The 72,089-nt window shown below is 37.1% G+C and overlaps 1 protein-coding gene across 3 annotated transcripts; it reads right to left on the reverse strand.

Annotated features, from left to right (window-relative positions):
- Nucleotides 1-9,575: 9,575 nt before the first annotated feature.
- On the reverse strand, nucleotides 9,576-51,948 carry LNPK (lunapark, ER junction formation factor). Of its 3 annotated transcripts, none has more exons than XM_068195938.1 (13): nucleotides 51,803-51,946; nucleotides 47,986-48,067; nucleotides 46,700-46,741; nucleotides 45,346-45,533; nucleotides 42,167-42,225; nucleotides 38,900-38,940; nucleotides 32,770-32,850; nucleotides 32,632-32,683; nucleotides 25,400-25,618; nucleotides 19,790-19,895; nucleotides 19,022-19,092; nucleotides 17,555-17,725; nucleotides 9,576-10,530 (listed from the first exon to the last, which is right to left on the reverse strand). In XM_068195938.1, exons 2-13 carry the CDS (start codon nucleotides 48,010-48,012, stop codon nucleotides 10,337-10,339), a joined length of 1,251 nt encoding a protein of 416 aa, XP_068052039.1. In that variant the 5' UTR covers nucleotides 48,013-48,067; nucleotides 51,803-51,946; the 3' UTR covers nucleotides 9,576-10,336. The 3 variants fall into 3 exon arrangements, with proteins under 3 accessions (XP_068052039.1, XP_068052038.1, XP_068052040.1); XM_068195937.1 differs by having other exon boundaries at nucleotides 46,700-46,744; XM_068195939.1 differs by lacking the exon at nucleotides 25,400-25,618 and having other exon boundaries at nucleotides 46,700-46,744; nucleotides 51,803-51,948.
- Nucleotides 51,949-72,089: the final 20,141 nt, after the last annotated feature.

The following is a 72,089-nucleotide window of genomic DNA, read 5'->3' on the forward strand; positions in this document are numbered from 1 at the left end:
ACTTTCCATTAAGTGTCCATAATTTCAGCTGCCTACCATTTCTTCAATAATTCAACCAATTCCTTCCAGGAGGATTTTACCATTGCAACCTGCTAGGTCTTTTCTTTTAAGATAAGCCTTAAAAAGAAAATACATTGTGCAACCAGGCTATCATTCACCATTTTTTTAAAAAGCCCCAAAATCACATAGATCTAGGCAAATAGCTGAAACAAACAAAAATCCTAGCATTTCTGAAAAATAAATACTTCTAGTCATACTGCTATAGAATGAATCATGGAAAAAATATTACCTTCACCTCTTTCCCTAAAATATAAGAGAAAGGAAATATTTTATAGAGACTATAAAAAGGATCCTACTGCTGGGGAATACCAGTGTTGTCAGCTCTTTTAAAAAAGTGGTTTATAATATACAATACAGAAAACTAAAGAGGCTGAAGTTGTTACCAGAAGTAATAAATTCAGCATGAGCAAATAACAATCAACAAATAATGACACACAATGAGCAGTTGCCATTGTTATCCCCTCATTACTTGCAGTGAAGTAACAAATGCACTTCTCTACCCAGAGTCACCCACCTGCACCAGGGCAGCTTTGCAGCCTAAGGAACTTACTATGAACATGGAGCCCCAGCTGAAAAACAAACTTCCCTACTGAGCTGTCATCACCTGCTAAGTCAGCAGCACAGACCCAAGACTTCCATATATACAGTATTTGCATTTTTTTTATCGAAAACACTGCAGAAAAGTAGGTTGGGTGGTTTTTTTCCAAAGTAAGTTACAACTGGCTACTAACATTTAAAATTTAATGACAGCAAAAAAACCCAACAACTCTACTTTTTTGCATATTTTAAAGGAATTAAGGGTCCAAGTGCCCTTAAGTGGCGCAGGCCAAAAGCAACAAGAAACAAAACAAAAACACATTTGCATGTTGTCCCCAGGTAGCACCTTCCTCATGGCTTTGCAAAACAATTCGTATGGTCAAAAGCTTGCTTAGGAGTAAGTGATATGGTGATCTAATAAATTTGTTTTGATTTTACTCCCTGGGGACAAACAACACCACAATTACTTGCTAGAAAATAGTAAGCAAAAAAGAGACACCTTTGCATTGCATTAGAAAAGCTTTTAGTTTTATGAATTCACACTTGCTGCACACGTACAGCAAGTGAGCAACCTCCACAGGCAGGAACTAAAAGACAAAGCCAGCCTAGCAGAAGCACCCCTCTGCTCATGGTAGGTTTGGAAGGGAGTGGCTCCTTTCAGTCCCTATTCCACAGCAGCCACTGGGGACAGTTGCCTCCTGTGACCCAGAATGGCTAAATGGTTTTGGGGACTAGGGGTTTACATTTTTGACAGCTTAAAGAAAGCCTTTCCAAAAGGTGTTGCTTTCACCTCAATATAGAACAAAATAAGCACTTTCCCAGCTCCTGAATTAAAGTTCAGTGCCTAACTCTGGCACACCAACACCACTCAGTGCTTGGCTGCCGATGAGGCAGGTATTTTACAAGAACATGAAGTTCTACTTCAAATTATCCCTTCGAGTTTAGGTTGTGACAGACAACACTGACAGAGTCACCATTCAATAGTCACTCAATTGCTTGCTCAGAATGACACAATCATTTTATTCTGATTCTTAGTTCACAGAACAGAAACCACAACTGCTATCAGTCCTCACAAGGCCTTATGCTCTTTGGCAAGGAGTTCTGATTTGTGTCTTTATAGCACTACCAGGTAGTGGTTGTGCACTATCATTATCCAAATAATTTATAACAACAAGTGAGAAAGAACATCTGGAAATAAACCAAATGCATCTTGATCTGCTCAGGAAAAAGATGAAACATTGCTGGGGCACCTAAAAACAGCCTCTTACATCAGTATGTGATGCACATCTGAGATGCTCTGATGTTCTGAAAGGCACTTAAAAGCATGTAAACTTGCATTATTACCATGCACATAACCAACTCATGAGTATTGCCATGGGAGCAACATGAATACAGTGACATGTCAACTGCCTGCAGGATCAGGCTTTGGCCATAAATTAGAATATGAAATTTAGATTACACTAAAACACAACAAAAATGTTTAAAGAAACTCTTTCAGAAAAAAAAAAAGTATTATAAAAGTCAATGGCATCAGATTCCGTTCTACCACTAAAACAATGTTAATTTAAAAGCCAAGATTCATTTGAAAACATTTACCTGTAAATCAGAAAGTCCCCAGAGACTAATTTCTGCACTTATGCTATTTGCAAAAAATATTTAACTTAAAGGCATTCCTTTTTTCCTGAAATAATTGCATACAAGATGAGAACTAAAACACAATCTGAAGTGTAGTAAAGGTAATTGCTGCACTTACTGCTCGTGTCATGTTGATGTATTACTACGCATCAAAGGTCACAGTTCTGTACTCATACATTATCAAATTTGAAAGAGCAATATTCGAATCCGACCAACCTTTAAACTACCCGGAATCTGTGTGAAAATGGATGCAGGCAAACTTGGATTAAAAAAAAAAAAAAAAAAATGAACCCATGTTTCGGAAGCTGAGGGGTCAATCAAGCCAGGCTGACAGGGTTACGTGTCACTTCTGTGCATCTAATACCCTCTCAGATTATCAATGAGGTGCAGTACACTGATCACAAGCTAAAGCAGCTGTGCTAATGAAAATGAAACAGTCTGAAAAAATTAGGTAATACAGGCCTGTGACACAGGGCAGTACCTTGTGGACAATAATGGAGGAATAAGGACATAAATCACCATTTAGATACAATAAAACCTGCAATACCCACCCTGAAATGTCTATGGAATCGTGGGCCAAAGTCAGCACCTTCACAACTCCACAATTCTCTCTGAAGCTGCCACATATTTTCAATCCTGAGTCAAGGCAGGTTTTCCCTGCCTCTGCTTCAGCACACACAAAATTTTGCAGTCCTGTGCCAGGCTGACCTTTGAGGGTGGAGAGCTGGCTGCTCATGCCATGAGCCAGGAGTTCTCACAATTGGCTGTAGCACAGACAAATGGGTCTTATCAGAAACTACTCAACCTTGAACAACTTTCTTCTCCTACATATGCCAGTCTAACTGGGGGGCAGGGACTGCACTAAAGAGGCAGGGGCCCCCTCATCCTTGTTTGGTAACTTATGAGGTCCTCATATGTCCTCTGTTACAAAACTCGAGTTGATTAAGTACAGCCAGCACAGAAGGAACTATTAAACAGAATTATCACCTCAAATCATCAATTAAGCTCAGGTAAATAAATAGCTTTTTCATGATTCCTTGTTTTCTCAAGAAGTTACATACACAACAAAACCAGCATATATTCAACTAACAAGTTATGCAATTTAATTTCATATGCTTTAAAATTTGGTAAAATAGTAAATATCAAAAGGGGAGCACAAGTTCAAATATTTTCTCAATTACAAGCAAAAAAGCTAAGACAGACACTTCAGGAAGTCTATTACAGCCTAAGAATTCACACTAATTAAAGTTTTTGCCATTGATTTTAATAGAATTTCAAGTGCAGGTGATGTATAGTCAAGGCTACATCTAGGATTAGAATTATTAAATATTATATTTCTGATTAAAGATAATATTTGTAGTACATAAACACACATACCCTTTACTAATGCAACAAGGCTGTTACAACAATAGCATCTACAAATATAGAGGAACTCCTGTTTAAATAAAAGCTTAATATACAAAAAATGCAAGTACAAACATTCTTAAAGAAATAACAACTTTCACATTTCCTTTAAAACATCATTCAAAACAGTTTTCTTAAAATTAATTTTCTTGGTGGTTTTGTAAATTGTTTTTGAGTGCTGAACAAGTCAAAATTAAGTTTTGTCAACTGAGAAGAACTCCTTGAAGTGATGCAAGGAATTAGAGGGCAGACCACTTGAGAAGAGCTGGAAGGTCTTTGTTGCTTGAGTTTTCTACAAATCCAGCTTCTTTATTTTCATTGCGGCAGCAAAATGGAGAGAGAAAGAGAGAAAGAATGATTATTTCAATATAAATTTGCAAATTTAGAGATGACTTTGAATTTTTAAATTGAACACCCAAAATTGTCAGCTCTCCAGTATCTGCACCCCTTGTTTTCTCCTATATCTGATTATCTCGGGATTTTGCTGCATGTATTCCTGTCTAGCAGCTGCAATCTCCCTTGTGCAAATTATTTTTGTCACACAACAAAAGGAGAATACATGATTTCACAGTTGCAAAGGTTTATGAAGCCCTCCTGAAAAACATTAGTAATTGTTCACTGAAAAACCTAGCAGTACAATGCTAGGTATTTACAGTGGCAGTTCTGAAATAGGTTTATTCTCACAGTGACTACTGTGAGAAATAACCAGTATTACAAGACTTAGTCAGGACATCCCGTTCTACCCAAAAATTTAAGTCATGATCAAATTGATTTTATGCAATCTTGAAAGTTATATTATGATACAGTGCTTTAGATTTTTCAGTGTTGCAAAGTTAAATAATCTATTGAGAATCTTTCAAGTGTTTGCTTTAATCTCAAAACCCCATGGTTTGGGAACAAATTATTGTATAATCAATACATTTCATTTTAAAGCCCTTCTCACTATCCTGCCTATCATATACCTCTCTAGGTCTTATTCTTCATAGAATCACAGAATCGTTATTCTTTCAGAGAACAGATTGAATGTGACCTGACAAGACCCCAGAGAAGCCCCACAAATCAAAAGCAACGGTGAAGTCAAATTCCTTGAGACTCGTGATCTTAAGGGACAACTCAATTTCTTATTTTTTTTAAATACTGAGGGGTAGCAGTTCCCGTTGTTAAAACACCATTGGAACTTACTCTATTTGTAGTGTAAACAAACCTCTAGTAAAAACCCAAAGCTAAGAAATTCCCATCTACTCAGGGATGCCATTCTTTTCCTACAAACACCAAGAATCCAAAGCAGGAAGTACACTGAATTTCAGACTAACAGACAATCTCAACTAGGACATATTTCTGATGGAAGTTTACTGTTTGTCCTCTGACAGAAACATTGGTGCATGACTACAGACCAGGATCTGGAGCCAACAACCCTGTGCCAGTCAACCCCATCAAGTGTAATTCCTCGCTTTCATCACGTTCCACAAACCTGAGACATATGAACTCCACCTAAAGACCACACCATGGAAGAGAGGAGCACTGCCAAAGACCAGTAATCATTTCACATACATTTTCCTGTCAGTGAATCAACTTCCTGACAACCATCAAAAATCTCTGTCAGCCATATACTGCCATTAAATACATACTTAAGCAATTATCAGAAATCACATGCCATCAACCAAACACAATCCACTGGTCATGGAGCAATCTTTTATTGCCCTCTCATTTTAAATCTAATCCCTCCTGTAAGGCAATTTGCCCAAATTATTAGGAACTTTCTTTAATCTAGTCTTTATTCCTGGAAAACTTAACTCTCCTCCTAATGTCTCGATGTATCTGCAGCCTTTTCTTAAATTAGCCTGTATTACAGATATGTTTTCTGTACTGGTGTAGTCCAGAAATCTGGACAGGGTTGCATTTTACTAGTTCTAGAAGGGAAATGAAACATGACATGCTGACATCTGAGGCATTAACTTTGAACCATGTGACTGGACAGGAAAGAACCTCTTAAGAGAGATTAGGAGAAAAAAAAAACCAACAAACTAAACCAAAACCAGTCTGTAAGACATGGAAGGAAATGAAGGCCTACAGATTTTGCTTGAGAACACTCAGGGAACTGGTCATATGATTATTTGCCAAAGACACGAAATGAACCTTCAAGGTTATTGTTCTATTGCAACATTCACAGAGAGGACATCCCTTACCCCACAAACAGTTTTCCTCATTGTAGAATACCTAACAAAATCTCACTCCAGAAGCAGAATAAATAAGGAGAAGCAGCTTATTTAAATTTTTCTTTACATCCAGTACTCTTGTACTGATTGTGTTTAGACTTTACAAAAATTAAAGACTTTTTAAGTTTTTAATAGCAGACTTAGCTACTGAATAATAAGTTTCCTCTAGCCTACTCACTCCTTCAGCACCACAAAATAACAAGTGCACAAACGTTGCTAAGTTCAGAACCATGTACCAACAAAGAAGTGTTTCTCCTAGTCTTTGAAGGTTAAAAAACTTTTTAAGTCTCTCATAATAGCTAGACAGCTTTTTTTCTACCAAGTTATTGTCATATGCTTATTCTGGAACTAACTCTAAAAAGCAAACAAAATTCTCCAGTAAGTTTCCCTGTCAACTCCTTCCTTATTATTTCTGACATAGGAATGTGATAATAACCTGAGTTATGTACTGCCACGTGGTAACAGCCAAATCCTACTACAGTTACTGAAAACATCTCTTCAAGCTCATCTTTTTTATCTCTTGATTAAGACTTGGTTCTAAAAGAAAAAAAAACATTATCCCTTCTCTCCCCCAACTGTTTCACTCCATCATTAAATCCTTCCATTGGCTTCTAATCATGCAACACATGGGGTTCAATCTTCTTAGCTTCAAGGCAACCATAACCACCCTTAGTTACTTGCTTTTGATAATCTCTAAACCATTCCTAAACCATCAGCTTTTGCATTACCTTCATTTTCCTTCCTTGGGAGCTTCTCTTTCCTGCATGAAGGCTAAACAGATTTCTTGAGAAATTGCCATACCAAGATTCCACTTAATGTTTTAAGTCAAAATATCCAAGGGCAATCAACTGTGTTCTCCTTTAGAAGACGTATTAGAATTTTAAATACTATTGCCTTTTTTAACTCACTTCTAAAGTAAAATGTAAATTTGACCACCCCATTTCAATTTATTTTGAACTAGAACACTCATGTGTCTTTTGTGGCAGTTTTTACACAGCCAAGATAACTCCTCCCCAGTTTATAAACTCTAAGTGAATAAAGGACATTTCTACAGTTATTCAAAATATTCCAGAGTCAATAAAAACACTACATCAACAAGCTTGCTAAGTATTACTTCACTACCCCACTTAATTTTGCTTTTCATACTGGCTGAAGAAAGAAAGGGGGCTCCTATGACATCACAGAAGTCTAGTCCTGTGAGAAATCTCAGTACTTCTGAAAAAATTGAGGTTTGAGTACATGACAAGTCAGAAGAAAACAAAATGTGGAACCACAGTATTTCTCTAATTTTTTTCCCTCTACTTTCTTCCATTTCCTCATTCTTAAGAGTCAAACTGCAACTGGATTAAATATGACAATTGTTTTTTGTCTACATACTCCTACTTCCAAGTTTTTTTTGGTGTTACAAAGACCTAAGTGTGGTTACTGCTGTTCATTTACAGGTATTTTTGGATTCAATTCCTGTTGGACAGGTGCCTTTTAATATTGCCACAGTTACAGTATACAGAAGCCAAGAAGCAACTGCTGCTGCAGAAACAGAATCCTCTTCCCATATTTGTATCAGGACTGGGGCACCCACACTTGGCAGGAGTAACATGTGAATGCTTACTGTAAAATGAGAAAAGCTCAGTCCATAACGGCCATATGTATCATCATGAACCTAAATTCACCCACAGATTAACCCTATGCCCTCATTTACTAGAGCTGCTTTAAAACCCTGAAAAATTAGAAAGTTAAAAATAGGTTTTTCTCTACCAAAATTCTAGGACATCCTTAACATAACCTTCAAGCCTTCTGAAGCAATTAATGGAAATGACTGCTCATCCACTTTCTTTAAGTTTGAAAGTCTTTCAAGACAATTCTATCACGCACTTAAAACAGACCTAAATCTTCCTGTGCTTAAAAGCTGTAGGTATTTTTAGGTCACAAAGCAGGTTTTCACATCTCTACTTGATAAATTTGATATATTCAGTGATATATTAAACAAAAAAGTACCAATCACTTCTGTGGAAAGTTGCTCATGTCACATTTAAGAATCTTGGGAGAAACAATTCCGCACCCCCCCTTCAAATACTAAGTCTCCTTTTTCAAAAAAAGGTTCATATTCCTAAAATCCTAAGAAATATCAGTTTCTTTGGCAAAAGCAGGACATGTGAAAATATACATGTCCCAGGGTAATGAAAACATTTTTAATACGTAGGTCCAATATCAACAGTTTTCTCAGTCAATTCTATAGATATTATATGCATCACAGCTCAGCCACTGCTTGTCATGGAAAGGACATGAAATTACTCTACAAAAGACCAGACACTTCAGATGCAGATTTTTAAAAGGAAGTCATATCTGTGCCTAGAGTAACCCTCAGTTCTGAACTGACAGTAATTCATGCCTTCATCTCCCATATGATGTATCAGGATATAAAATTTTACTTATTTTTAGCACTTATAATGTAAGTACATTAAACAATTTACTGTGCTGAATTACTCACATGGTCTGTGACTTTTTTTCTCTCCAAAGAAATAAGCCTTTAAGCAGATAAATCAGTGAGGCACAAAACGCAGTGTAAAGATTAGCAACGTAAAAAAAAATAAGTAAGCTTTGCCATCTTTCAGGCAAATTTGTTTTCATTTTAAATAAATTCTGTAATCTAAAATATATTTTCTAAAAATATTAAAAAATTAATTCCCCCATCACTTTGTACCCTGTACTTTTCTCATACTGTAAGACATGTCCTGAAAAGGGACTGTGTTCTTTGTATTCCCAGCTAAGACAGTCACACATAAAATGCTTATTTGCTTATCCATGTAAGTATAGGCAAACACCTATGAGTACTCCTTTAATCACATGCCTACATTCTGTCTATTAAGACTACTAATTAAAATATTAGTTGCAATTAACATAGTGAAGCAGTAAAGAAATTCCTCCTTAATCTAAACACAGACCACACTTGTTTCTGACTGAAGCTGAGCTTCTAAACTATCCCCAAAGAATTAGAAAATAAAGTATGTAGTTGAGAAAGAAAATTAATTGTTGTTGTTCATGTAATAATTATGTCTTGTATAAAGACATGGATACTAAGATCACATTGAGAAACATGCTTTTCTTGTAGAGGACTTTCAAACTACTAAGATTGAGGGGTTGTATTGTCTTTACAGTGTAAAAACAATTTCCCTTTGGAACTAAGACATTAGATTTAAAATGGTTTTGAAATTTGCCTCTCCCTGCAGTGAGCTACACAACACTGCACAAAATAAAACTGTTACCGTAAATATTACTAAATCAACCAAGTCACATATGTTCACCATTTATTTCTTTAAAAAATCTGATTCATTTAGGTACCTCACAGACACCAGAAAACCTCTAATCCAGGATCCCAGCTGTTACATTTAACAGGAAATGTGTAACAAGTGTCCTTAGCTTAAAAAGAAATGCAATAAAAAAAATTACATTTCCAGTAATCCAGCAGCAAACATTCATTGCAATTGTAACATTAAATAGTATCAACAAGCTTTAGGGACAGTTAGAAAAGCCTTTTGGCAAATGCACGTGCGCTTCCCCTTTTCATCAGGAAACTATTTCTACTCTATCAAAGCCACCTTAGCTACAAACAGACATGCTCCTTTTAAGGTGGCACATTCTTTCTGAACTTGAACAATGTAAATGTAGAATAGCTGCATACAGCAGAACATGAATTCTCTTCAGTTTTAGGAATCACAAAGCAAGTATTGCTGCTAGATGTCTTTATTTTCCTTTAACAAAATACACAAAGGCACAAAATTCACTTATATCTTGTCATTATAGTACAGGTATAAATAGTGCTTCGTATTCAAGTACAATCAAGTGCAGAGACTTCTTATATTTTATGTAAACACAAAACAGTTTTGCAAGTAGGTGCCTCTGGTTCATCTGCAACGCAAACACCAAAGGAGATGCCATTTATCCAAGTGCCATTTAACTGAATTCTGTCAAGAAGTTAGACAATGAATATTAACACCACTGCATTGACACTTCCATATGCTTAAGTCAAATGTCAGATGACACTTTAGCTTGTAAACATCTGTGTATTAAACGCGTACTCAATCCATTTTAACAGGGCAGCATTAAAAAGCATTTTAAGTTCACTAGACCAAACTTACTAGGTCAGTTGCAATCAGTAATTGCTCTTAATGTGTGACAGCTAAAGAGATGTCAAATTGTAAGTCACCCTTAGCAAAGCTTGTACTTTGAAGGTTTTATCTATGCAAACTGAACAAGGGCTACAACTGTTAGAGTTCAACCAACTACACATTCTATGTGTTAACTTAAAGAGACATGCCTAATTTACAATACCCATTTCTACACATAGCTTTGACACACTGTGGCAGTTGAGGCAGTTTAAGCCCAAGCAAGACTTTCAAGTTGTACCATTAAAAAAAGCTCACCTGAATAGTAACAACAGGCATGAACAAAGCTAAAAACTAGCTACAGAAGGCACTTGAAGTATTTTATTCTGCTTTTATTAAAGATTCTTCACTTTGTTCTGCTGAAGCAGACTCTGAAATAGCCTCTTCAGTTGTTGAAATGTTTTCTGCTTCTTTTTCAACTTCTTCAGCTAGCTTATCATTTAGATGCTCAGAACTTGGCGCTTTATCATCTGTGTCATTTGCCTCAACGAGCTGGGCCACATCATCTTCAGATTCTGCGAAAAGAAAGATGGTCACAGGTAACACAATTAAAATTTAAGGGAAAAATACTATGGAAAAGAGCTTAGCTCCCACTAAGAAAATACTATGTATTACTTGCATATGTTCATCCTCAACAGAAGCTTCCTAAGCTTGTTTACTAAAGTGAGATGTTAAAAACATATTATGGCAATTCAGTTTCTTTGTCTTTGGTAATGTCAGTTTCACCAACTGTTTACTTTTTTTTTATAAGGGTTCAACCTGTACACAAACTAGAACATTCTCCTTGATGGAAACTACTTTAAACATAAGGAGCCTGATAATCAGGGAAAAAAAACCCAAACAAATATATCAAATCAGCCAATGAAAATTATTACATATTCTGTCTTGCCAGGGGTAGTATAGGAAGGTTGCACAGGAGTGAGTATACTTACTCTTTATCCAGGGTGGGAGTATCTTTGATAATAAGCATATTTTTAAGATCAAAAACATTCCTTTTAAGTACTGCCTCTAAAGAAGTAAATTCTAGCTTCACAACAGGACTTCATTAGCATATGAGAAGTCATATTTTGAAGTAAGCATAAGCACTGAAAAACTGAAAGTAGAGTTGCATTAAATGATACTAAGGTACTGTAGAATGGTATTGCTGATGGCAGTTGATTTATTGACTAGAATTACTCAATACTATACAGTACTAATGCATACTGTGAAGGGGAACAGTGTGCAAAATTGATGCAAAGTTACAGCTCAAAAATGTTAGCCTTATCAAATGTTTCTAACTTCATAGAGTGGTTTGCATTAGAAGCGACCTTGACGATTAATCTAATTCCAGCCTTCCCCTAGACCAAGTTTCTCAAAGCCCCATCCAACTGGGCCTTTACAACTTCCAGGGATGGGACAGCCACAGCTTCTCTGGGTAGCCTGTTATAGTGTCTCATCCCTATTCACAGGGGAAAATTTCTTCCCAATACCTAATCTAAACCTACTCTTTCAGTTCCTATCCATTCCGCCTTGCCCTGACACTATAGGCCCTTGGATAATGTCCCCCTCCAGCTTTATTGAGGCCCCTCTGGATCCTGGAAGGCGCTCTATGGTCTCCCCAAAGCCTTCTTTTCTCCAGGCTGTGCAGCTCCAACCCTCTCAGCCTGTCATCACAGAACAGGTGCTCCAGCCCTCTGACCCTGTTTGTGGCCCTCCTCCAGACTTGCTCCAAAAGGAGAATAGTGTGTCCTTCTTATGCCAGAGCCTGTTGTGGTTTAACCCAGCCTGCAACTGGGTTGCAGACCAGACACTTGCTTACTCCTCACTCTCCCTCCTGCCATCCTGGTAGGATGGGGAGGAGAATCACAATAAAAATTAAATCCCTAGGTTAAAATTAGAACAGCCTAATAATTCAACATATTAAGATAGCAATGACTACAACAAAATTGTACCTAAGCATCTAAGCTGGAGGGGTGGAGGGGCAGAAATCCTTCTCCTCAGGGCTGCTCTCAATTCATTCTCTGCTCAGCCTGTACTTGGGATTGCCTTGATCCAGATGCAGGACCTTAGACATGGCCCTGCTGAACTTCATCAAGTTCACAGCCCCACCTCTCAAGGTCCTTTTGGATGGAATCCCTGCCCTGCACCACACAGCTCAGTATCATCGGCAAACCTGAAGGTGTGCTCAAGCCCACTGTCCATGCTCCTTACAAAGATATCAAGCAGCGCTGGTCCCAATACCAACCTCTCAGGAAAACAGTGTCAGTCAAATGCCACATGTTCATGTTGATCAAAACATGTTGGGTAAAAGTCTGAAAGTAATCAGACTGCTTCAGGATGATACAGAATTCAAGCAGAGCTGGAAGTTTTAGAACCATTGCTCTGGATTCTTGGGCCCATGACTGAGTAGAAGAGCTGTCGCACATCCCTGTCCAGCAGAACTTGTACAAATGCCATCTGTCTTCAAGAACTTGAGACCCCTCTTTACACACAAACCTCTACCTGGCTAGTTCCAGGCTTCATTTCAGACTGCTCAGAGAAGCCCAGCTTCCCCATCTTTTTCTCAGACTTGATCTTTCATTTTAGCAAGTCTGTAGCTCACTCACCTCCTGATTCTTTCCCTGACTCTCTCAACCACAGGCTGCTCAACACCTGCCCTGGCTTCTTGTTACAAAATTTTTCAACCCTCCTATTTCTGCCCAAGCAAATTAATGCTCCCAGTTACTTTCCAGGCCATCCCATTCTCTCCTCCTGCTCCTTAATTTCCATCTTGATCCCATCTCTCTCTGTGCTCAATCTTTATCTCCCAACTGTCAGTTTTCTTTCTGTCTCATCTCTGCATTTTTTCTTCAGCCTCAAATTCTATGAATAAGTTTGTGCATTTTCCTGCTCCAATCTCTCCACACTTGAGTTACACTCCTTTATTGCTGGTCTTCAGGCTAGAGTCAAAGAAAGTAAAGAGACTATTTGTTCAGTCTGATCAGAAAGATGCCAAGCATTTATAACATCTTTGATGAAAACCCAGGGACAATCACAACCATCAGCAAAAGCTTCTAATAGAAAGGACAAAACCTGAAGAAATGCATATTCTAACTATACTGAAAGGAACACAATAGTGCTTTCACTTTTGTATTCTACTAAAAGGTATGGAGACACTGCTTATTTAAAAAAAAATTGTCAGGTATTTTATAACTTCTCCCTTCACTATGTTCTTGGGTAAACGAATTCAAACTCTTGAAACTCTTCAGAATATATACTAGTACAAATTTACATGGAAAATTTTGGTCTTGTAATTCAGTCTGAAAAAGTTACAAGAAACTAAAGAGTAGGTCCCTTGAATGAGTAGCCAGGGCATTCAGAGTAAGTGATGCTACCTCCAACCACAAACATGAGCAGTCTTCATTAAAAATATATAGTGATTCCATTTTAAGCACAGCAATTAATGGAAAGCTTGCCTAACGTCAACCTGATTTAAATAGTGCATGAATAAAGTCTTTGTAAGAGCAGAAGCCAACAAGTGGAAGTTCTGACTGTAAACTTAAAAAGATGACAAAAGAAAATGTAAGTGTCCTTGATGAGGAATACTTAATCCATCATTTAACCAAAGAATGTAGCTTCACCCACATGATCTTAAAAGTAAACATAGCCCTATGCTTGCTGCATGTTTAAGAGCTACAACAATGCAACCTTAAAAAACCTGCTCCTGGCTACAGCAGCTTTTTCCCCCCCAACACTCCTGCTTAATGCTTAGTACTTAGAAAGCATATGCACTTCACATTGTAAGAAGTCAGCCAGCCAACCTTCCTCTTGTAGCAGAGAGTATTTCACTGAGTAACCAGTGAAATCATAATACTGCATCACTATTAAATTAAGTAGAAAATGTCTATTAAGTGGAAATTCATAAAAACAGTGTAATTGCTCTAAAATAAAGCTGCTTGTGCTTTCAAGCAGCTTTGGGACAAGTTTTCTTCACTACTACAGCCCCCCTTTAAGACAGATTTTTACATAGTGCCACATGCCTGAAGTGTCTTTAAAGAGCATGTGTCTCACAGTAACCTGTTAATTGCTTTGGTGTCAGAGAGAGCCATTGTGAAGCCTTTGAAATAAGTCAGGTAATAGCACATCATTCTCTCTACCCTTTATGTCCTACCAAAAAGGCAACTTACAGTATTCAGCAAAACTGAACTGTGGTTGACTGGAAACATAATGTATTTTTAAATCAAAAGAATTTGCTTACAAGTTATTAGAGTCAAGGTGAGCTGATCTATGTCTGCTTGAGAAATCGAGTTCTAGATATATTAGTCCTTTGTCTTCCATCAGTTTTTTTCCTAGAAAAGGTTTCTGCAACACTTGCCCAAAGCTAAGCTCCATTTGTGGTAGAACTCATGATGAGCACACAACTGAAATGCCATTATTTCTGTCAGAGATCATTACTGTGACCCCTTCAGTTGAACAAGCCACGTTTCTGCACCTGCCTTTATAATGGAAACCCTTTCAAATGTACTAGCAAGTTGCTGTATTCCAAGAATCTTTACAAGTGACAGTATTAACTAATCATAAAAATACTTGAGCAAAATGGTCAAGGAATTCCATACAAATCTAGAGACATCACACAAAGTAGTCCATGAAGTGCTGACCACTGTGGTGAAGTTTGAAGTTCAAATCAGATGAAGTTCAAATCTTCATCTAATGAAGACCCCTAAATATCAGCACCAGACATTCAACACAAAAGATTTTTTTTCAATTTTGTTTCAAAATACTGTGAAATGCTAAACCTGAATCAAGAATACAGCATAACAGTACTAAATAAAGGCAATTTAGTACGTAACAGTACTAAATAAAGGCAAGGCAAAATTAATCAAAGCTAAAAGTGTTTCCTGTTGGCTCTTTCAATATGATCCAAACAGATATTTAAGATAAGTACATAAGAGAACCAACTAGCCTTTGATGGGAGCAGGAGAGGATCAAAATCAAGCCATTTATGGGATAGGTAAGAAAAAAAGCTAAAGTTTAGTGCTTCGCTCTGGTACTAAAATTTCCTAAATTAATCTGCTGAATAAGGAAGCATGATGTTTGTGCCAGTAATCTGCACCAGATTGACAGCTGACGACTCCATTTTCCAGAGGTTTAAAACAAAATTCTGAAGTTCAGTCCCAATGGCACTCCCCATAAGCATTCTTCAAATCTCTTATCCGCAGGAGTTGCACGTAACATGCTTGTTACTACATGAGCACACAACTGAAAAAAATATTCAGCTTCATGCTCCACCCATTAGCTAAAGCAGCTGACTGGTAAAAAATATTTATAGCATTTCTTTATCACATTATTTTGCCGTTTCCTTGAGCTATACAGCTATGGTATAAATGAATTACAGATAAGAGTTGTACTCCCCTGTGTTGCCAGCATTGTGGTGAAGTTGGTTTCCTGATGTTAATGTTTGTCTACATCTGTAAGTGAAGATATATTCTGTATTCTTGCTATGACAGCAGCTATTTTACTGTGGTGAACAAAAGCCTTCCCCAGAGTTCTACCTTAATGACAGCTTCATACCTTAAAACTTACAATCAAGGAATGTGTTCATTTATTAATAAAACCCAACTGCACGTTAGCTGTAATGTTTCATATTACAGTTCCAGTGGAAGAAGTGATTTAGTGAAAATATTTTCTCATTCAGAAGAGATTCCTTTGTGGCAAATCACAGGCAGGCACTGGCCTCCTCTAAATCAACAAGACACTTCTCACAGCTATGTAAAATACTAAGATATTCTTTATTTCTGGCTGCTTAGTAATTATCAAAACAGAATGGTTTGTATCATCTTTGAGAATATATATTCAGAAAAGATCTGCTATTTAACATTAAAAACCAAAAGTCTGTACAGAACTTACTTATTTCTTATGCTTCTTGTGCAAAATCTTACCATATACTTCCTATCAGGAAAAGACAACTGGACAATGAAGCCCACAGTTGTTTCTTTTCCTGATGTTTTTAAGTAAAGCAGCACGTTAATACAAGACCACATAAGAAAAAAACAAGTAATATTTGTTCTTAAAGGTAAATTGATAAAATCATATTTTCTGCAATAAATCCATCCTATTTTTCTGCTGAAATGTTTGATAAAATTCCACTTCCACAAAAAGCAACTTATCTCACAGTTTTCATTCCTACATCTGAAATGCTTAATGGCAATCCCACAATAATTCTTCAGATTTTACATTTTTTACAACATCTGTAGACTGACTCAGCAGCTCAGACCCATTATAGGCATAGTTTCATAATAATTTCTTTCAATGATAATACCAGATTAATTAGCAAGCACATCTCCTTACTTCTCTCTAAAATAACAACACTGTGATTTGAGGGCAAATGAGATATTTTCATTCTCTCCATTTGATTTCAGTCTTACTTTCATGCCAATAACAGCACTGTTACTAAGGTACGAGTGCACTATGGTACAGGAAAAAAACCAAGTTTTCACTACAATGCACTCTCATGAGACCATGTCCAGAGACTGCCACCATTAATTATGACTTCCTGACTGGTTTTGTGCAGCTTTCTCATGCCAGAAAGTAACACCCAATGTTATTTTGTATTCTCTGTTAAAAAATAACCAAGCAGAAGCACTCTATTACACTCTGACAGCTTCCCACAGTTGGTGTGTTTCTAGACTGAACCTCAGGGTTGCACACTATCTGATAGTTTTCTTCCCGGATCCCTACTTAAACCAACATAAAGTCCCATCAAGCACTTAACAGCACATCTAACTGGAGATCCTCTGGTCTGAAATTATGATTTCTGGAGTATTTTAAAACACTGCATCTTCCTGTTGGCTGTATACCACATGCCTACTGTATCTGTAGACTATAAAATGTCTCAAAAGGAACTATGTTAAATTAAAATTGACAATTTGTCTTTGAACTACCTGAAATTAAACAAGGCAGTTTTACTAGATTTTCCTGCCCTGAGGAAAAGAGCAAAAGGAACAAAGGCAGAAATTCCAACACACCTCAGTCAAATGACCTACCAAACACAGTGAAAGTTAACTGCTTTGGGACATACTCCCTTCTTAACTATTTCTGTAATCTACAGTGCTTTTTTCTATCCCTTTCTCAGTAACATCACAGTGAAAAAAATTGTTATGCCATCATTTGCACAAGATAATGACAAATATGAAGAAATATTAGGGTACAGGTACACTACTACCAATAACCCAAGTTAGAAGCAGAGACAAGAACTGGAAAAAAATATATAAACTGCACTTCCTATGAAGTCAGAATAAACTGTACTATTTCAATTGGAATGGACCAACAACAATCATCTAGATCAACTGCCTACCCAACTGAGGGTTGATCAAAAGCTAAAGCATGTTAAGGGCATTGAACAAATGTAACACTGACAGACTTTGGTCATTGATCACCTCACCAGGAACCCTGTTGGAGCAGTGTTTAAGTACTTCAGCTGTCGTCATTCTTACGAGAAAACTTAGCTCAACAGAGAGCTAGATGACAGTGGATTGCATTAGACATTTGAAAAAGAGCAGACTTCATGAGATTAGTACTTACCTTTTGTCTGTTGAGTCTCCTGGGGCTTTCTCTCTCTAGGTTCTAGAGGCTCGGTTTCAGATCGCAATTCTGTAGTTTGCTTTTTTTCAAAACTGAAGTCTGGAAGTCGTGGAGCTTGAGGTCTAGTTTTTCTTGCAGGATTCAGGAAGAAGCAGTAGGCACATCTAAATGCTACACCACAAAGCACACCCAGTAAGCAGCCTCACTAATTAACTTCACATTTCACCTTTACTCCTACACTATATTCTGATGGTTCAAAATACTAAAACCAGAGTTAACTAAGTGACTATCAGTACCAGCCAGCACCTCCACCAAATTTACATAAGTTGTTCTATAGAAGTCCTTTTTTAAATTCAGCAGACATTTGCTGAAACAATTGTTTACAAACCTCCTTGCTTTCAGCTCTGCTGAACTGAGTACTGCACAACAGTGTGAAGGATTTGACCACAATGAACAAAACAATGCAATTCAGTAGCACCAGGTGTTGCCACATGGTGTTGTTCTATTCTTTCCTATAAAAGAATTAAGTTGGCAGATTATTTTTCTCCCCTACCCTTAAGACACCACTTTCCTCACACTCTGATGTTAGGAAGTGTTAGGAGATGTTGGGAATTCCACAAGGTGTGTCTCACTCTGCTTTCTGAGAAGCATTCTGCTCTAGTAGTGCTTAATTAAGAAAAAGTTTTGTTTTGCAGAAGTACTGGATATCATTTAATACTTCAAATAACTCTTTTTGTCCTCCCCACTCTCACCAAGACAAGGGGGGGAGTGGCAGTTTCTGGTACAGTTGAGTTGTGAACTCATAAGAACTAAGATAACATATAGACTACTTATGTTTGGTTTCATAGGAAACATTTCACTTATTCTTACAAAGCAGTATATTTACTCATAAAAATAAACAAAACAAAATGAAATAGAAGATTTATCTAGGAATCCCTAGTTTCTCAAGCATCAGGCTTACACTTGTGGTAGAAAGCAGGCAATATACAACATCTGTTTTCAATAAAGAGCTGTGTCTGTCTTAAGTTATTGTCAGCCATAAATTGACATATAGCCCCCTAGGGCTTGTTCCCACTCTTTTTTCAATACGTCCCCAAGATCTTCTTGCCAATGGAAAATTTAGTTGAAGTTCTGGTAAAAGAGGCACACTTTAATGTCAGATAGTTTCTCAACATAAAATCCTTCTGAGAACCACTCATAGCCAGTAGCAATGTTCAGGGATGTATTGGAGGAAGCTTATTTCTACTGAATAGTTTTCTACACATAAAATCCATGACCTGAAGGTTGTAATAAAGTACTTATCTAAGTCTTGAAGTAAATCTTAAAAAACAGAGTAATAAGTTACCAAAAAATGTTCCCACATGAAGTGGTACTTCACAATGTCAGCGGCAACCAAAATGAAGTATGCTGCATGTTTATTATGAAACATAAGCCAAGTAATAGAGTTTAAAAAAGATTAGCTCTTACCTATGTATTCAAACTCCTCCTTCAAAGCCATACCATTGTGAGAAAAACATTGCTGACATATAAGGGCATACCTAGAAAACATGAATAATATATGGTAACATACCCTTAAGTAATAACACACTGAAGGGAGATGTATTTTACCTTACATATTGATTAATACCTTAAACTTTTCTTCCAAAAGGTGATTTCTACAATTAAATTGTTAACCTTGAAAGCAAACTAAATCTGTAGATAAAATAATACTTTTTGAAGTTGGTTTAACCACAGTGAAATAGTCTCAGCTACACTTTAAACTACAGTTCAATATATTTTTAATATCATCAGTGTCAGAAAATAACATTCAAATTAAGCCTTTATTTCATCAGAATACAGTTAATACGAAAAGTAACCACAGTAAACGTGTTCAGTTCTGACATGTTTGGACAGTTCTGAAGGCAATCTGAAAGACATTTATAACAGATATAAAGCTAAAGTGCTGAGGCAAATGTTTTCTTTTTTTTCAGTTCAAAATATAAGTCATTCAGCCACTTGAGCACAGATCTTTCTTTGTATCACACAGCTAATATTACTCAGAACAGAGGTTAGGTTTGCCCAAATATTTCCCTGCAAAGATATTTCAAGTGAAGCACTGAGAAAGAGCCATTTCTCAATCATGAAAATTTTGGGACAAGTTCATTTATAATTCTTTTAACCTTGACATGGCTTAAACAAAAAGGTGAAGAAGCTTCCTTTCCCCTAAGTTTAGGTATTTCTTAAAGAACATTTTACCTGTTCTGAGGACCATCACCAACCAAATATTCAATAACTCTATCCACAACACCTCTTTCTCGAGGAAGAACAGGTCTTGCCAAAGGAGGGCCTGGAGGATGAAGACCTAGAACACGAATTATATCAAAATTATTTTCCATTGTATAAATATGTATTCTATTTTATTGCATGTGCTAGTATAACAAAATTATTGCATCTACTTAATATACATGGGCATATTTCTTAGTCCACTAGGAAAGCTGCAAGATTCTTCAATCCACAATAGTTCAAAATTCTTCTTCTGCTCTTTTAGCCTATAAGTTTATTAAACCGCTCATTTTTTACACTTTGGACACGTAATTAAATACATAATTTCTAAAGAACTTAACATACCAATAGTATTTGATTGTTAACAAATAGAGGCTTTTTAAGAAAGAGCAACTTAACTAAGTTCTCTTCATATACACTCAGCTCTGCAAATTTACACTTGTAGTGTACACCAATAAATCTGCCAAAATCAATGGCAACAGTAGAAGAACTAGCAATCAGGGCAACCTGGTCTGCTGGAAGGTGTCCTGTCCATGACATGGAGGTTTCAAAGAAATTATCTTTAAGATCCCTTAAAATCCAAACTATTTTATGAAGATGTCACCACAGAATACCCCTGATTTCTGTGTAATTACTGTACCACATGAGCATACCCTCAGTGTACATTGAGTCTACACATTAAACCTGTACAGCTGTTTGTCATTTTGGTAATCCCACATTTAATGACAAGCTGGATGCTTTCAGATTCATGCTTAATCAAAGAAGCCAGAATGCCACTATAAATATACTATTTCACTCGTGTATTTAACAAACTATTATCAAAATGAAACTCTTTAAGAGCAATGGTTGGGGTTTTTTTGCCTGTACAGTTAAACCAGAACACCGGCACAAGTTTCTCTTTCCATAAAGTTTTTAAATGTCTAGTCCATTGTACAAGACCACTGCAAACTGCCAGTTTCCACTTATATTGCTTTGAGTTCTTATGTCTACTTTCTCTTGCAGCCTTAAAACAGAATAAACTAGGCCTAACATAAGAAACTCCAGTCCAAGTCATTTCAATGAGACCATTCAAGTAGCTAAGTATGGAGAGGAAACATTTTCCATTTAAGCACCGGAAGTATTATGTTACAGTGCTTTCAACAAACAGTCCTGAGTGCAAGATAATGCAGCACTCTGGGAAGAGAGAGGAACACTTAAAACCTATTCCCATAAGACCTTTATGAATTACATTCAAAGTCCACAAAACTAACTAGACAATGCTTGAGCAGGAAAATGAACCAGTCGTTCAGAACTCTCCAACTGGGACAAAATGGTTCAGTTTCAAGTCACTCCAAGAAAAAATTGTGATACCTTACAAATAAGACTTTGTTTAAACCATTTGACAAAATTACTTTTAAAAATGCAAAAGTCCTATGCAAGCTCAAGATAGCTAAGAAGGTTAGATTAAAAAAAAATCTGTGAGTGTTAGCAGGTTTCATACTGAGATGAGTATATGGCAACCTGAAATCCTGTATGAACTAAGTATATGCAATTCATGGAAATGAAATACTGAAAGTGCAAAGAGACTAGTGTTTTCTCTAAGAGTTCTGGCTTGTAACTATTCTCACTCCATCCAGTAAAAACAAATATAGAAACAGAATGGCTTAAAAGAAAGCCTTTAGTGACTACAGAAGTCAGCCAACAATTCTCTTTTCAAATTGCTGTATGTTTCCAGCATTATTCTTGATGTATGTTTCACAGAATCCCCCATGATGACCAATAAACAAAGAGGAAGTTAAAGGGTAACACAAACTAAAATCACTGCCTCAATATACAAAAGTAAAACACACTGTCTAAAAATGCAAAATAGGATTTTTTTAAAACCCAAACAAAGGACAACTAAGAGAGTATAGTTTGTTAGTATGTTGAATTAATTCAGAAGGACATTTAATTGAAAAAGATTGTGTTTAAAAGAGCAGTCTTCAAGCTTTTTGGGATTGTTTAGATTTAGTTTTCTTATAGCAGCTTAACCAGGGACAGCATCAGGACATGCACAGTCATAGTTTCTAGCACCTAGATAAACATACACGTTTTACATGTAACATGTACCTCCTACGCAGAGTATTCACAGAATATGCTGAGTTGGAAGGGACCCATCTCAGTCAGTGAGTCCAACTCCTGGCCCAAAAATCACACCATGTACCTGAGAGCACAGTCCAAATGCTTCTTGAACTCTGTCAGGCTTGGTGCTGTGACCACTTCCACAGGGAGCCCAGGCCAGTGCTCTGGGTGAAAAATCTTGCCCTGATACCCAGCCTAAACCTCCCTGACTCAGCTTTGTGCCATTTCTTTGGGCCCTGTCACTGGCCACCAGAGTGAAGAGATCAGTGCCTGCCCCCTTGCTTCCCTTCATGAGGATGTAGAAGACCACAGTGAAGTCTCCCCTCTGCTCTTTTTCAGGTTGAATGAATCAAGTATCTCAGCCACTCCTCGTAAATCTTCAGCTCCAGACCAGGAGGCAAAGACAACACAGCAAGTCTTACTATTCAATAACCTGATCCAAGATGGGCTTCGTGTTTAAGTACAGCACTAAAAGTAACTGCCAGCAAATTATCATTTCAAGCTTCCTGCCTTTAAATCTTCACAGATATAAGCAAAAAAGGAAAAGGTAACTAAGGGCAAAATGTAATACTTGGAGGTAAACCTCATGCTCAGTGCTACATACAGCTAACTTCCATCCTCTGTGGCAAATGTTAAATATTGTAGGAATCAAATATTTTCAGCAATGCCCTCTTGTAGCACTACACATAGAACAAGACTAATCTTGACATTAAGGCTGTACTATTTCTAACACACATCTTGTCAATATTGGATATTTGACCTAAATGGACTGTCCTAATGTTTATGAGCACATGAAAACTCGTTCAGAAATACTGCAATTTGCAACCTATCAATTAAGTACAAAATAATTGCATACTCAACACAAATGTTTTTAAAATAGAGCTAATTTTCCCAAACAACACAAATTCATTCCGGAGATAAGAATGAGTGAATGCATTTCCAAGTTATCCCTGTATTCTGTCCACAAGTAGGAACCTAGACCAAGAAAACCATCCCAGCAGCAAAACAGAACAAATTCAGTGCAATATAAACTGCATCCTGCTATAGCTGTCCAAAGTAGAGGTCAGACAAAATTAATTTCCTAGAGTTTTACAAAATCCTGGAAGATCCAATACTTCCATCAAAAAAAGGCACTGATACAATCCGCAATAAAATCAAAGTCCTAGAGTAATTTTGTGAATACCTGGTTTACACTCAAATGTTTACTTGGGCTTTTATTCAGAAGACCAAGTTTTCATATGACTTGTAAATAACCAATATATGAAGTTTCTAAAAGTCAATAAACAAAGTAAAAATCTAATAAAGTTACCTAGAATGAAACATCACAATACATTCCAACAACAACTTCAATTACCTGCCTACTAATAACTCAAACCAACCATCTTGGTTCTCATGCTGTTATGGACACCAGTAATTAATATAAACATCAAAAGCAATCATTGTAGAAAGACCGGTCATTTTTGCAAAGCTTGGCAAACTCTCAACTACCTGCTGGTTATTAATTTTCAAGCATATGGGAGCTCTGTGGTAATACATGTTAAATTGATTCTCCCCTACAAAATATAGTATCATGAAAATGTATTATTAATCTTCTGTAAAATAGAGATAATTAAGGCTATTCATATTTGTTGCAGGCCATACATAAACTTAGATGCCATATTATTCTTATAGATACTGAATTTCTGAACTTTTCACTACAGCTACATGACTGAGATTTTACATGCCTGGAAGGTTAGGGGAAATCCAAGAAAAAAGAGGGTTTCCATATTAACTGACAATTGCAGTGGCTCCCATTGTTATCTATGGCAAAGTAACTTGTTAGGTCAAAATTCCAGTTATTTAGTGAAGGGAAAAGTGCCTGTAAGGCATTATCACAAAAACTACATTAAAAATTTTATATCACAAGCTTGGCAACTGTCCTTTCAAACAAGTCAGTTACTTTATTTTCCTTCCTCTAAAACATTTATGCAGTAAAGGCTGAATTTCATCCAGCTTATTCAATGTGCCTGAATCTTCCCCTAAAAATAAAGCTATTATACAGCTAATATTTTATTCTACAGTCAGCTTCCATAAAAAAAAGCATGCAATTTTGAACTCATTATGGAGTTTTTGGTAATCAGTTATCAATAAAGGTGGTTTGCAACCAAATGACCAATTTCCTGGTACAAGGAGCTAATTTCTGGTACTTGAATATAATCAAGACTTACTAATAACTTGTCTTCACAGTTCACTTCAGGGATAAAAACAAATTTAGCAGTTTCATAACACAAGTAAAGAACTACTAACATCAAATAAGGCTTAATGGAATCTACAGAGAAGGGAGATCACAATTTTCCATGACAAGTCAATTCCACTACACTAAACAACAGGAAAAGGCATTTTAACATTCAGCTTCCCAAGAGCTTAGAGAGCAGGTATCAATATATTATCTACAGCTCTACTTTTTGATTGTATCATGGAAGTTAGTAAGGAAGGACATACAGTTGGTAAGACTTAAGTAGCTTCAAGTAAAAATCAGGAACACGGGGCAGATAAAAATATTCTTGATCCCTGTACACAAAGCAAAGAACTACTCCACATTAAACTGGTGCTCATGAGATTCTTGGCAAGTTGTGCCCCTTCTATTTTCAAGACAGCATTTCATCTCCTTTCTTTCCTTGTGATCCAACTTGTCAAACATCCCACAAAGAATGAAAGGCCTGGCACAAACCCACATACAGCTTTACCACCCACAAGGAGCATGAGAATGGTGCTGCCCACCCAAAACTCTCAAATTTTGCAATCTTTCCAATGCAATTTAGTTCATATTCTACTTATTAAAAGCCCATCCCATCTGAACACCAAATAAGAAATCAAGGGAAAAACACTTTCAGGATATGAAACCAAATTTTAAGGACTACTCCTTCCTACCAGATTTCAACCTGTTGCTAAAATCTGGATTCTTGTACCAAAACAACAATGCCATTTTAGTATTCAGCTACAACAGACAACTTCTCTGTTGTATTTAGTACTCCACACTTTAATCTGTGAGCATAGGCTGCATGACTACACCTTCTAGAGTAAAAATTTAAATAAATGTCAAGATCTATGTTAAAAAAAATATGTGCAGGGTTTAGTGAGAAGCATGAATGTATTCTGAAAGTGTTCTCCTCTGCACCTGATTTATACAAGCATAGAGCTCTTCTAAACTAAGAACATAAAAAGGTATGCTACATTGTTGACTACAGAATACTGCAAAGTTTTATTGCCATTTAAACAAAGAAGCCATAACAGTTAAATGAGCTCAGGCAATAGGTTTCAGCATCAAAAGGTGCCAGCTGTAAAGAGTTATGGCTAATTGAATATGGAACTCCTGCTTAATCAGATAACTGCTCTGCTATTTCCAAATGAAATGCCATTTCCATACTGTCTGAAAATGGCCTCTTTTATTGGTAACCAGAGAAAACAATATAAACTGTAAATAACATTAAGTGCTGTGTTTACCCATTCCAGGCACTGAAGTAGCAGGGGATCCAGGGCGCCTTGGTAAAACATTGGATTGCAAGGATGGCACAGCAGTTCTTTCCGGGAGCCCGCTCGGAGCTGGGCTGTCTCTCTGCAGATTAGGAGCTGCTGGAAGAGGGGACTTTGGAGAGCCTTGTTTAAGAGTTGCAGGTGGGGGTGTAGAAGCATTTCTTTGAGCTGCAGTCCTCTGACGAATTTCTGACAAGAACATGTACATACTGAATTTAATATCTAGCATAAGCAAGATATTACTAAAAGTGCATTAATATTGTTACACCAATTAGCAATATACAGAATCAAACAAAACCAGGAAAGTCTAAAACTAAACATCATCATCTGAACATGTCACAGAAAGTAAATACCAGATAGAATACTATATTTCAATTATGATAACTGTTAAATACTTTGGGCAAAATTCTTCTATGAGGAAATTAGAGAACAGAATCACAGTATCTTCTAAGGCAGAACACTGGACATACAAACAGCCAGACTCAAACAACAATGTATAGAATTGACCACTTTTTACTCCATGGCTTAAAAATGCTTCCAAGTATTTAGCTTTCCATGGGATCAAAACTATTCATTCAGTATCTAGTATGTCCAGGTTAGGTTCCCAGAGTTATGAAAAAAAAAAAAAAATCAGACTGGATAAATGAAACAATTCTAAAACCAGAAGAAAAGGAAATGCTTCATTCAGGTGATATAGTTTCACCTACTTGTTTCAGTAACCCCATCATCAAAAGACCTGCATGGATTCTCTCCAAGCAAGAACAGGCTCTGCCAGAACACATGCCTACTTTTACCTCTTCTCACACCACTATCAGTAACTATTAAATCACAAGTATGAAAAACTTCATATATTTCCTCAGTTATTTTTACACGAAGCCAAATATCACCAGAGTAATCTACCACAGTTTGAATGTTGTAAGAGTCATGCAATCCTGACATTCGTACACTATTGCAACAAATCAAACAGAAATGTAACCATTGCTTTAGGTCTGCAGATATTTACATGGTTAACAAGTAGCAGGTTAGTCTCTACAGGGACACCCCAATAACACCCACACCAAAGGCTGTAATACCCTACAGAGTTATAGTACCATGTCACTTTGAACCACCTTGCATGTCTTCCTTCACAACAAATGGAATTTAACACTACATTTGGACTTTAAAATCACTTCCACGAGTCTCAAGATTAGAGATATTTTATGTGCTGACCTTGTGTCAAGCTGGAAGAGTTTAACTGCTTAGCAGGCAGTTTACAGGTCCACTGGCAGCCAGCCACTGGCAAATGGGTATGCTGAGTCTGAAGGAACAATCCCTGTCCCCAAAAGTACAACCCTACCATGCTAAGCTCCTGCTGTGGGTGGAGGAGGTGAGCATGCTATGTCAGCTGGCACCAGCTAAGAAAGAGCTGCTATCACTGAAGCACTAGGTCAAATGTAACAGTTCTGTGGGAATACAGCCAATCTAGTGACATGAAAATTGCTACATACATAGGTTATGGTCTTGCCTACTTATCTGTACATATAAATAGGATTAATACACTACAGAAGAAAGAATTTAAAATTCTTTGGTATCACCACTTTAAAAACTACAAGTTTAAAAACTACAGTCTTACTAAAAATCCATCTAGTTAAGTTTCCTACAAAGCAGAACAAATCACTAGTTTTCCCCTGCCACATCATGTGCATGGCTGCATTACTTCACACAACTTCATCGTCCAAATTACATCAGTCAATGAGTCTGAAAGTTCTGTATTTTAACTTGATTTTAACAAGTATGTTTGCCCCCTCACTATTTCAGCTGTTCAGAATCTAGAAACCAGGATTAATTGGTGAGGTATTTGCAGAAATTGCATCAGCATTTCCTTGGTGACTTGCTTCTGGTTTGAAAACTGCTCTTGTGTTGAGAGTTTTATCTGAAGTAAGAATTCATTTATGATGAACCCCCCCCATTCACATGTCTTCAAGATCTTTATGTGAGAGACATAAGCAGTAACCTTTCAAGTTTTACTGCACTAGGATAACTGCATTCTCTCTATGCCATCTGACCAATAGGCATGGCCCATCTCCAAATACAAAATACTGATTAAAACCCATGATTTATAGTTAAGTTTGTGTTATAGTTTCCAGTCATGTGTTAGTTTCAAAAATTAAGCTAAAAGGTATGCGATTTCTCAAGTCTTCTCAGGTCCACATATGTACAAAAAATGAGTGATAAATATAAAGCCTAATTCCACTTGGTCCAAGATAATTTTAAACATATGTAAAAGCTATCTTAATCCATTATTTTTTCATTACAAAACCCTCTTTATTATTGTTTTACATAGAAAAATGTCCAAGACCATTAGTGTACTACATATGGATATTACTTTTAGATTTTGAAGGCTGTCTTTCCAGATCATGTGGTTTAAGCATGTTAATTTTAATTGTTTAAGAGTGCTGAGTCTGTTTCAATAGGTCACGGCTACATTCACATTTATTCTGAGCCCATAATACACTATTTCTAAGCAATTTCCAAGCCACCTGCAAGAGTGCCCCTCTTGCCTGCTCCTTCTGAAGAGTCATTTTTGGCAAGTCTTCTTTAAATGACTTTCAATTACAAGGATACTGCTACTTTAATGACTCTTTCCACATATTTCTGTTCCTATAAAGATGCTGAACCAGTACTTTACAGTAAGTATTAGATAGGTATGCTTCAGTAATTTTAGTTTCATTACAGAGTTAAGAATGCAAGACTCATTGCTAGTTTCCACAAAATAGTGGGTTATTTACAATGCCTTTTTTCCCCCCTCACTTAGAAGTTCACTTGGCTTTCACTCTATTCTGTGATTCATACTTAAGAGAACTTGCCAACACGCTGCTGCTTCCCAAGTAAGAGAAGTCACCAGAATCTGCACTATGAGAAAGTGAGAAATGCTCTCCTTAGCACAACCAACAGCCCATCCATTCCAGTACTTCCTTTCATAGAGAGGCTGTAGATGTTTTTCAGTGACAACACGCAAATGTGAATTTCTGATGCTTTCATTCCTGATACTATTCCCAGGATCCATAAATGCAATGTCATGGACATCGAGAGTACAGCCCTGTCTCATCATTTTAGTATCACATACAGACCCTTTACCCATGAACTCCCCTAATTCCTGCTCTGCACTTCCACAATAACAGCCCTAATATTCTTCTGAAGTAACTGAGTATGATCTCTATACTTCTCAAATTGCTTTAAGATGCAATGTGTTAAAATGAACTTTTTGCAAAGTTCCCAATTTCCATAATTCCAAGTTGCACAACTTAGCTAAGAAACAAGTCCATTGACCTCAACACTAACACAATTTACAGCTACTGCTGATGTAGTTTTAATGAAGTTTTGACATTTTCCAAGGATTTTCCTCAGTAACGATATTTGTGTATCCAAAAGTCAACGGCATGAAAACAGATAAATAGCTTAAAAATCGAACTTTTATTCTCCAAATGCAATGCAGTTCAAATTCTGCAGTTACCATCATTGGACACTTCAGACATAAGCAGACACAATACTTAAGAAGTATCTACTCAACTGATGATTCAGTATGAGCTCTAAAGACTATTACACTACTGCAGTGGTAAAGCATTGACATGTTCCATGTGTACATGCATAACTATTTTATTATTTTCTCACTTCAAAACACCTTGATTTTTGCAGAGAATAATACATTATTTTCATAAAGCTACACTACTGGTCAATATATAGTTTACATAACTTGTTGGCTTTAGTATCCAAACAAACCAAGCATTTTCTTCCTTCCCCTTCATGCTTATATCCATCCCACAGCCTGCAATCATCTTTTATTGCTTTATTTTTCCTTCAGGTCACAGAGTGATCTCATTTACAATACACCCTTGCTAACAGTCATAATTGCAAAATTAAAAGAGGACAGGACAACAGGATATTGCTGATAAATATTTCACTGCAAATATATTCTTACACTATTTTTCTCCATGGCCAAAGTACTAAAGTATATATTCATTAACTGTACCCCTTCAAAAAGCATTTCTGAACAGATAAAATTGCAGTTAAATTTTCAAATTCCTTTCCTTCTGGATTTTGTCATGTTTTTTATGCCAAACACAAGATCAACCTAAATGATCTGTTAAAACTACCATTACTTATTTCAGCAGTAGGTATCAAAATCACAAAACTGCAAGAAGAGCTAAAGACACAGGAAAATTGGGCTGCTACCAGTTGTTTTTCTAAGAACCAACTAATATGCAATACTGATTAAACCTTTGTACCAATTAGTATGATGTGCAAGCTTTCATTTCAACCAGAAAGGAAAAAACCTTTCATCAGCTGCTTCATATACAACATTGTCCAACTTGATTATATATTGGTTATTGTTTATCATCTTTTCAAAAAGACTCAGTTACAGAGCTCAAGAAAATGAGTTCTATTGCTTGGCTAGCTTGTGTCCAAAGTGAGCAAAGAGAAGGTCAGGGAAGCTTTAATGTTAACTTGCTAACAGGTATTTTATTATTCTAAGCCACTCTAATTCTACCACATACTACATGCACCAAATTATACCACAACCACATAAAGGTGTCATCTAGTTACAGTAAGTTACATACTGCACAGAACAGAAACTAATATTCATTTTGGGCAGATATTTAGTGTCAACAGCAATAAGCTAGCAGGTTTTTAGATAGCTAAGAATTGAAATAATTACTGCATATAACAAGAATTATTTGGTAAGTCTTTGGAAATTAAGTCTCCATAATTTCACAAGCCAAAGGCAAGCACAGCTTGTCCCTCTTGAACTATATAACACACCTCCAAAATACACTAGTCTGAGTAACCACTTACACGGGGACAAAAAGCTGCACCAATTCCAAATTCAATGCGTTAGAGAACAGATCGGGAAAAAAAATTAAATTATGATGTTTATGACCAAAGTTACATTGACTCATAGAATCATTTAGGTGGGAAAAGACCCTTAAGATCATAAATTCCAACCGTAAGCCATGACAATTTACAAAATTTATTTCTCAAAATCCTTCCCAAAACTAAACTACACTTTTATTCAGGATCAAGCCAGAATGCCCATGCACCCCAAAAAGTTGAATCTGTTTGAAAGAGAATTTAATATTTTCTCAGTTGTGTCCCAAATTAGAGGTTATTGGTTCACACCATGACAGTCTCAGAAAGCATTCTTTGCAATTGAAACTGTACTAAAAGATTCCTTCCACCAAGCCATGAGACCAACTTACAGCCAGCTCCAAATAAAAACTTCTAAGCAGAGATAGCATGGGTAAACTCCTCAGCAACAACTGTTTCACATATCTATTCATACCACACTTATTAGTGTAGACCACAGCCAACAGTGACTGGCTCTCAGAAATAATTCTAACTCTCTCAGAACCTCTTCCTCCCAGCCCTTCTATTAACAGTCAAGACACAATCAACACAACACAGCATATGCGGGACCCAACTGATCTGCTTTTGTCTGACTGGATCAAAAGCAGGGGCACTACGCTTTGGAAATCCAAACAAACACAAGACTAATTAATAGACACTGACCAACTCGCTTCTCACCACTGCTCCTTACACAGCCTGGGTAGAGGGGAAGAGATCAGTCATGTACCTCCTAAGGAGTTTCAAAACTGGTGCTGCTCTCTCTTCATAAAGCCAGAGTGACTAAAGACTTACCACTGTCTAATTTAGAGCTAATTATCTGTAGATTTCTATATAGAAACACACATTTTGAGGCAGTTTCATCCCCTGGTCAATGTTACTTGCATTCTACAAACAGATCTGTCACCCTACTACTGGACTACTGGAGTGATTTCTGACATAGCTCAAGAAGGATGAATTTTATACAGAGTTTAAAAAGAGCCAGACACACTACCTACACATTGCAGGTATAGCAGAAAATTCTTGGCAACCACCCATGAGTTCTATTAAGGCAGAGAAAAGAACAGGGTGTCAGAATGGCCCTTTAGTCTGAACAAAACTACGGATGCTGCAGAAATGGAGTATGGGAAAGACAGGTAAGGAGCAAGCTTGAAAAAAAGCTGTTGTGTCTAAGACAACAGAAGAGATTAAAAGCTTCACTACTGAGGTACTGCACTGCAACTAGTCACTGTCAATGTCAACAAGTAAGGATAATTTTAAAATATTTTCATGGCAATTTGAAGCTAAGCAAGAAGATTTGATGATGCAGCGTATAAACATCTTTGTTAGTAAATCCAAGTGCTCTGCACTGAACAAAAGGAGTACTCCAAGAATGAAAAATGGGAAAAATAGAAGTTTGGTTACCCACAAGAGTTAAATACAAAGTTGACAACTCTAATACTAAATTCTAAAGCAATCTGTATATTATGAAAAACTATGCATATCAGATTCTGCAGTTTATTTTGAGCAACAGCCCTTTCAGGTTATAAAAGCAAGTTAATGACAAAGATTGGTGTTAAAGTGTGAGTACAATCCTCAGTATTAGAGTACCAGGCAGCCTTTATACTATGTTCATACAAGCATTTTCAGTTTAACTACAGCATATTACACTCAACCTTAACAAAAATTAACAGTTGTCTGTCTGCATAAATATTTACATAAATACCACATATTTAATGTAAGCACTCTATTATGTGTGAGATCTCTTGAGTTTTGAAACTTGTGTGGGCAATCTAGAAACAAGGATTCCTTGAAGCACATTCAAGTTTTTATTTTATTCAATGGCACCTTTAAATGGAACAATGTAAACCAGTAAAGAACTGCCCATTCTTTGCAATTAGAAAATAGATGAATTATGCACCAGCTTTCTCATTCCTCTCTGGGCACCAAATAGAAGTAGCTTAAGCACTGCATTAGGAAAGGTCTAACTAGCCGTAAGTAGAAACACAACTGAAAAGCTAAGTCAATGAATATTGCACAAGATTTGAAAACACCTTAGTATTCTAGAAAAGTTGCAAGTATGCCACAAGAAGTTAATTTTCTCTCAGCTTTAACATCAAGCAGTATTAAATATCCTGCTGTCTAGAACATCAGGCTTTAGTAATAGATCCCTTGCCTGAAAAATACAGAACAGTAATGGGCATAGCCTAATGAACAGTCCATTAACCCTAAATAAAGGTCAATTGATCTACAAATTTTATCATAGACAGACTTCTCGACTAGAAATTGCTGTGAAAGATGAGTATCTATGCTAAAGAGCACCCGTTTTACAGGGCTATTACCTTGTCCAGGTCTTGGGGTTGCAGATGTTCCAGCAGATGGTAGTTCAGTCTCCTGCCAATTAATTATAAATAACATTATCTGAATGCTCAGCTCCATAGTACCTTTCATATTACACCAGTATCAATAACAAGACTCACCTTTGCACTTGATTCTGGATCAAACCTTTCAAGGATTAGTTTAGCAGTCTTGTACGTTTCCTTTTCCATTACTTCCTCAAGCTGAAACAGAAAGGTTCCACACATCAATAGATAATTTTTCAAAGTATTTCCCCCCACCACAGCCTCCCAAGCATCTTATCAATATTACCAAAAGGCAAAGCTCATCCATGAACCAGTAGCTTTTTCAGATACCTGAGAATTTGCTGTATTTAATGGAAAATAAATTTTGCTTTCAAAAATAGTTTCCAAACTCTAATGGACTACTTGTACTTAACAGCTTTATTGCAAGGAAACACCAAATATTGCTAATTGTTTACATATAATGAGGAGAATAATTACAAGCACCAACTTCAATAATGGAATGTGCAAAAATCTATCAGCCATCATTATTGGAAGTTATTAGACATGACAAGCAAATGACAAGCAATTCTTTAGATTTATTTCTTCATAGCACTTAATGCTATTAATTTAAGGAAGGTCGTTAGCCAAGTGCTTTACAGAATAAAGTCCCTGTGCCAATTAACTGCTGTCAGCATCGATTTTAGATTATTTATTAGCAGAAGCAATTAGCTTGCTGCAAATGCTGTGAAAATTCACTAACTAGAGAACAGCCATGGAATTTGCTCAAATTACTTTAAAGGCTGGATCCACATCTTTACAGCAATTCATACTGCTTTTCAGAAAAAGGAACACGTTAAGAATTTAAATTAAAAAAATTACTGAGAACTATGCATACTTTAGGGAGTGTAATTAAAGCACTTCATTATTACAGCGTTTTATTTACAATGCACTCAAGTGGCTTTATAGCTAATACATGGGCTTAATTTTAAAAAGCAATCACTAGTAAAGTATCAATTCAATGGTTAACAGCCAACATGAGAAGCAGCTTAACTTTGAAACTGAGATAGGTGAAGTTATGACAAATACCTAATATGTATAGAAATTATAATACATTTTACAGTATCTTAAGCAGACCTTTCTTCCTAGATATGCTGACTAATGGCCATGTTCAGTTAAACGTAGGGACTTTGCTTGTTCTTGAGTTTGCTGTTGGCATAAACTGCAAAACTGAAAAGGTCAGTGGTCAAAAAATTAAATTCTCTCAAACTCATTTATCACTGGTAAAATAACAAATGGTGCAGGTTACCATGAATTTTATGCCATTATTTAGCCAGTGAGAAACTAAAGTTTCAGCCATTCTGCATACACACACTGTGGAGGAGTTTTGCATTTAGATAGACCTCAGGATTACAAATAGACCTCAGAAGCTAAATAAAAATTCACTCCATTTAATGGCTACTGTGTATTCATTTAACACTCACTCCTCCACATATTTCTTGAAGTTTGAGGCAAGGAATACTATCCAGGCTGTTAATTAGGGACTGTTGAAACAAAAGGGAGTGAAGAAGGAAGTAAAAATCAATTTCCTAGACTTGTATTTCAGCATCACTTTGGAGTTAACCAACTAACTTTGTAAAACAAATGCCACACAGTGCAATAAGAACAGAATTAATGACCCAATAGGAAAAATAAAGTATTTATTGCTTATAGAAGTAAAAACTGTAAGGCAGACTTATACAAAGGGGTAAGGCTAGTGAGGTGAAGCTGCAAAGTGGGGAAGTATTAACAGTCAGTGCTAATATTTGCCTGCCAAATCAAAATTTAAAAAACCCAATTCACTTCACATCAATGAACATTAAATGCATACTATTGTCTGTACAGCCAAAAAGAAAAATGAGTAACAACTTTCTGCAGGACAAAGTGACCTTTAGGGGAGAGAAAAACCAGAATGCTCCACCATCACTTGACACTTTCTTTATCTAAAAGCACTTCTTGCCACAGCAGTATTAGATAGTATAGTAGCTATTTGTGGATACATAAGTTTTGCAAAAACAGTTACATTATTTTGAAACATAATTTCAGCTCTCACCACAAGATTCAGATGTTGAAGTTATCATCCACATTACCTAGTTTTTGGATAATTCAACACATTACTCTTCATATTTTGAAATTCATATATAGCTTTAAAATTCTAGTAAAGCTGAATCTGAACAAGAATTCAGTATCACAACTGACTCTTCACAAATTTCTTGAAAATATATAGAAATTATCAGGATTTCTACAGGCATATTCACATGTCTTGTGGTTTCACTTTTAGAGTATACTTTTCTAAAGTAAATTGCAATTTGGCTAACAATACCATATAAAGAATCAAAAAGGCCCAAGTTTACTTACTGTGAGCAAATCATGTGTAATTACCAGAAGAAAGTAAGAGCTTGTGTAAAATTTAAATATTACTTCTGTGTTTGCATAGCAGAGGAAACTGGCTTTAGTGCCAACACAGGAAGCTCATTTATGAACACAAACCAACACACTGACTTCTGGAACATTCACCATCCTGAAGCATAATCTTGGAAAGGTTAACTTGATGTTGAGCACTAACACAGCAAATTGCTCACACCTCATCTTTTTCCATAATAAAGTCTTCTCTGAGATCCAAAACTTCTACCAAATCATTTTCTACTTTCTGCCAAGGGCTAACTCAGAGTCTATCCTTATCAATAAAATTATAATGCTGAGCAACCTGAATCAGGAGTGAACTCTCTAAGAAAGGTAATACCAGCCTAAGCATGATTTTTTCATGGAATTAATCAGATTTTAATAAAGAAGCATGGTACCACATTCTCTTCCTATGAACAATTGTATGGATAAACTCCTTCCCAACAGGCAACCAAACAGAATTCCTGTGGGAATGACATCAGCTGCCTAAATTGAACAGTAGGAGTAATGTATTTTAGGCTTCTTGTAAAGGCAATTTAGCAACCAAAGACTTAAGTACTGGCATGGTGCAAACCACTCATTATTCATCATACTACTACGTGAGTTCATAAATTGAGAATTACTTGGTATGTCAACCCCAGCTATGAGGAGGTCCTTCTTTATGTTCACACAAAGCCATGAAACTCATTTCAGTCCTTTTAAAATATACCAGTGCACATAGCAAAAGTTTCATTAAAATTGGAAATACATCATTTAAGTCACAGTAATTAAGTATACTTTGAACAGATCCATGACAACATTAAAACCACCAAGGTAACTGACCCTTTGTCAGTAAATAAGATTTTAAACTGTACTTTGAGTTTCCAGTTGCATATTTTCAGTACTCTAGCATTTACCAGTTAGACAAAACAGGGCTTATACAAGAACTGACTCCTAGCAGAGCTTTTATCACATACTCAAGTTATCAAAATATCAATGGTTGTCTACACCTACAAGGCTGAAGATAAAGTTGATTAAATAGTAATTAATTTAAGTGACAGAAATCATATGCTGCATTTTTTTCCCATTACTAATGTAACTCCAAGACAGCCTTGAAATCAGAATAGTTGGGTATTTTGTCCTAGATTAACAGATGCAATTTCTAAACTCTTACCTGAAATGGCTTGGAAGTCTGTCAAAGTCTAATATTACACCAGAGTAGCTGAACAAACTTCAGCAAAGTTGAATTCTAAAATTAGCATGGTAATTACTATACTAGCTTGACAACTTTGTCCTCAGGCTAAGAATTATCCCATCTTTAAGATGGCTGTTCCAGGTAAATTCTCCACTAATTCCCAGTTGTACCAGCTTAATACATGTCCTGTGCCCTTGCTTTAATATGCTTAACCCTCTGAACTTGCTCATCTACCCATGTTCATCCTCATTAACTGAGAAACTCTGAGGCCAAAGTCACAGCTTAACAGTCACAAACACAACCACAGTATCCCTCCTTATGATCAAAGAGGGAAACAAAGTTGTATCTTGAAGTAGTGCCTTAATTACAGCCATTTAACTTAGTCCCTACCCCCAGTTAACAACTGAACAAGCTTTAAAGTATTCACTAGGAAAAAAAAAACAGCATAGTCAGTTCTGTGAGAAGTAAGTATTACACAAACTTTGAGTCAAAGTACAAGATAAACAATACTAATGGTAATTTTCAGATGAATTATCTGTATTTGTCAAGTATTTTAGCCACGTGACTTTGACTAAGTCACCAAAGCCAGAAGAGAAGTTAAACAGAAATTAATTTCTATTGAGCAGTCACTGCAAACCCACCAGGGCATTATAGCAGATGAGGAGCTTACAGCATTTACAGGTAAGACCTGTAACCACCTCATGTCCCTTCAGCAATGTCTGCAGGGAAAAGGTGGGCAACATGACTGTAAAACACAAGTACTGTAAGGTTTTTCAAAAGGACAATTGTCTTCAATAGAAGATTTATCCATCAGTTAGGTAGCTGAGCTGCAACAAAGTGAAAAAGCATAGATGTTGCAGCAGGCTCAGTGCCTAGACAACAATTTGCATTACAAATAAACAGGAAAAACATAATTTACTTAACCTAAATACTTTCAGGGCCTCAGTGTAAATGTCTTAGTAACTAATCCTATTTGCAAACTCAGCAGCAAATCAGAATTCAACAGGAAAAAAAAATCCTCTCTCTCCCCATTATTTCACTTGATTTTTATTTTACTAAAAATTAGCCAAAGGCACTCCTAAGGAAGTTAAACAAAACAAAATCAAATCTCAGGATTACCAAAATTAAATTTTACAGAATGCAATTGATTCAGTGTTTTTATCTAAAACACTAATTATATTCTGTCTTGTTACCTGCATCCCCTTTCAGCTCATTTCAACATATTCTGTTTTATGTATAATTATCTAATTTTAATGCTTAATTGAATATCTTAAATTATAAAGAACCTCCCAAGTCCACCTTCTGGTAAAAAATACCAACACTTGCACTGATTCAAGAGCTTGCAGTAAGTCCTCTGTTTCTGGTTCCTTGCTAGGAGCAAGGCACCCACAAGATCATGTGATAATCACAGAATTTGAAAAATAGCTGACTTGCACATTATTGGACTTCCCAGAACTCAGTTTCACTAATCGTATTTAGAAGTTTGTCTTTAATGATTAAAGCTTGACTTTACTCATGGCAATTTATACTTCCAGACTTAAATTCTCCATAGATACACCATAATTTCACTATTGTCTATGAAGTATTTATGCAGTTCTCTCATTTTTGTATTGTGCATTGTTTCATCCTGGTTCTTCCACAGTATGTTGTTTTGATGTCTTGTATACGCAAAATACACCTTTAGGTTTTTCCTGACTAATCTTTTATTCAATGCCTTTTGTTCTAATTGCTTCTCACACACAAAAGTTCAGTATTACTAGTCTTTCTACTTAAAAGATTTTCATTATTACAGAAAACTAAAGTTAAAGTGAAATGAAGACTTTACATTTAAGATTCCAAAAAATCCTTTGTTCTCCACTGTGCTTTTTCTGTTTAAAGAACTTTTCCTTTAAGGCTACCAAATGACTATTAATTTGAAAGATTAACTGATTTCAGTTAAGCAGTTTTCATAAAGTAAGCTTAACATAGTTGTCATGCTCATGTCTTTCCTCCCTAGAAAATGTAAGCCACTCGAACCCCTTTGTATCACACCACTACAAGCAAAGGACACATCAATTTAAATATTAGCAAATCCTCTTTACCAAAGAACAATGACATAATTAGGTTACAGGTTATCTTTTTTTACATCTACATTTTAAAAGTGATAAAACATAGATCATGACATAATACCAGACTCTTAGTCAACTCGATTTTGATACCTTTGTTCTGGGTTTTGTATTAATTTAGCTACCATGGCAAAATCCAGAAGATATGAGGTGAACACTTTGGGAAACTCGTTAATAACAAAGCCTCATCATAGAATTTTTGGCATTTCTGGAGGGAGGAGGAGTTGCTTTGGCAGGGTAGGGTTGGGGGGGCAGAGAGAGTTTGGGTTGTGGCAGTTTTAAAGTTTTGCCTTACAAGGCAGGTGAAGCCAATCATGTAAGAAAACAGCTTCCTCTCTCAACAAGCTTCCTTATGGAGTAATTAAATAGAGAGGAAACAGCTTTCAGTGTTACTAACTTCACAAGAGGGCAAGTTATCCAAGACTTGGAACCTTGTCCATCCTAAATTTTTCTTACTGAGATTAACTGTTGATCAAGTTTGTTAAAAATATCTGGCATACACCAATTTTAGTGAACGATAACAAGCATTTTTTCTTGAAGTTTTACTTACTATTTTTTTCTTTTGGGATTTTAAATCTTCCAGAGCATCATCTAAAAGAAGGACATTATATATTAGTTTTCAAATATAAATTAATATAATTTCAGCACACTCTAAACATTTGACTTTGCCTTGTGAAATCAGGAAAAATTATGTATTGACCACTACCAACTCTAAACATCAGTAAACTCTGTATAAAATAACTAGAGTTGTTATGTGAAAATAAATCACTTAAAATGCTGAAACTGCTTATAAATTATAGCCTACTGTTATCACTTTACAGTTATAACTATTAAAAAATTTTATGTACCATTTCCTCATTAAGCAAACCAATTCTAGCCAGTGCCCTGCTTTGACCTACATTAAAACTGGTACAACAATGGACCAAATACATTTAATCCCATGACTCAAAATACAAAAAAAAAAAAAAACCTTGAGGTCTAAGCATTAATATAACTGAGTACCAGATTTACTGGCTTCAGTATTTCACATAAACCTCTTAACACATCCTAGTTTCAAATGCCAGGTCTATTCCAAGCTTCAAAGCTCAATCTGTTTCACCCCTTCTATACTCTTGGACTACAACAAAGCCCCCAGTTTTGTAAAAACAGATACCAGAAGGTCATTCTACTACAAAGTGTTAAGAGACTCTTACAACAGGTAGGCACAACACCTAACCTGTCTAAGACAAAGAGAGAGAAGAAAGGCCAAATGCATGTGGGATTCTCTTGAAAGTCGATGTTTGGAGCTTGACACTCTTGGAAAACTCACTGTAATAAACCATCACCTAATGCAGAAGACATTCTCTCAACAAACTAGCTTTCTACTACCTCTCTTCACAGCAAGAAGATTTTAACAATAAACTACAACTTTTTACCCTTTCTCAGCTCTACTGAACATGGGCAGCTTATTTCCTGTAAAAATATACCTATTCCTACCCATTTTTCAGATTTAAAAACTTTTCAGATTTAAAGAAAAAGCTTTATAAAACTACAAGACACAAAACCAACCAAACACCCTTTTTAAAATTTTTACTATTTATAAATATGTATTCCACACCATTCAGTGTTACTTAGGAAGACTGTTACTTTAAATTAAGGTAACAAATAATTACTTGGACTTTTCCAGAATGCAGAAATCCATTTTGATCAAATACACCTCTTTATTAAATGTGCAAAATACTAAAACTGGCATGCACATATTTGAAAGGTTATTATTTATCCAATGAAAGGGTAACTACAACCACCCGCATTTGTTAATAGGACATGGGAAAAGACAATATTTAATCCTGGGATGGACCACAGAAGATGGACAATTCTAGAAAGTGTGCATCTTCAAATGACTAAGGTAACTCCTTTCACCAAATGTTACATTTATATTACAACACAGTCTCACACATTGCCTCGCACAGATTAACAGCTTAAAATGTATTGCAATGCAGTGTGGTATCATGAAACCAAATAAACAGCAGAACACATCCAGCTATTAATGGTTACTCAAGAAACTGCAAGTGCTTTTGGTACAGAAATGCCTAGAACATCTTCAAGCACAGCCTTCCACAAAGCAATGCAATCAGTTTCAAGTGTGGGTGTTTCTTTCTGACCACTTTACCTCCTGTGCACAAGAACCTCAAGAAACACCTGCCCCTTAAACTTGGCCAAATGGCAATTACTGCAAAGTACTCTCAAGAAACCAACATATCTCCTCTTAATTAGGCCTACAGAAAAAATAGAATTCCTACTAGAGAAGGCAATACCTACAATATACCTCATTTATTTTCTCCAGCTTTGGGACAGATCAGCCTAAATCTTTAACAATTGTTTTCCTGGCCAGTCCTAAAAACTGAAATTCCATAATCTCTCTGCATCACCTTCCCTGGAGTCTAGCTACAAATTTTCTTCATTCACAGCATCATTCCCAAAGCTGGTGTATACTGATTATCCAGCACAGAGCTTTACTGTATTAAATAACCTCCTCCGGTGTCTCAGTATGTTATACTAACTTAACCCAGAAAAAAAATTTGGCTTTGAGCAACTTGGTTGACACCTTGCTCTCTCAGCTACACTTTCTCCTGCTTTACTGCTTCAACCCTACATTTAATTTTTCTTTTTCAAATACAGGACTTTTATCTCTGAGGTAAAACACTTCATTTTTATCCAGTCTCTGGAACCACACAGAAATAATCCCTTTTGGCATGTGCTATCATCTACTAAACCCTTTAAACACAGGTTCACCAAAAGCACTAGACTTGCCTGTATGCTCAAAACAGCAATAAAGACATTTAAGTAAACTAGAAAAACGTACTTTGTTTTCCTTATTCATCCATGAAATGCAAATCATTCATTTCACCTTAGAAATAAATCACACAGCACCACAGAATATATGGACAATTTTATTTCTACATAAAAATGTATGTTCTGTGCTTGCATATCAAATGCAAACACCCAGTTTGAGAAAAATTCTAAAAGTGATGTTTAACTTGTAAGCTGTCACAAATTAAATACATCATGCTGCTCTGCAAGTCATAAAACACAGCGCAACACTGAAGTTTTCCTGTATTATTGCTCACATCACCATGAGATATTGTTACAGGCTGAACTGCTTTCAAGGAAAGTCTCAAACGAATTCTAACTACTGCAGACAAGTGCCACAGATGCTGTTTTTAAAATAGCATGCAGATTCATTCTAATGCAAAATTTAACATCTTTTTATATATATTTGAAAACCTCCATTACTTTTCCGTTTTGTTACATGACTTCCAATTTTCCTTAGCTCTCAAAAAAGCAGAAAAACACCCACTTATACCTTTCCCACTCAGGAAAACATAAGTCTGCTTTGGAGAACTTGGGAGAGAAAAGATATCCTGACAAATAAATTATACACATCTGCTATAAATCACTTCCTTTTTGTATAAGGATAATAGATGACTGCTAGAATACTTGTGAGATGCAAGCATCATGGGAACTACTACTACTGTTTATATTTCCTTTCCCCTTCCTCCTACTTCTACACCATATTTTATTCCATTACACTTTTGACACATGCAAAGACAGGAGAAAGCACAGTTTTATAAGTGAAGGGAAAGATTAAGAAGATCCTTCCTGTTCCTGTTTCCTGTGGTAGAAAAAAGTTTAGCTAATACTACCCACTTCAATATTAACTAAAAGGCTTCTTTTGTCTTCCTAGAAGCCAAATGATCAAAAGAATTTACATTATCAGAGTAAGCATCATTCTCAACTAGCTACATATTAAAAAAAAATGCAAGGAAAAAGTACTTACTATTTCTTTCTGTCCGTTTGGAAAAGAAAAAAATGAGCAGTGTTCTTATACACCAGATTCTTTAGAATAAAAAGAAGAATTATATTAGTTAAAAAATATTACAGTAACCATTTCTGAAGTCATTTAGCAAGCAACACTTAGATGAGATTTTATTTCACAAATATAAAGGATAGAAACCTTCAAAAACTATTCCTATAAAAAAACTAAAATTAAATTAGCATCTTGTCAACAAGACATCAATAGTGATCTAAATAAAAGTATCTTCTCCATTGAAATTAACTGTTACTTAAGGCAGAAATACTAAGGCAGAAGCAGCAGCAATATCATCACATGCTAAAAAATGTTCAGCTGAAAATTACTTAGTCATCACTTCTTATTTGATAGATTTATAATGCATTTTACCAAAAAAAAAAAAAAAAGAAACTTAGCAGTTAAGGCCCAAAATTAAGGCAAAGAGATTTGTGGGAGGAATTCTAATATCAATGAAAACCATGAGATAAGAGCTATTGTACAAATGCTCTCCCAAGCAGAATTAACTGACCTGAGCCCTAGTGATTCTAGAGAGCCCTAAGCCTGTTTAGTTTCTGCAGGGTTTCAGCTGACTTAGCTGGAGCAGTTTATGTCAAGATGAAGTTAAACTGATCTATGACCATTTTACAATTGACAGGTCTCTCTGCAATTACCAGGACTTCATTTGTTTTAAAGCTTAGAATTGCTTCTACATATTAAGCTGGCACTTTTCTTGGTAAATTTTTTCTGACTAAAAGCATGCATAAGAAAGCAGGCAAAAGTCTTTAAGAGTTTTCATAATGACTTAATTATTAAGAACATCTTCTGTATTTATACAATGGTTGCCCAGTTAAAAATGCCTTCAAGTATTAACAACACAGCCCAAGTTAGGCAAGTTGGATGAGGCACCTGGAATCTGAAAGCAGCCTATCCAAGGTAAGAGAAAAAAGTTAAAGTATTCCACGTTCAAAGGTGCACTAAAATAATTGATCTAATAATACAGGTGGATTTATCCACTTACACAACACAAAATGTGTCTTCATAAAGTACCAAAAGAAATAAATGTTTACAGGGTTTAAATTGCCTTAAATACCTTGTTACACAGCCAAAAGCATTTTTTTAAATGTATGCTTAATAGTCTTCTACCTAAAGCTGTATTCTAAATATGAAGCAAGTCAGACATAATGAAATAAAAAAGCATTTCCTCTGTAAGAAATCTGAGACAAAAGTTTAATAGCAGACCATTTCAACCAATTTTTACAAAAAAGAAAATAGATTTCTGTGAAAATCACAACATTCAAATAAAGATCAGTTCCAAGAAGAGCACCCTTCTAAAATGCTAACATATTTCTTCAACTTTTCGGGTATTTCAGTGTACATTTAAAATTAATGAAGTTGTATTCCTAAAACTTAACTTGCTCTACCAACATCAGTAACTTGCTGAGACCCTGAGGGACTGACCTAAGGCAGAAATAACTTGGTGACTGACTGCAAGCTGGAAAAGGCAGACATACTCCAGTTTGATTAGGTCTGAAAAATCTCTAGAGCTATTACTGGGTGGCACCAGGCATTCAGCATGGAGTCACCTCTTGACCTAGAACAAAGACAAGCTGGCAGCTCCTTGCCATTCATATCTGCCAAAAAAAAGCTGAAGGGGAATAGCTTAAGGAAAAAAAAATCTGATAAACAGTTGCAAGTCATAAGAGAACAAAAGACTGATTCTCAGTGCTAGTAAGCTGACATCTACATCAGAATTTTACAGAGAGCCATCTTGAGAAAAATAAGCAGAACTGGAAGAAAAACTAGAGCATAGAGGTCCAACATGTAAATTCAAACCACAGCACGAGAAGCCATCGCCTTAAATAATAAAAGCTTTCATTTCTACATTAATTCTAACACCCCTATGTGAAAGGAGGCTGGTAATACTTCCTCTTTTACAGGCCTTTCCTATCAGCATGAACAAGCCTCACATATTAACAACAAAGACTTTGAAATGCTTGTCCTTAAGAACAAAATTAATTCATATTACTGTCAAAGATTAATTTGAGCTCTAATTTCTATATTAATCCTTTCCAGTCAAGATCCTGCTGCCCATGTATCCTCTCTGCAGGAGTCCACAACAGCAGCATATCAGTACAGTACAGATAACGCAGTATGACATATAAAAAGCATCTTCGCCTTGGGGGTTCTCCACACTTTACATGATGCTGACCCACGCTCATCAAACTTGCAAAGCCTCAAATATTTACTTTGACTTTGCCTTTCAAGTCTAAAGCTAGGGCATCTACAAACCATGCCTTCATACCAAGGTGCTGTACAAATGGAAGTACTTGCAATCCTTTCAGCAAATTAGCCAATGCACTGCCCCATCAGTAGGAAAGGTGCTCAGTAGGCTGCTCTCACCTCCCTGATGGTCTGGAGGAAGGAGAGGCAGCAAAGCAGCTGCTCAGTGAGGTGGGAGCCCATTTTGTTACTTTTAGAAAAGTAGATTTCTTAGACAACAAAAGCCACTCATCAGGATAAGCAGCCAATCAGCTCAGTGAAACAAGTATGTAGGCAATACTCTCTCTAGTTCACGCACAATGAAGACTGTATATTTTCTTGTTGAAGAAAACAATCGATGATTTTTTCAGAAAAACAGCTAATTATATTAAAGTAGTTTTCAACACACTTAGGGTGATTACCTTTCAAGTCCATTCTCTGTTAACAGTCACCTAACACATGAAAGTAAGTTTCTCCATTCATTCTTGTATTTTTCCCAGGTTTATATACTACATTTTACATGTAGGTGACATACTTTTGGTTACTTCTGTATAGGAATGTTTCTTCTCAAATTGCAGTAAAAATAAAACCCTTATACTAAATTACCTTACAGCCATTCAGACACAGCTCTCTAGCCCCAGTATAATTTTGATAAGCCAAGTGACTTTAGATGCTATTATCTTTTGATGATGACTTAGTTCTATACTAAACCCAGACCCATAAGAGACATTCTCCTCAAAGAAACTACCTGCCGAACTACTTGAATCTATTTTAGAAGAAAAAAAATCAGCAAGTTATGACATCTCAAGAATTGTCAAAGCAAACCCAAACCCCTGCTGAGATGTATCTTCCATCTCCTTTTATAAAAGAGACAGCAGTTAGAAAATAAAAAAGGCATATTTACTTACATCAATGGAAATGCAAAAAATGGAAGTGTCATTGTCAGTCTTGCTGTCCATTCGTCAGGAAGACACCACAAATATACAATTAAGCAAGTAATAAGGTAAAGAAGTGAGGAATAGAGAAGAAGCCTTCCAACCCATAGTTTCTGTAGCCTCTGATTTTTTTCTCTAAATTCTTCTAATGTCTGTATTTCCTGCAAATAAATAAGGTTCAGCCTTATTAGTGCAATTACTAAGAGGTTTTACTAAGCTGCCTTTAAATGTTTGCTAAAATCAGCCCTATCAATCTGATACTTGATTAGAAAAGTCAAGCAGCTCTTTGATAAATGACAATATTTGCCCAAAGATAACTTTCATAGCATAAATACTCCACACTAATACAGCTATGACATGGGCCACTTGCACCTTTTAACAATTGGTAAGAGAAGTTAAAAAGCAACGCTTTTTCACATTTGTAATGCATTAGTATATTTGGGACAAGTGAAAAATACCAGTATCTTATGAATGGCAGTCTTTACTATCACATAAGTCACTACTAACCATACTCAGCATTCTAAAGCTTTCATTAGGTACCTGTGGAATTTTAAATGCCTCTGACACTTTTCTACTAACATGGTGAATCGCTGGAACTACTCCACCATTTTACTTGTTTTCCTCTCAGTACTTTCCTCACATTAAGAGTGAAATCATGAACATCTGTATGATGCTTCTGCTATATTAATAAGTGATCAAGCAATGCTCTCCTATGATAACCACTTTGACTGTATTTCAAGTGACAACAGAAGTATTCACAGTTTCATTAAAACAAACATATCAACAGCATATTTCAAAACAGTTCATTTCCCCACAGAGCACAGACATCTGTCACAAATGCTGGTGAAAAATTACAATTGATTACTGAACAATCTATCCAGTTATTCTGACCTTACTAATTACCACTAGAGTTATAACTTCTGCACATAAAACCATACATTGAAGCTTTTCTAATCAACCTGATGAATGGAACTTTGCATTAGTGACACTTTACTTTACATGGGACTTAAACAATTAGTTATAACTGAATTGTTTAATCAAGGTAGCTTCATACTCATTCCCATTTCAGGCTCTCTAAATAAATATTTGCCCTGTAGTTTCCCAATACCTATTATACTGTATTGGTTTTTTAAATGCCTAAACATTAAGGGAAAAAATTATAACAATTCCTCTGAAATGCAGAATCTCTACTACTGAAATAATTACCAAAATAATTTAGAAGTTACTGAGAGCATTTTACCTAATGTGAGAGAAACATATGGCCAGCAAAATGGACGTATATTTCTAAACAAAAAATCAAACAAAACACCAAAAAGCAAACACATACCTTATCTATTTTTTCTAATACTTCTACAGTGGAAGGCTTTGCCTGCTTACAAGGGAAAGAACAAAGATATTAATCTCACTTTTAAAAACTCGGTATTTTGTGGATTACTGTACATTAACAGTTTCCTAACAAAAAGACATACCCATAATAGATTAATAAATTATCTATTTTACATAAAGGTAAGAAGTTTTCCTACTTTAGTGTAACAAATAGAAGGGACTGTAATGAATCACTATTTTACAGCTGACATTACTCTTACCTGAAAGCTCCTCTCCTACATCACCAAAAATGAAAATCTATAATGCTTCTACAGCAATAATGAATGTGCAGGTGGAAAGCAAAACAAGAACAGAATTGATGAGTGGCAGAAATAGGCAAAACACAGAGAATATAGAGAGGAAGCCCTAATATGAGTACTCCAGCTTTTTATTACTATTCATTCCATATAAGGACACGTGGCATAAATAAATCATAAGCACCTGCAAATAAGGGCTGTCATCACCAGTAAAATTCCCTACAGGAACAACTGGAAATCCACCTTCTAGGAATCTTTCCTAATTTCTGAGAATTATCAAGCCACAATCTTGCCCCACCCTTCACAGGACAAATTCAAAAGCCATAGCTCACACTGCATCAGCCTGAAAGTGAGTTTCTATTATTCAAAACTGACAGTCCACCTAAAGTTTCACCTTTAATGGAGTTTTGTATGGAAGACTTTGCAGTCAATTGCTAATAAGCAAAGGCAAACCTAGACTCCAGCAACTCACACCTGCCAGGAGAGTAGTCAAAAACCTCATGCCTCTTCCGCCTCCTAAACTCAGTACACCACTCAACAACCAATAAAAGCAGATAGAAAGACAGACTTGTACAGGAGTAACTAACTACCAAACTATTTGTTTAAACAGCCAGAAATGTATTCTGCACATATCCCTTTTTTACCTAGGTCACCAATCTTTCAAGTCACAGATGCTGCAGTTTCCATCCCAATGATGCACCACAAAAGTATTTAGATTTACAGAAGGAGTTAAAACTCTATTTTTTTAAGTTAACCATGCCAATGCCAGACTGGTACTGCAAAGGAAATGAATGACAACAGCAGAGTTTCACAGCTTAGTGATTTAGTAAAGGATACTTTTGGTCATGATATCTCACTACTGGACTTCTAAGTGACATACTAACAGAAAAATTTCAGCACTATCATTCAGCCAGCATTAATAGTCAACATGTCCTAGATACTCCCATCTTCTGAACTAAAGGTTATTACATTGTTACACAATGTTACTTACCCTCCATCTTGAAATTAATCCACCCATCTTCTATTGTGGACAAATGCTGGCAGAGCTATCAATCTTCTACAAGAATTCACAGCTAGAAATAAAGCATTAAGCACTTAGAAGTAATCTAACAACATAATCAAAGATTCTCAAATTCATTCCAACATCTTAAGAAATCAAAATATTGTATAAAGCCATTGTCTAGCTATCTACCTATGTGCTATTTTTAAATTCAGTTTTCTGAATCACAGGCCATCCTTTATGTCTGTTGATCAGCTCAGATGTGGTCAAAGTTATTTTTATTTTCGAAATGCTTAAGCAGCAGGGAGTTCTCAAAAACACAGGCAAAAATGAACTGCAAAAAGAGCCACCAAAATACTCCAGCAGAAAAACAAATTTAAAAACTTAGTGTTGGGCACAATTATTTAAGATACTGATTTCCAGTTATTTCCTCTGCTGTCCCTAAGCATAACTCAGTATTCCTTTTTAGTTGCAACTCTAGGCATTCAGCAACAACACCCTGTTAACATCTCATCCTGTTCATGAGAAAATTTCTCAAATAAATCTATTCCTTTTTATGCTCTCATCAACAAGAATGTGCTGTGTGCTCATTTTTAAGTTCAAAGATTTCATTTGCTATACAAAAGCACTACACTGGCAGGTCTTCCCTGCACAACTCACAGCCCAGTCATCAACACATCAAATGACTCTAAAACAGTTCCAAAGGGGCAAGAGCAGCTCACCTCACCCTACAAAAACCTGGAACCCATGAAGAACATTAATTTGGTGATCTGGGTCTAAGCTCCTAAAACAAAATTGTAGCAACTTTCCATTAGAAGATAGTTGAATCAATTGAACCTTAGGATGGCAGACTTTCTCTCCATCCATTTAATATACAAGTTTTTTTTTTACCTATTTAACAAAAAAGTAATCAGTTCAAAACAACCCTGAGAGTAAACTAAAGCTCAACCCCACCCAGGACTCAAACCTCTTTCACTCTGTAATGAAACAATAACACTTAACAAAGCACTGATCTAGGTAGACAGAAATATAACTGATCATTATCTTGCTTATTAAGTTTCCTTTGGCCAAAATGGAAAAATATATTTCATCCCAAATTTGTTTTCAAATTGTCTGAGGCTGTTAGAGCAATTTAACATGTACAGGATATGCACTGCTCACTAGCACAAACACAGCTAACACTGCTGTAGTCTGGTAACCTCCTCACCTTTTAAGAAAGCCAAGGACTTCAGAACTATAGGCCATAATGGTTTCAAAATGCAATCCTTAAAGATAAGGAAATCCATATCAGAAATGCCACAAGGACGAAGCTAGAAGAGATGGGCAAATTAGCTCCACTGCTGCCAAATTAGCAGCACAAAGGGGTGGGATATAGAAAAAGCAATTACCCCTTGGACTTGAACAAATTCTCAAAATAATCACTACTGCAGCAACTCACCTCAGTAAAACAGCAGTCTTTTTTTTTTTTTAACACACACACACACACAATCTAACACCAAGAATTTTACACAACTGTGACTTTGCAGATACAAGCGTGTTTTTGCATTATGGATATTGCAGTAAATTTGAGCCTACACTTTCTTCAACGATATTTCTACAGACATAGATAGCTTTTACATTGCTTTGCAATAAAGATACTGTGTCAAATAGCAACTGAGAAGTCTGTAAAGCCAGCACAAGGCTCCAAATCTAGCTTGTTTCCCTAGCATTGCCACTGCCCTTAGGAGCAATGGTGGTGCTCAGCTGTGGGCATAGAGAGACACAGATGCTCACGTGGCCTTTGTGTGCGCCGTCTTCCTTCAAACCATAGTTTGAGAACCTCTCCATTAGAAGTGTTAGAGGATCTTTTGGGAACAAATTGTCCTTGAGCTACTGGTGACTGACTTATAGCAATAACACATTCACAGTGCTATTGCTACACGAGGTTTTGTTTTTTTTTTTAATACCTGGCAAATGCTTGGAAGAGAAACAGGTTTGACAAGTGTCACTATGCATCTGATTTTACAGGAGCTATGATGATGACAGGCTTTACACATGCTGCTCTGCCAGTCTGCAATACTACCAAAACCCTTCCCCAAAGAGGTATTAAGGGATTAGGGCCACTAGATTCACATTTACAGTTCAGTCACTGAATCCTCAGTGAGGAGGTAGAAAATTTTCTATGATTACTATGGAGTGCCTAGGATGTTTTCCTTCTTCACTCTCTTCTTCTTGACATGACAACACAAAGTGTCTTCAACTGCTTCAAGCTCTCCTCCTTCCTCCTTACCAGCCACTCCACATACCTACCACTAATATCTATCCTACTATTCACGGCAAGAGATCACCCACAAGTTACTTCCTTCCCCTGCTCTAAACAACAAATTATTGCATAGGACTTTTCCCTTCTGAAGACTGCACTCTAGTACAGAGCAGTGCATTTCACTAAGCAGTAGAGCAGTTGGACTTATTTCCACACACATTATCACTGATGCAACACACAAGTAAGACAGCTGCAACGTGTCCTAGGCTTAAAACATACAACAGATGCATTAAAAACACTGAACAGAGAAGCTTAAGAAAACACTACTATCAATTTTATTACCTGACTCTCTTAAAAAAAATATTTATAGCAGCTCCTCTACTCCCAAAACAATCAAGTTATTTATTAAAAAGGAGAAGTGCCAGACTAAGAGACCAGAGCAGAAAAAGTTTCTCCTTTGAAAGAGGCATAAATCCACTAAGTCATCCACACCCATCCACCCAGGTGGAGAAAATAGCTTCATGATCTCATTACACTTTTATCAAGTCAGTCTCAAATTTCTTCAGGCTTGTTAATGTTTTAAAGATTAAAAGTTCTCCAAAACTCAGTCTCCCAAGTAACTTTTAATAACTGACATGCTGAAATTCAAGACTGAATAACATCAAGAGAAGACGTACTACAAGAAAAAAAAAAAGGAACTTAGAAACTTGTAACCAAGGCTTTACATACAGTCACACAGACCTCTCCCCTTAAGGAAAAGGCAACGCTCTTGAAATAGATCTTTTTGCAAACTTAGTAATTCCACTTTTTGTAAGTATTTTTAGATATTTACCACTACAAAGAACATAAATTCTACCTTTCAAATTGAATCTCTAGTTCTGCTCACAGTTCGCTCAAAATTTACTGACCTCAGAAACTTCCACTGGGACCAAAAAAAGTTTCTCCAGCTGAGTGCCGCGGACAAGGAAACAAGCAAAACCGAAACAGGAGCATCACCCACCACCTACTGCTAGCCTGTCCTAAGACACCTCAGGTACAACAAAATACTAAACTTTTTTCCATGTAAACTTCATTTTCGTTTGTTTTCGTCTGGATGCATGCCACAGAAGCCCTATGCTTTGTAGAGCCTCAATTATGAAGGCAAATTGGTTCCCACACGGGCTGCACAGCGACGGAGCGAGAAGTGGGTGGGTCAGGCGCTCTTATTTGAAACCCATCCCGGTGCAGCCTGTGCGAGGGGCCGCCAGCGCCGGGCCCGGCGGGCCGGGAGGGCGTTGGCAGAGGTCAGCGGAGCCCCCGGGCCGCCGGCCGGGACAGCCGCACGGCTCCCCGCTTCCGGCCAGGGCGCCCGCCGCCCTTCCCCGCAGCCGCGGGCTTCCTCCTCCAAGGCTGCACCGCGGCCCCGCGGGAGAGGGAGGGGGCACCTGCCGCCCTGCTCCGCTTCGTGCCCTGGGTCCGGTACCTGAGTGCTCCTATGGGGAGCGCTGGGCGCCCCTCACCCGCCACTCCGCGCCCCTCTCCCACCTCGGGGCCGGGCCGGGCCGCGCATCCCCCGCCATCGCGTACCTGCCGCGGGCCGGGCCGCGCATCCCGCCCGCCGCCAGCGCCGCCGCAGGAGGAGCGCGGCGCCCGGGCGCTGCTCCCACCAGGCCCCGCGCGGGCGCGGCAGCCAATCAGCGCCTCGCTGCTGCGGGGCGCGCTGGAGCGGGGCGGGGCTAGGCCGCGCTGAGGGCCGCGCTGAGGGCGGCGGCTGCGGCGGGGTTGGGTGGTTCTGTGAGCGCTCCGCTCCTCGCTCCGCTCCTCACAGTGACGTACCCGGCCGTACCGCTCCGTACCGTACCGGATCGTACCCGACCGTGCCGTGACATGCCGGTGCGCCGCTCCCGCCGCGCTTCCTGGCCCGGCCCGGCCCGGCCCGGCCCGGGCGGTGTCCCGGGCACTCCGCCCAGCCAAGTCCAAGCGGGCGGTGTCGGAAGGCGCTCACTGCCGGCGGCGCCGCGGGCGGCAAGACCGTCTTCTTGCGGCTCTCGCTGATCTCTTACAGAAAATAAAGGTGTTTTAATGCAAAAACGGAGGAAGTGAGGGTCAAATTGCCATGTGGAGGTTGGCAGGCCTCCTGACACTAGTGTTAGGCAATGAAGCAGTGCTGACAAAGAGGCGCCGTGCTGGTGTGTGTTCTGCAGGCAGGCGCGGAGTCCCCTTAGGGGTCACAGCACTGGGCTGCTCTCACCGTCGCCTTCGTTCCAGTCAGCATGTGTCTTCGGAGAGAAGCAGAACTCTGAAAGTCTTTAAATCCCATTACTGTAATCACAATGTCCTCTCCCTTGGTGCTGTACTTCCATCAGCTTTCTTAGGTCGCTGGCACCCATCCCTTGCCTCATGGCGAGAGGACACAGGAACAGAGAATAAATACTTGCTCTGTTTGCACTATGTTTCTGACATGCCCTGTTCAGAAGTTTTACCACTACACCAACGCAAGTGCATGTGCATAGATGTGGAAGAAAGTCCTTCCAAGTGCCTTGTAGTAAAAATTCCTATGCAAAAGCTGTACGTCTTCAGCTGACCGTGCACTGTTGAACTTCTTGTATGTAACAGTGCATCATAATACAGGCTATAAATGTTGGGGTTTTTCCAGCTGTGGTAGGTTGACCCTAGTCAGGAGGTAAACACCCACATAACCTCCTGCTCCTACCCTTAGGAAGATGGGGGAGATACTAGGACAAGTCAGAGAGTTCATGGGTTGGATTAAAGGAAAATTTAGTAAGTGAAAAAAAAAAAAAAAAAAAAAGTTATGCAAGGGAAATAACTAACCACCTCTGTGGCAAGTACACTGTCCTCTGGTGACACCTCCCACAAGCAGACTGATGCCCAGCAAGTCTTCCAGCAATTGTTGATTCTGGAAGACAACCCCCCCCTCCACCTTCTTATTCTGCAATCCCAGTTTTATTGCTGAGAATGACATTATGTGGTACGGAATATCCTCTTGGCCAGTTTGGGTGTGCTGTCCTGGCTGTTTCCCCTCCCAAAATTGTTGCCTACCCCCAGCCTACTCTCCAAAGGAGTAGAGCATGAGAAAAGGTTAAGCCTCGATGCTGTGCAAGTCCTGTTCAGCAATGGCCAAAACATTGCTATGCCAGCAGTGCTCTTCTAGTCACAGAACACAAAACACAGCAGCATATGGGCTGCTGTGAAGAAAATTGCTTCATCCCAGCCAGACCCTGTACATGAACTAAAAAAGAATAGGAAAAGCTTTTAGACCAGGAGAGGACAAAAAAAAATATCCCGCCATCTGTCCAGGCAACACAATCAGCTTCAAGCTTTAAGTGGTAGAGCTGCTGAGTCTGATCATCTGCAAGCATTCATTTTTAGTCTGGACATTGGGAAGTTGATCTGTTTAGTTCCCACCAGTGTTCAGTGTGAATCTTGCTGCTCACATGATTACAGTATCAGATAAGTAACAACTTTAGCTGTAATTCATGGTTTAGAACTGGCTTCAAGACACTTCATTCAAATCAAGATAATGGTGATCAATGGACAGCTACCGACTCTACTGGAAATATTCTGCTATCGATTACAGAGCTCACCTACATATACAACTTCATTTTGCTCCTTGAGGCCTAGACTGTTCCTTCCTTTCCAAGTGGAAAAACGAGTCAGTGACTGAGCCTCTCCTGCTCTTCAGGTTGCACTCTAGAGCCACTTCTACTTAAATCCTTGTAACAATGACTATTACTTTGCTGAGAGGACACCTTTCTTTTTTGTTTCAGATCAATAGTCCACTTCTGACTTTGATACTTCAAAGTGGTATGTTGCTGGAGAGACACTGATTTAAATCTTAATTTTTAAGCTAACACATTGAAGTGTGCTGACATCTTTTTCCATGGTATAGCATCATATCCATTTAAAATAAATAAAAACAGTGAAGATAACATGTTTAAAGGAATTTGGAAATGCTGCAGGCAACACTAGTGTCTCCAAGAATCTGCTGCATTTTTTTGCTTTTTTCTTTTTTCCAGAAATGTCATAAATACTTCCAAGTTACAACAAAATTGATTCCTAGTTCAGGGCTGAACCAGAATTGTGGAGATCCCAAACTCTCCTTCTGTCCTTGGGGCCTTTTGCAGAGCTGGTTTTTATGCAGGCCTCTGCCATGAAGTTCTAATCATTGCTATTCAGTTGTGGTTCTCGGTAACTGGTAGTTTAAAAAAAGTATTGTTACCTACCATTACTGAGCCTTACATGCAGATAAGCCTCTCAGCTGGGTGATGTTATACAATAGCATGCAGCTCCCTGTTTGCTTAAGCACCAAGGTCTACCTAAAAAAAAGAAATTATGCCCATGTAGCTGCTGAGGATAATAAAACTGAGTATAAAAACATAACTTTGAATCAGCCAGCTTAAAATTTTCATTAATCTGGTTCAAAACTGCCCCCTACAGAGTATTTAAAACTCTTAAATAGATTCCCTTCAAAATCCTTCGTTATCAGTGGGATTAGTGTTTAACCTGACTTTGCATAACCACTCTAGCAGCAGAGTACATCTTCAGATTTTTCCCCAGCATCATAGGCGGCATTTAGCACTTTCAGTCCCTCTATATGCAGAACACCAAACAATCAAGTTATTTTAAAAATTAAATAAGCTTAGTTTAAAATGTTTTGATCTCTCATCCTAAGACTGCTATTGAGAAGAGTTTTTCCATGGTAACATTTGTAGCATTCCTATATTTTACCAATATATTTAGCCTAGTAGTCCAATTTATTTTTCTAAATCTGTATATGGGTCTGTACATCATTTGGGAAATGCTGTCTTTTTAAGAGAAACTTAGTATTGGCAAATTGTGTTTACTTGAGGTTTTTTATTTAAAATGGACCCTTTTGGACTTCTCTGGCTGGTGAAGCCATGTGGATGCTGGGGAGTTTTAGATGGGGAAACAGAACCTTTGTTTCCACTGCAAATGGATTGCAGCAGATGAAGGTATGTATATAGCCTGAAGACCACGAGCTTCACTGCCCATGCTGTGACTGTACTCTGTGCCGTCCCACCATTTTTTTCACATCCCAGTTATTGGGAATTAGGTGCTGCTGTACATTGCATTGCTCAGGCTGAAACTGGGGTAGCCCAGTTCCCTGGTGTGCCTTGGCCATTCTGTGCTCATTGCTGTACACCACAGGGGACTCCTCAAGAGCACAGCCACTCCAGGCCACTTCCTCATGCCCTGTGGGCACTGTGGTGATTAAAGCAATCCCAAGCTGTTAGGGACACAATCCCAGGCTGTTAGGGACACCATCCAGGCTCTCCTCAGCTCTGCTCTCCACCTGCAAAGCCACTGTACTACCACTGGTGGAATAAAGGTGGTGCCTGGTTTGGGTGGCTGCAGCATCCTGACATCCCATCCTCAGTGGAAGGTACCACAGCCAGTGGTATTACTGGACACCAAAATTTAATCTGGTCAACAATGGACCATGTGTCTTGAGGCCTGGAATCTGTTTTCTCTGCATCTTGAGCCGAATGAGTGCTTGCTGGTATTTCATAAATGACACACACATAGTAACTGACACACATTTTTAATGTCCTATGTAATTCAGCTTTAGGAAAAATATAATTATGTTTATGTACATTTTATTTACAATATATTTGGAAAAGCAATACAGGAAGAAATTCTTTTTTACCAGTGCAAGGAAATGCATATGCAATTCATTACTTTTGTGTGGGCATATCTGTAGTAAAAAAAGCCTCTACTTAGCTATTAACTGATGTGACTGATTATGATGACTCCAAACTATTTTCTTGTTTTGGTTCATTGCAAGTTCCAGTAAGGACTGGGTCTGTGAAAAGAGCAAGAGAAAATTGCTTATATTACAAGGGACAAATAGAGCCCTAGTAGAAGGAATTGCTGAGCTGGAAGGAGTTGAGGCCTGAAGGCTGATATAAATTGGTAGCTGCAAGAAAGCTTAAAATTGATTACACAAATAAGTTGTGCTTCATTTTTGACATTCAGATAATTTCAGAGCATACAAAAAAGGTGGAACTCCTAGGCTTGGGTGACTTCAGTGACATATTTTGACAAGATGGTCTTTAAAAATGTATTCTACAACAACAGCACTGGGAAAGATATCCTAGTTTTGATTTAATTTTTCATATGCAGTAGTATATGCTTCTTTTGATGTTCTGATCCAACTGTAGTATTTAGAGTACTCAGGTGTCTGTATTCTTACAGTTGCCTCCAGTTCCCTGAGCCTTTTGGTATTTCATCACGTAGGGCATTTGGATCACTTTCATTCAGTTCTTTGCTTGTGACTCTTGCCAGAAAATTATTACCTCAAAAAGAAATATATAATCCATCAGGTCAGAAGGTGTAATATCAAGTGAACGGCTCATATAAAAATCTCTTAGCAGTTGCATACAGTCATCAGAAAAAGCCAAGATCAACTTTTCCACTCCATAAAGTATTCTTGTTGTGATTAAGATCTTTGCTTTCGGTTAATAATATTGCTGTTATTAGTACTACTTACTTTTGTTATTGTCATGGTAACTGTTACTGTTGGTATTGTTACATAACATTTAATAACTATATAGTTAGTTATTATTCTATTGTTACTGTTATTATTTCTATAGTTATTTTACTGATTATTTCTCTGTCACAAATGTAAACATTTAAAAGCATTCAATTAATTAATTAATTAATTATATTTTGTGTCTTAAACCTCTTGGTTGATACCCTGTTATATACTTGGAAGGCAGTCAACCATAAAGTAGAAATGAGAGGCTCTTCTTAATTTCAGTACTACACATCTCTGACAATATGTTTAGGAACATGATTAAACTTTGGATTATTTTTTGTGGCACAAAGAATTAGGCAAGGGATTTCTTATAAAATGCTGAATTGAATATGTTCTGCCATTAAGATCTCATGAACAAAAAGAAGAAGCCTAGTGTGAAATTGTTTCATGAGAAGCAGAAAGATGGTTCTGCCTCTGAGATAAGTCATGCTTCAGATCATGTATGAAATTTTAGAAGCAGTTGTTATATATGTGTAAGTACCTGCCCTTCTGTGATAGGTATGACTTCAAGCTTCTGACCCTTTAATGGCTATAATGAGTAATTTATATTTATAGTTATAAAAATTACTATATAAACAATAACTCAATGTTCTGTAAAAAAAAAAAAAAACATACTAAATCAATTTTACCTAGTTTCCAAATAAAAGCGTGATTATTCTCACTAAAAGTATTTGAGCTGTACTAATACCTATGCCAGTTACATTTTTGCTTCCTGGAGAAATTTGCTCTTTAAACAAATTAGAGTTCTGATCCAACAAGATTCCTCCTATTTAATAAACATGTAAGTGCATCCTTAAATTTTATTAACATCTATTTCCTTGAAGCTAAATGGAATAAAGAATACTTTCCAAAAGCCTTTTTAATATGGTTTTGCCTACTGGGCAAAGTTGAAACTACCCCAAAAAACAAGGGCCAAATTATGAAGTAATTTGAATGAAACTTCTGTTGACCTTAACAGGATTTTTACTTGATTAAGAATAATGGAATTTGGAACCAAGTAAATGTGATTCAAGGGGTGAATGAGAATGTGCTGTTGTCCCTGCAGCAAGCCTTCCTTCCAGGGCACTGCCTGTGTGTGCAGAGCACAAGCAAGTGCAGGAAGGGTGTCCCATTTCTGCTCAACCTGACTGCATTTTAATGCTCTCTTATTAGTCAAGCTGGAGGAGACAGGCAATGAGAAGGAAAGTTCTAATTAGTACATATATTTTGCTTTTGATAACTGCTCAAATGGTAGATAGAACATTACCTACACTGAATGCATTTCATACATACTCCTGATTGTTACAAGAGCTTACTTTAATGAAGTATTAAATTTACATATAAAATTGTTTTCAGTAAAGTATGAAGAACTGGATCTGCTAATAAGCCTTGTTCTGGTTGGGAACCAAACGGAACCGAGAGTCCCAGAATGCCAGAAATAGGACAATAAATATTTCTGGCACAATTTCAAAGGTGCATAATGCCAGACACAGACATGTAAAAGTAATGGCAAGCTCTACAGAGATTATAAAAGAAATAAAATCACAGTTCGTAATTCATAGAATCATGTTAAATAGCAGGCTTATAAACCAATTCTTATAATAAAATCCACATGTAAAAGTATCTGGGATTTCATTCAGTTAAAGATGACAAATATTAGGGCTCCCCATGAAAGCAAATATATATCTTGCAAGCTGAAGGACAATGAACAGTTGCTTTGTGTTCATGTTTAATAGTATAAACTCTGCTAATCTTTTCATATGTGATTTTCAAATAACTTTTCAAAGAATGTCAAATTTGCAAGTGTTCAGAATTTTTGAACATATTGCAGCTACTGAGTATCCTTTGCTACAACTATTACTGATTCAAGTTTAGAGAATTTAAGATCTGAAATTACAGTGCCATCATGTGCAAAACTCCCAGGCAAAATTATTTTCTCATGGTATGTCATACTAATAAATGTCTGAAACAGAGCTTGAATTATTTACATTAGAAGGATGTCCAAAATACTCCCTTTCTCAAAATGAATTTATTTCATTAAATGCATTTAGAAGTTGGACAAAACCCAGAACTTCTACTGTAATTACTCCAATAACTTCAAATGTTAGTATTCAAAATAATTTCAAGCCTCTTTTGGCTACATAGAGGTGCTTAGATAAAATTAATGTGTCTTGAGTTTTAAAAGCACACTTGGGACCTGGCATTTTGGAGCACTGTGTGTTGGGGTTTCATTGCACATTTTCGGGGTACTCTTCACATTCTAGTTGTAAACTGACCCATAATAAACAAATGAAAAGCAAGGCCAATGATAAAGGTGTAATGAGTCAAAGCTAAAATGCAGATGAGGCACGGGGAAAGAGAGAATTTGGAATAAAACTTTAGGGGTTTAGGCAAAGTAAACCAGAATAAAATGTATTAGAAAAGGCTGATTTTCCAGCAGAAGCAGAACATCAATTTGAGTCCTGTTGAGAATAAAGGGAATTACTAGAAAATACAGATAGCATGTAGTGAAGTCTAGGACTTTTATTTTAGGGCAAAATATATTTTTGTTAGATCTGGGTTATTTTACTAAGTGATATACATTTATCAATACTAGATAAGTTCTTTCATGCCAGAAAATCAGAAAAAAATGTTGTAATGCATTTTATGTTTGTCACTGACTTAAATTCTTTATGAGGAATAGTAGTTTTACATATTCATTTAATTATCTTCGCTTTAGAAGAGATAGGTGCTGATCTCAAACCTATTAACCTAAAGTACGATGAAAACTTGGTTACTCTCATTGTTAGCTGCCTGTCTTGTTCTTCAAATCATCACAAGCTCCCTTCATTTTCACAGGAGTTCTAACACCACAGTACACTGAGAAGACCAGTGAAAAATAACAATATTTGGTACAATGATAATTCAGTGGTATTGTCTTGATGTCTTCTTGATGGATGCTTTTTTGCTTCTTTCCCTGTATATAGGATATATACAGCTTGGTGCTGTCTCTGTTTTATGCTTGAATGACCCATGGCTAGCAAATTAGATCCTAGGATTCCTGGGAGCTTCCACAGCAGAATTAATTCCTCTCTTATTTTATAATTTAGTAAATTATACCTCTCTGATCTATGCTTTGACAAATAATAGGCTTTCCTATTTGAATTGTTTGCTTACACTTTGATTTACCAAGAAAACTTTCAGAAAGGCTTCAAGTGGGATACTGCAAGGGATCTGATTTTCAGCAAGTGTTAATTGTCTAACCTTTGAAAATTAAGGGGGTTTAAATGTCAAGGAATTAATTCATACTTGCTAAGTATTTTTTTAATCTTGACGTATGCATCTTCCTATTTTTTCTTAATTTTTAGGAAAATAACTTCTGATGTATGTAAATTGTTTTCCTTTTTTGTTATAATATAGCTTAAAATTAACAGCCAAAATAAATCATTACATTATTGCTGAGAAAAGGGCAGGCACCACACATATTTCTAACAATCTATAAATGCATTCCTACAAAGTTGTTTATTGGATAAGTCTGGCCATAAATTGGCCAGGACACAGAACTTTATATGAAAAAAGCAGAACATTGGAAAAAAACATTGTATGTCCATGATATTAGATTTAAAGTAAAGTAACCACAAACTCCTAAACATGAATCCCAAAACTCACAATCTTTATAATGAAAGGAAAAGACCACATCATATAACTGTCTTAGCCAGGCAATTTGGCATTTAACTTGTTTATTTTTCAGTTAAACAAAATCCAAATATCTCCAGGGAAGACAATGCTAATAACAAACATAACCACATAAGCTTTGTATATGAAGTTCAATTTTAGCTTTAGTAGGGCCAATCAAATTGGAAATTGTAGTAAAAAGCCAGTAAAACTTAATCAAATTCTATCACATGGATAGATTGGGCATTTTGGTTTTACCCAGTTTGCTCCAGAATTTCTGGTCTGATCCTGAGTCCTGAAATACTTGTATATTCCTTTGCTAATAATCTTAGCTTTGTAAGTAATTTACCATATTCTTTGTAAGGAAATTCTATCTTAATACAATGAATTCTGCTTAATGAGCCCATTAGAGAAAATTAAGTATATTTGCCTATTGTTTTTGGGTGATGTTAAGAATTTTCTTGAGTACATGATTCCCCACTGGTATAGCTGTTGTTGATTTCCCTAAGAAAAGGAATAGCCTGTTCATGGACTAGCCACCTGCATCTTACTGATTTTAAAACTCTCCTGAAGACACTTCTTTAGCAGAAAAAGCATATGCATTAATTAATTAATTAATTAGTGTATCTTTATAATATTGATACTACATATAAATTTCTACATAGCTTTAATAATTATTTGCTTTTTCACACTGTATTTAAGTGCTTTTATTACACTGGCATCCTCTTTTGTTCTTTAACACATGCTTTCCTCAATTTAGAAATTATGCTTTCTCTACCCTTTGAGTGTTGCATGAAATTATATTCTAATCTCTCATCAGTCATAGGGGGATATTTTATCTGCATACTTCCCCAGAACTTGTTAGGGTTCTACATAGTGGTAGGGGTCCACCCCTAATACAGGACTGAAACCTGCTAATTCCATGACACACATCCTAATTATTTGACAATTTTAATCTATTCTTTCAACTCTTGCCCCTCGCAGTGTTTGAAGACTAGCAGATTTGAAGGATGCCATATGTTTTTATCTTTGCTGCTGCATTATCTGAACTGTGCATAGGTCTGGGAGATTGTCCCATCTATCTAATTCTGTAACACCCATGCCTTCCAAAGCAACAGCTTGTGTTGGGTGTCACAGTGAAGAAATTCCAGAGATTCTGACTTTTAGGAGTAGATTTGAGGCATTAAATGGAGGCACTTAGAACTCAAAATGTTAAACATGTCAAAAATTGAAGACTCCTCTGCCCTAAAGTCATCTTTGGACATTCAGAACTTTCCTCACTATCTCATCTTTATTGAAAGGTTTTTTTAGTTATTAACTTAACATCCCATTGCATACATTTTCACATTTTGAATGAAATTTTGTCTTCAGATGAGCTCTTTGACTTAGCAGAATTTGGTGCAAGGACATCTACAACCTCTATGGTAGAGCACAAGGCTTCTCTCTAGATAGGAATCCCAGAACAAGCCTTTCTAAGTTTCAGAGAGATCCTAGAATAAGAGCTGCCACCCTCATTCTTCACCCCAGATCTCAAAAAAGAGAAAGGGCCCTTCACTGGTGCTCATAATTGTGACAGCACTCATGGCACATATATAAAATATTTTCGTTTCCAGAAAGGTCTGTGTCCCATCTCCTTACACGTCCACCAACCAACAGTCCCTTCAGCTCACATTACATCTCCCAGAAAGTAATTTTGGTTAACTAGGAGAACACATGAAGAACAGAATTAACAGAGGTTGGAACCCCTTCATCCACAGAAGGGCTCAAAACCAGACTGGTGCCAAAACCAGCTTCATGGTACTGGTCACCCGCTTTGGGCCTGAGCTGGTCTTGCCCTGCTGTGGTCAAACTCTACAAGGGAGACTTTAATTCCCAGCGCATGGGGAAAACCACTTATCTACATGTCAGAAACGAGTATGTTATGAGGAGTTGATACCTAATTAATTGTACTTTTTAAATCTTTGTCTTTGACATGAGAATTCAGTGATCCACCCAGCTGCATACAATTAAGAGCAGCGCTTTGGCATAATAGGGTGAGGAACTTTTAATGGGTGTTTATAGGTTAAAAGCATCAACCTCTCTTTTAAATTAAAAAAAGAAGTAGAAGAAATAGTAATTGCTAAAAGATAATTCAAATTCAGAATGCCCTTAAAAGAGGGAGCTCTTATCCTGGAAGCTTCAAAATTACAGGCCTTCAGAAGACTTCTGTGTTCCTGTATTGCCAATAATGAGAGTGGGAAACTGCTCTTTAAAATTTTAATCTAAGAGAAAGAAAAAAAAAAAAGAAAACAAAAAGTGCATTAGCATTTTTAGCTGCTTGATAGGTTAAAAACATTCCAACGAAAGGAGCTAGATTGAGGCATGTGAGGCAAAAACAAATATTTCTCCATAAAATGGCTACACTAGCGTAAAGAGAAATACTTAGTAGACTCAAGGTGGGAATTTAGGGAATAGTATTTTTCCTTTTTTAACAGGAAAGACTGTTTAGGCATTTTATATAGGGGGTTCTGCATTTGAGAAGGGATAATTTGCTCTAAAATATGTGGGCAACCAGCCTAAATTCTCTAATTGAGTAGTTTGCTTATAACCCCAGGCCATTAGGTGAATGTAAACTATTACAGGCTTAGTAAGAAAATAGTCCCATTAGGATTTTTGTATTTGTATGTGATTGGGGGTTAGTGTGACTGTTTCCAAAAGGATGGATTAATGTAAAGGTCTTTTTTTTTCTGAGTTTGCAAATACTCACACCCTTTTGAAATACCCACACTTAAATTAACCTGAAAAGTTCTTTTTTATTATTCTATCAAAAAATACCAGATCAAGACTTAGCTATTAGTTTCAGTGTGAGTTATCTAGGATAAATCACAGTATGTTTGCAATCTTTACAAAGAAAATATTCCTAATGAAATAACTGATTCAGGTTTCTTAAACTGTTTTTAATTTTAAGTGCCAGCCATTAGTGCCACAAAAATTTTCCTCTGGGAAAACAATGGTCTTTCCGGAAGTGTTTTTAGCCTTCATGCTTTGTACATGTGCTTCATCTGCTACTGTTAAAATGTCACACACGCTGCTTGTGGATTCATATTTCTGTGAGGAAGGAGACAAATTTTCTGCAGCTTCTTTTAAACTACTACTATTAAGTCTTGTGCTTTCCACTACATAATACGTATCTCTGTGGTATAGTCTATTGCTTTTCCTGTTGCCAGGCAAATTTTAGTCTATTCCTTTTTTTTCCCATGGCCACTTTATGTACATAATATAGTAAGATGTTAAGAAGAAGAAACACGTCTTCAATTAAAAATAATAGTAACAAAAGACCTACATATAAAGACGTATTATAAGTCATCCCTAAATTCACTGTCCACTTTCAGCATCCTGCCTCCTTTTCACAAAACCTGAGAACCAAGAGTTATGAGGAACTACAAAGTCTATGAAATGAGGAAAGTCCTGTAATAGATTTGATGCAGAAAAAAGTAAAGAAAAATTATTTGTGTCAATGATGCCTAAACTCCAAGGAAAAAATGTGATGACAGAGAGATATATATCCACAAATTAAATCAAGGAGGGGTGTAAGTAGCTCAGCATCCCTTGGACTCTAGAAAATATTTACCTAGCAAAAGAAATGCCTGATCTGAAGACGGTTGCAGTGTTAATAGGAGTTTACCAGTTTATCAATACAGTAGGGACTGTAATGATTAAAAGAAAGGAGCTAAAATCAGAACATTTTTGAATCCAGGCCAAGTAAAACTGAAGTAATAGACTGGAAAAAGAAGCTACACACCGAAAAAAAAGGTGGTATTGCAACATACAATGTGCTTGCTTGGGGAGTTAGAGGTAACAACCCAAAGTGCAGCTTCATATAGAATTAAGAAACTATTTTTAAAAAAATTGAATGGTCACATGGCTTGTACTGTTTCTCTTATCAAAAGATTTTAAGTAGATGTTTCTCCATTATACCAGCAATATATTTGTTCATCAAGTAAAATGGTGATAAATAGGTAATCCCTGTTATAAGGGTTTTAAAAAGTTAAAAGCATTTCAAGTCCAATGAAATAAAGCAAAAATAAGACAGAATAAGCACAGAAATGCAATCAAGAGGGAGCACTATGTGCAATTGGGTGTTGCTGTGACTATATCTGGAAGATCTGATCTAGATGGCAAAGAAAACAGTGAAAGGCAAAAAGTGAGCATTATAGTCTGAATAGGTTACCAGGGCACCATTTGAAAGCAAATGTGAAGATCTAAGATTTTTAAGGCAATCTTCTTGGCATCACATTCATTCTTTTCTTCTCACACAAAAAGTCCTCCACAGGCATTCCTATACCCTCATCCTTCCTGTCCTGTACTGTTTGCACAAACCTGGGAGCTTGGAAATGCATATGTCTCAGGTCTCAGTCCTGTGGCCTGGATCCACAAGATTCATAGTTAACAGCATGTGAAATAAGAGGCATATTTATTAGTCAAATTGGAAAAACGCACAGACCTAATTTGAGGACAACTCTGCTAGTCTTAAGTTGTTCATCTGACAAAAGGCTTTAAGATTGGTGTTTATTTTTCTACTTTAGAAAAAACAACATATTTTTTGCTGATACAAGAGCTTAAATTTTGGTGTTAAAATTTTCAAACTTTGGTCAAAGGCAGGTACAGGATGGTTGGGTGTGAACAGTGTAAGTCTGAGTATCAGGGACAATGGACAGTGCAATCTTCTAGGAGGTGTGGGAAATATTGGCTCTACAAAGTACTATTTGCAGCACCAAAAATGAAGACTCAAACTCATATGCAGAGAGTTTGATGGCTGTAATTGCACAAATTCAGGGCTTTTCCTGGAGACATGAATTGATTTTCACTTGTTAATTTGGTTTTCCTCTTCTGTCATCAAGCTTGGCCATCAGCACCATTTTAGGCTCTATCTTTTGCCATAGACCAATAGAGCTAGTGCCATGGGTTGTCTCTCTAGAGAAAATTAGAAAACTGAACATTGAACCCTGCATAAAAATAAATGAATATTTTAATTTCATCAAACACCCTTGAATTTCCTACAGTACAAAGAGGCCAGGCTGGCAATGGTTTTCTGCAAGAGGGCTGCTGCTCTGACGAGTCTGAGATCTTACTTAAGAGCTGTCACACTCTCCCCAAAAGTGAAAGAGGAGTATGAACACTCATCAATTTGCCTCTGATTGTACTTCTGAATTTCCCAGCCTCTGGTTCTTCCCATCCATCCGACTGAGAAAAAACAACTCGACAGTGATACAGAAATGTCTGTTTGATGCAGATGTCTCAGCTGTGACACTAATGTCTCTCTCATTCAGTTTTGCTGCCACCACCTTTCCTATTCCGCACCTTGCCATACACAGTCTGGCTGTCTCTAAGGTCACAAGTGAGACAGTACAGCCTTGGAAGTATGGGACAGGATTTTTCAGATGTTCCTGTTCTTGGACACATTCTCCTTGGCAGCATTTGAATCCTTTCTTCCAGTTGCTCTCTTGCCTGTCCTACTATAAATATTTTCAATACAGGGAATTTGGCCCAAATATTTCAAAATACCTGCAGTCACTGTATGTGTGAGGATCAGGTTCCATATGCAGATACCTCAAAAATTTCTAAGAGGCATTATTTGCTCAAGAAGTCTGAATCAAATAGTCATAATCAGTCAGCCTTAGAAAATAAATATGAGGAAGCAAAATATAATAGAGGCAATGAAGACTAAATTTTGTTGAGATTATAATAGATATTTATTTCCTTCTGAGGTTTTATGAAGGGAACTCAAGATGCTAAATACCTTTGAAAATCAAACTACATCTTACTGTGAAAAAATATACTTAGATGCCTTCTCTCAAAAGTGTTCTTATTTACTCCATATAATTTCTCAGCAAAGATTGCTTAGGACAAGCTAAACCAAAAATAAGTGTCAGTTATTAATAGTTTTTTTTAATTTAAAACATATATAGCAAAGCAGTGACATGGAAGGGATGAAAATTCACAAACAATTTTCAATACATCCTCCACTCTATTTCTACAGAATTCCACATTATTTTACCCCAGTTCAGCTTTTCCACAGCTACCCTGGGGATGAGTTTCAGCTATGGTGTAAGTGGAGGGAGCCCTGGAGCAAAGCTGGTTTGGTGGTTCTGAACAGGTATCTCAGCCTGGCTGTGCAGGGACATTCTCCATGGGACATACTGTCTCTTAGTAACTGGGACCTGCTGTGTGCTGTGCCATCCATCTGTGATCATGTTCCCCTTTTAATCTCTTTTTAGACCTTTTGACTCAAAATCTTAATGTCATTGTAGCTTTAAACTGTTCTTTGGGACTATGTTTAGAGAACAATGAATTCACGAGTTGGCTTTAAAAGTACAGGCAGGGCATAAACCTTATCTACTTTGTAGTCATATCGTGGATACAGGAACTGTACCTAGCTTAAACCCAGGGAAGAAAGCCCCAGGATCAAAGCCAGACTTTGTAGACATATTTAATTATGTATTACTGGTAAAGCAATAAAAGCTTACAATATGGGCTCTATTCACAAAAAGGACATTGTTTTGTCATGTTCTTCTTGTAAATTCCTTATGCATGACTCAAAGTGTCATTTTACATGAGATTCATAAAGACAAATGTCAGTTCTACATGGGTGTACCAATGTGTTACAGAGTTTAATCAAAAGCAAATGTGTATGCTGAAATCATATGTGTCATTAAGAGCATTTTTGCCCATAAATCGAAACTCCTATTATGGACAACAGACTGAGCTCCTATGCAATAAAGCTGCACTAGGCCTTCTGCATTTCCTGAGAAAGTTTACCAAATCATTTCAAAATGCAGTTATGAAACACAGTGTTCTATAAGGGAACTAGTATCTGAGGGAAGTATTTCAGGAAGAGTGTACATACTTAGAATTTGTATTTCCATTCCAGGTACTATCAGAGAAAAAAGATTTTTAACAACATATGGCACTAGAGACCATTGTAAGAGTTCAGATTTAGTCTTTATAAAAAACGGTTAAAGTAGCTGGTGGGTCAGAAACTTTGGCTGAAAGAATTAGGAGATATGTTATTGGGGAAAGAGTTAAAGGCCAATAAAACAAGGATAGGTAGATGTTGAAGTGTATGAAATGGAACACTGACTAAATGCTGAACAGAAAATTTCATAGCTATCACAAGAAGGCATCAATGCATCACAACTGTGTTGGAAAAAATAATAGAAAGCTCGCTTTTAAACGCTGTCTTATGACAGTAATAAATGCAAATAAACCAGAATCTTTTAAAGTATTAATTACAGAAACAATAATAGTCAAAGATGAACTTACAGGAAATAGAAGGCCTATAATAAGTCTTCATGTAGCACATATAATCTCCCAATTTATTGTGCTTTTTAACCATATATCACCTAATTTATGTTAGCAAATAAATCAGAATTTACTGTTAAAGAAAGACAAGTAAGTAAATAATAATGAGATGAAGATTACCAGGAAAAAATCAGCACCTGAAAGACAAAAGGACAAATGGCTTGTCTAGATTTTTAATGCACAGTTAGAAAATCTGAAAATATCACAGACATCCAGGAAGCAAACTGATAACATATATTCAGAAAGGAAAAGCAAGCACATGTCACTTGTCACTGTGTTTTGTGAAATACTTTTTCTATCCTGCATTCCTTGTGTATTACTGACATGTGTTGACTCTGCAAATGAAACTGTCTATTGTGAAAGAGATACCCAGGGAAAATCATCTGGTTTCAAAAGGTTATTAATACTAATGAATGGTATTCGAATTCTGGAAAGAAAAAAACAACTCAGAGTTAGATTCTTACTTCTGATCTACATCTTGGTTGATTCCACTGTAAGGAATTTCATTGCAAAATGGAGCAAAAGCCAGATTCTTGATTCCACTTGCAATTTCTCTTCATCTGTCTTTTGATAGCTGAGTGGAATTTAAAATTTAAATTATCTTTCCCACCAGTGTTGCCACATATAGGCATGTTCTTATGGGGGGAAACATTTGCCCCACAGGATAACACCACAGGGTTCATACTCCCTGAACATACCACAACCATCCTTTCCCTGCCGTGACACCTCCCTCTTCTCCCACAGTGTGTATTTCCCCAGATTGAGAACTGTAAGGACAGAAAAATGTTTGAAATAGTGATAGTGATCATCTTCCATCTACATAGAGAAAGATTCAAGTCCAGACAGCTTTTCTTCATTTATGGAGCTGAAGATGTGACTTTGGTGAATAAAAGTAATTCCCTACTGCCAGTGAAGAGGTGAACTGATCCCTGCATTTACCCTCTGAGGACTGTTTCTTGCAACTTCATTATACAGTTGTTGCCAGCCGTGAGTTTTCTCTCACTTGGATAACCCAGGTTTGGGGCTCCTGCTGACCAAAGCCAGATAGAAACCAGGGTGTGATGCTACTAAGGTGCGAGGCAGAAACCAGGGAAAACTTGTGGGAGGCCGGGGGGCCGGCTGAGCCACACCCTCACGTGGATCAGAGCATCATGCAGGTCTGCAAAATGCATCTGTCCTGACTTAAATCCCTTTACATATGTAGGATAGTTTTGTGTGACTAGGAGTTGTTCCCACTCAAAGTATCAAAGTGTGCATTTTGAGGAAAAGTTATCTCATGTTTCAGGTGTCACAGGCACCAGATCTAAACTGTTGCTATAAAGTGTAGGGATGGATATCCTTGTATCTCCACAGGGTAGTGTTTTCTTTTCCTTTTTGCTTAGAAAAAAATTGCATGCAAATCATATTAGGGATTTTTTTTCAGTCGTTTTCATTTCTTTCTTTCCTCTAACCTGAGTTAGAATTCAGTTCAGGTATATGTAAATTATCCCACACAAAACTAAATATAGCAACAACTGAGAGAGATTAGATGAGACTGTGTGATGTTTTTGTGAGCTGCAATTAGACAGCCAGCAGCTTCCCTTGTAAATACCAGACTTTAAAGGATAAAAGGCCAGTGAATGTTTCCTTCAATAAAGTGCCTTGGAAAAAAAAAACACTCTTTGCTTGCCAAGTGGGCTCGAAAATAATTTCAGATGGCTCATTCCAAATTCATTGTATTTTTACACATGTGTGAGTGCAAATTTTTAGGAATCACTAACAGATTTGGTTTTTCCCCTGGGTAAGAGTTATAGTATAGGAGGATTCTCCTTGCAGTGAAATTTCCTCCTTTAACAAGGGACTCACCTAGGACTGTGCCTTGCTTACACTTGTTAAAGCTTTCTTTAGGTGCTTTGGGTTGTGCTTAACCCTTGGGTGAGTGTTCTGCAAAGGAGGATGTGTAACTGAGATTCCTGTTGCTCTCACCAGGCTGCAGCTCAGGCCCTCAGCAAGAGGTGGCCTCTCTCTCATGGTTCACTTCTGCTCATTCAACACCACGGGGCTCATGGAGGGGCTGGGTGCTTCAGTCACTTGCTACAGAGAAAATTGACAGGGGAGGGGGAAAGGGCTCGCAAACGAGAGATAAATAAAACTAGTAAAAACTAATGTTCAGTTCTAGGGAGAGAAATAACATTTACAAATATTTATATTCAATTGTAGTTTTGCCATGCTACATTTTCTTGTGTTCTGGGTAAGTGATGGAAACAGATCATGCCATGAACAAACGAGACCTCCAACAAGATTTCACAAATCTTGAACAAAACATTCAAACATTATGAAAATGTTGAACATTTTCATAGCAGTACAAACAGCTTGTCTTCTGCTTTTTTCCCTGCTATGATTATTTGGCGGGAAAAGGTTTAAGATGTTTAGTAGAAGAAAGTACAGCCCCCTTAAGATTCAAAAGTTGTTTCTGGTTTTGCTGTGAAATCATTGTTGTTGCCTAGTCACCCAGGGCAGGTCACTGGTTTTCCATTTCTCAGATAATAATAATGCAACTTATCTGTTTTCAACCATTTCTGCAAGAATTTCTGATTTTCCAGAAATAGTTTTGTGTCACTGACTGAAGAATTGTATAATAGGAAGATAAGAAGTTTAAAAAAAACCCTACCATTTCTGCTTATCTCACTGAAATTATTGTATTCAGGGACCTTCAGAAGAGTGATATTGTAATTAGAATGCAAAAAATAATGCATTTCATAACTTAAACTTTCCATAAGAGAAATGGGAAGAAATAGAGACATCATGTTTTTAGACAAGCAGTTTGATAATAATGTAATAAAAGAAAAAATACTCCTCAATTGCATTACGTGCATGGAAAATTATTTGCATATGTGAGGAAAAGCTACAGACTTAAAGAGCAAAGGGAAGGATGATTCTCATACTCACTTCACAGAACTATTGAGTTCCTAATTTCCCTGTAATGTTTTGTATTCTTTAAGGACTCTTCTTAGATTTGACTTTTCTGTTCTATTTTTGTACTGTAGGTACATTATATGAAGCATAATGTATTTTTCAAATGGTGAATACTCTGAATTACTCTTCTGAAAGAAGCAATAATAGCCCAAAAGCTGAAATTGTTCAAAACCTCACAAGACAGCCCAGGCAGTCTTTCAGCAACACAGCTGGTTCTTCCTTTTCCACCAGGAAAACTCATCTCGGGGAATCTCAGGCACCTGCTATTTCCATACTGAAACATGCTGAACAGGAAAAGGTCTCCAGGGACTACTAATGGAAAAAAGAAGGAGGGCTTAATGCTTAAATTCTGAGAAAATTATTAGTTTAATATTAATGTAAAATCAGCCTAACAAGAAAAAGTCAAAATGTCAGGTTATATCCTTTAGGTTTTTCAAGACCATGCCAAGGCAAGGCATGGTGAGCTGTGGTCCTGCTTCAGCTGTCAAGGCAGTTGGATTTGGCCTCTAGGAGTACCAGCTAAGGAAAAGACCACACTGTCTTTGGGAGAAGTGAGAGGACAGAGCAAAAACATCTTAAAATCTTAAAATCAAAAAAAAAAAAAAAAAATTCCGGATGAAGGCACTTGCAGCAACTGTCAACCAGATTATTTTGCTTCATCCGCTAGCCTGGAGCTAAATGTATGTTTAACACCCCCCACAATGAGGACAGAATACTATTTGAATCCATGAAATACTTTTCATTAAATCATTTTTCAGTTACACCTGGTGTATCTACATCTCAGGGCACAAAGAACCTCTTGTTGGAACACGATGTGTTCGTAACACCCAGAGCACCTGCCCAACACCCTCCAGGCCAGCTGCACTTTTTGTAAAGCATTCTCAGGGAGGTTGAGAGAGCTGGGGTTTTTCAGCCTGGAGGAGAGAAGGCTTGAGGAACACCTCATTGTGTCCTTCCAATACCTAAAGCAGACTTAATAAAACAGAGGGAGAACAACATTTTACACAGGCAGGTAAGTGATTGGGCAAGGAGGAATGGCTTTAAACTAAAAAAGGAGAGATTTAGATTAGACTTTAGGAAGAAATTCTGTACTCAGAGGGTGGTGAGGCACAGGAACAGGTTGCCCAGAGAAGCTGGGGCTGCCCCATCCCTGGCAGTGTTCAAGGCCAAGTTGGAGGGGGCCCTGATCAGCCTGGTCTGGTGGAAGGTCCCTGCCCAAGGCAAGGAACTCAATGATCTTTAAGGTCCCTTCCAACCCAAACCATTGTGTGATTCTATGATCGTGTCAGGTGCCGGAGATTTTGTGCTACCCTTCTCAACAGCACTGCTGTCTTTGAAAGCTGCTCTGATTGAACCATTCCTTCT

The sequence above is a fragment of the Anomalospiza imberbis genome, chromosome 7 (genome assembly GCF_031753505.1).
Source record: "Anomalospiza imberbis isolate Cuckoo-Finch-1a 21T00152 chromosome 7, ASM3175350v1, whole genome shotgun sequence".
Classification (NCBI taxonomy): domain Eukaryota; kingdom Metazoa; phylum Chordata; class Aves; order Passeriformes; family Viduidae; genus Anomalospiza; species Anomalospiza imberbis.

What these genes read in the sequence shown, in the direction of transcription:
- LNPK (XM_068195937.1), bottom strand. Translation starts at nt 48,012, where the DNA reads ATGGGTGGATTAATTTCAAGATGGAGG. An exon ending in CAAACGGACAGAAAGAAATA is followed by an intron (nt 38,941 to 42,166) that starts GTAAGTACTTTT and finishes TCCTTCTTTTAG; the next exon opens with ATGATGCTCTGGAAGATTTA. An exon ending in AATCCCAAAAGAAAAAAATA is followed by an intron (nt 32,851 to 38,899) that starts GTAAGTAAAACT and finishes TTTCTGTTTCAG; the next exon opens with CTTGAGGAAGTAATGGAAAA.